Here is a 68,625-nt window from a genome sequence, read left to right on the forward strand (position 1 = left end):
ATAATAAATAATATCTAAATATTTTGAAAGATCACACCTACTTGAAGAACCAATTTGCATAAAAAACGAATCATTTCTAAATGTAATAAATTGTTGAGAATTTGATATGTAATAAAAAGGAAAAAGGAAAAAGTAAAAAGTGATATTTGAAAGGACCAAGTGGGCCGACACTACCCGCCATCTCCTTAGGCCCAACACAATATGCTCATTTGGGTCATGCCAACCCGACCTGACCCCACCTTTTGGTGTACTCGGCCACAAGCCAAAAATGGGCGGCTTGCCCATTGGACAACTTTAGGTTGGATATGGGATGTTTGGATATTTATATTATATCATGTTTAATTTAGGTTTTTCCAAAAATAAAATATATTACGTTTTTCTATATTAATTTAATTTAAAATAAAAATAAAAATTATATTACATTTTGACTAAAAATAGGAAATATTTTTTATATTTAGTATTATTTATTTTTTAGCAATTTATGATTTTAAAAACATTTTATTTTTATTTTTTAGTAATAATATTAATTATTAAAATATTTAAAAATTTGTAATTAAAAACTATGACTTTATATTGTGAAACACTGAAATACATAAAAATAGCTTGCATATATTAAATGATTTATATTAGTATTATTTTACAATAATTGTATTTTTTAATTACAAGTTTATTTATTTTTTTAAAATAAAAAATTTTTGTTTTGCAAAACTAGTGATAAAGAATGGATTAGAGAAGATTTGTGTATTTTATATGTGAATTTAATATTAGGTAATAGAGGACTTTTGGTTGGGTTAAAGTGTGAGATATGATAAGTGATCACTGGGTATGCCCAATAAGGAGGGATTTTGATCCCTCTCTCAAAGATGAGCAACTTGTGATGTTTTTGCCCCGAGCCTTCAAGATGAGGGCCTGAGGCATCGCATAAGAAGCCCCGTTTGCTTGTTGGCTCATCTCCGTGGCATCATCTAAAGCCCAAAAGGCAGCCCACGATCCATATGTTTTTGGCTTTTTGCCAAGGGCTGCTGAGAAACGACAGTTCTGGCAATGAGGGTATCGAAAAACTATTACGTGGGTTTGGCATGTGTTGTTAATGGGTTCTCAGAAAGGCCCAGGCCCAAACATACACCAAAAAGCCTGATGGAGCCAATCATATCATGCCCACCTCCGCAGAGGCCGACAAAAAGAGTGTAACGTGTAAAATCCTTTAAAACACTAAAAAGCAAAAGAGAAAGAGAATTTTCCTAATCATTGGCCGTGAACTTCACTCAATCGATAACTGTTAGACGACATTTTAAGCTTAAAGTCTATATTTATAGATTTGGTCAGGATATGATTATTACCTTACAAGGAATTACATGTGTATCCCGGTGGTATTTATTGTAATTTTATATATTTATATTTTCATTGAATATTTTGAATGATGTGGATTATATTAAATCCGTACCACAGATATTAAATTTTCCGATCAAATTATGAGGACAGCAACATGTTATTTTTTGTGGATCCCTTCGCCCAACCAGTCCTTTTAATTTGTCGGCCCTCAGGTCCACGCCTACAATAACATGGCATCAAAATTAATAACCATAAATATAAGGGTGGGGGCCATGGGGCCGGGGATAAATAAAGATACTACCTTTGCGATAAGGTGGTGGGTCCCTGGGAGGTTTAGGTGGAACTTGTTGTGCAAAAGATGTGGGGCAAGTCCACGTCGGACTCCCAACATGGCCACGTGGCGACAAAACATAGGAAAGCGACCTCACCGCTCTTTTCCCGCCCCAAAAAAGGGGTGGTGGAGTAACAACAATAATTTCAATGTGGCTTTTTATCGTCGTTTTTAAAAAAAGGAAAAAATGGCGGTGATTGACCTCGCCCACACCCCACCCACCAAAGTAAACGGTTTTTGGCTTCTTCCCTACCAACACCACCACCCTCACCTTCCCCACCCATCCACTTTCTACTAATTATTTACTCTGCTTTATGATTGAAAGCGCACTGCCTAATTTATCTCATTTGAGTACAAAACTTTCCATCAAATGGTTAAAATATTTTGTTTATGTTTTACATAACAAATAGCAAATGGAAGAAGTGCCATGTAATTACTACGAAGTATGATTTACGTTTATAAAAAAAATTGATAATTTAACATAATATTAGAATTTGATTTAATGAAAAGTCATAAGTTGAAGTTACTTTTTTATAATTTGCACCTTTAATATCTCACCCCTCAATTTATAACCGTGTGTTTATCTTTTTACGTGAAGAAAGAAAATTTAAAGAAACTTTTACAATAATACTGATTCCAAACAACGTGTTAACCATTTATTAATGGAATTCTTTCCTCATGCATGACATCAATGATGTTGAGCATAGTATATAAAAATAAGTAAAAAAATCAAATTGAACCAAGTAAATCCTGCCATAATTAAAATTATAGCAAAAGACAATTTAACTTTTCTAGAAATTACTATTATCGATTTATTTAAAGAATAAAATAATTGAATAAATGATTATGACAAGGGAACGTGGACCCTACCCTCATGTGGAGGTAGTTAAAACTTATCGTAAGTGAAAGCATTTTATCATTCGATATTTGAATTTTGTAATCTCCGTTCATTTTAGTATTAATAATTCTTTCTAGTATGCTTCAAGGCGTGAGAGGCATAACAGAGAGAGAGAGGCATAACAGAGAGAGAGAGGCGTGGCGTTGATTTGGTCTCTGCGCGCAGTTGCAGTGATTTTTCCGTGAAGGATCGAGCCTACAGATTTTCGTTTCTCCACTTCTTAATTTCGAAGCTCCTGGTGGTTGCCGTTATTGACTGCATCTGGCTTCAGGTGTTGAAATTGGGTTCGGGGGGCGGAGCTTCGAGCATGAGAATCGTGTTGCGCAGCTCAATCGCTTCCTTGTCTTCTTCTTCTTCTTCTCAAGTTGTTACTTCTACTCTTGGCTTTGCGTTTCGCGGCTTCTTTCCGAGCTCTAGGGTTTGGATTCGGTCATCTCCTCGGCATTGCAAGCTGTTTCAGACCTTGTTGTTCTGACCTAGATAGGTCTGGGTCTTCTCTGTTCACGTTGTTGTTGTTGTTGGTGGTACTGGTGCTGGTGATTAAGCGGGGAGTGTCGTCGTTTTGGTTAATCGTGATTTGGCTTGCAGATCATGATGTCGAGTGTGCAGGCTAGAATCGGGAGAGAACGGCAACGGTATAAGGATCATCTCAGGCTTGTTGCAGGGTCTGTCACTCTTTATTTATTTATTTTTTCTTTTCTTTTTTTTAATTTTTGTTTATTCTTACTGTAGCATCTTTCATAAAGAATTTCATCGTTTAACAACATCTCCATTGATATATCTTGATTAGTAGTAAGCAAGCATTAAGATGTCCAAATAAACAAGTGTTTGAAAGAACTTATGTAGGTCTATGACCATTTGTTGCTTATATTTTGAGGTTTTCTGCAGCGTAGTTGCATTGGGGATATGCAATTGTTGATTTGGAAAGATACAGAGGCTATGCTTGGTTCCTGGAAAGTAGAAAAGAAAAAAATGCTACAGAAAAAGATTTTCTCATGTTTTGTTTCACCGCAGTGAAAAATATCATAGAAAATCAAATATAATTAAGATTTGTAGTTAGAACTGTGCATGTTTTCAAATAATTTAATCTTGATGTAGAAAAGGAAAAATAATTTATATGATTTAGAAGAACCATGGAAAAAATAATTTTTATGTTTATTTTTTATTTTTTTTCATTTTTTCTTTTCTTTTATTTTTCCTCTATATTTTATTGTCTTCACATTTTCTGACAAATTTTCCGGGAATCAAAGATAGCCTTAGATGCCAAAAATGTTGCTATTCACAAATATATTTGCTGCAATTTTATTTTTATTTTTATTTTTTTGTACATTCAGGGGTTTACTTTATAAAATCCAGCTATTTTGGTACTAATAATTCCTCAATGCATAAAGCTTTCTGAAGGTGTTGTTTACCCAGTTTTAGTCAGCATTTTATTCTTCTTGCAGCCAAATCAATACTTTATCCCTTTTCCTCAAAACATGAAGTCATGGAATTGATGCACAAATACTAAAATTCATACTTCATTGGAAGCCTTTCCTTTCACGCATAAGTGTGAACAAAACAGCTTGAGCAGAGCGACTGGTTTGGATTCCGGTTTTGAGCTCATGAAATGCTCAAGCTCATTACTTTACCTCTGTTGTATGCTAATTGAAGTAGTGGCCTTTTAACTGTGGAGCTTGAACATAAAGGCATTTTCTGATTGTTGAGCCTTACTTTTTGTAATATTTTTCCCATTTGTTTTCCTATTCCATTCAAAAGAGAATGTGTTTGAGCATCGTAGTGTTATTTTTTTTCTTCTTCTTTTTGTGTTATTATTTATTTATTTTATTGCATTCCCCTTCTGCTAATTTTTTGCCATGTTTAAATGTCTGGGAAGCTTTTCTTTGGATGGTCTTTATATTTTACTTACTAACTTGGTGCAAAAAATAGGTGCATTCCCTTTAAGTTTGAGAAAATTGTTGATGGTCACACACGCAATCCAGAGAGTAGGTTGCTTGTCCTCATGATTTCTTCACCAAATCGCCATGACCTTGTGTTTCCTAAGGTATCTGTTTTCTTGCTGTCTATAGTACTTTACTCTAATTTCGGCAAGAGATGGGAATTCTGGACTTAACTCTAATTTCCTCATTTGATTGTCAGGGTGGATGGGAGAATGATGAGACTGTTGAACAAGCTGCATGTCGTGAAGCATTGGAGGAAGCAGGAGTGAGAGGAATACTTGGTGTATGTTCCACATCCTGGCTTAGTACAAGCACAAAAACTATTTCTCTCACACACAGACACGGATCATATACACACACACACCCATTAGCTTGGATTTGTAGCTACCACAGTGATCAGCTGCTGATGCAGCAGCTGTTTCTTGACCATCTCTTTAATCCTCATCCAATGTTATATCATGATTCATGTGATCCACTTTAAGAGCATCTGTCCCTTTGTTGGAGCAACTGGAGCACCTCAAAACCCTAAAACTTGACAAACTCCAAAGTAGCTCTTACTTTCAAGTTGTTTATTGGAATTTTATGTTCTATATTTCATTATCCATCATACAGGACATTTTTCTTTTTTGTTTGGTATTTTTGCATACATTTAGCTCAGGTACTCTCTATATTTGTTTGTTAATTTTGGAATTTGCATGGGCAGTTGCACCAATTCATCATGTTTACTATTTAATGCTGTTCCATTTTATGAAAATAGTAGCAATTGATGCCATTTGACGTCTCATAGTGAAAAAGGAAATTCAAATACTTCACATGAATATGTTTCTAATCATTGAGTTATCTAATGAAGGCCTGATTTTACACTTTCTATAGGAAAATCATCTAGGAGAATGGGAATTTAGAAGCAAGAGCAAACAGAATAACTGCAGCCTGGAAGGAGGTTGCAGAGGTTACATGTTTGCACTGCAGGTGACTGAAGAGCTTGAGTCCTGGCCAGAGCAGGCATTACATGATAGAAAATGGGTATGTAATCATGTGTTGCACATAGTGGGGCTTGCAGAGCATACGATTTATATGGGGAAGAGAAATCTTTCCTCTGGTTTAACCTCTTATTGATCTATCATAACCATCTATGGAAGGGGATATTTTGTAATTATTGGTTTATTTTCCTTTCCAGAATGGAACTAGTTTATGACTGAAATTTGACTATTTGATTAAATTGATGTTGGTCATGAATTCTTCTTGGGAAGCTTGTCAATTAAATGATGTGAAACCATATTTGCATTATGTAATTATGAGGCAAATGATGAGATATTATTGGATCCTATAGCTTCTAGAAGTAAATTTTGGGATTTTCACTTAAAGCTACTTTTGTTTCCTTTGCAGCTTACTCCCAAGGACGCGTTTAAACTCTGCCGATATGATTGGATGAGGGAAGCTCTTAAAAATTTTTTGACCTCTCTCCCAGAGGACAAAATGAACGAAATGAGGGAAGAGTTGGTGGAGTTTTCTATGATGCCAGTTCCAGATGCTGCAAAAGAGCGTCCAATTTTATCCTCTGGCCGGTTTGGGAAGACCTCAGTTATGCAATGTCTTGAAGGGTCTTGTAATAAAGTAACTGTGCAGGCTTGATGCATCCTATAGAATCCACTAGAGTAAATTAGATACATGCCCGTGATCTGGACTTTGTTTGTTGAAGAGGCCTTTTTCAATCTGTCTTGTTCTAACCATGTAAAATTTGTAGAAATGACGCAACAGAAGATTGTTTGTGTTCACCTGTAGATATTAGTGATTTTTCTCTTCATTTTGGTTGTTTGGAATGTAAAATTAATGTCACCTTCTCATTCTAGGAAATTTATCGTTTTTGTGCAATTTTGATGCTGAATATGTGAAAATGATTGGACATCAAGGGTGTGTTTAGATGTCCAATGGTGTGGCCTGATGGGTGTTATGTATTTGACATTATATTTGATCATAAATCTTTATTGGCACTTGGCAATTAAAGAAAATTACATCCATTTCGGACCTTATGGTTTGGCCCAACTTGAGGCTTTCTTAACCAATTTTGAAGGTGGGTACCAATTTTTGTGATGGCACCATTCACTATTATTGATTTTTCTTCCTTCTTAACTTCACTCTCATGCGTTCCTGGTGAATAGCCAACCAAGATATTATGATGTTAACGTGTGTGGTTATTACTTTTATATTTATCTTTTGTTTAATTCTTAATGCTGTCATTTTCTCTGCAAAATTATTTCCCCTGTGCAGCGTAGTCAACAGATCATCTTTAGAGTCAAAATGAATAGCACAACGGTGATTGTTGCCTCACAAGTTGCTGATGTTCAAATGCTAAAAGTCACCCATCACTGAGGTTTGGGTTGCTTTCTATTTTGATCCAGCTCAATACGTTTATTTACTGAGGGTCCCATTTAGTGAACATTTTTGGAGGGCACTAGCTTTTGAGAAGAAGAGAAAATCAATAGAATTCTTTCCCAGTATAGACAGAATTCTTCCAAAAAATGTGAACAAATGGGTGCTTTTAATTAAAGTACACAAAGTCAGGACATGTGGTTGGACGTTGGCTTTGAAATGTTACCTATATGAAGGGCCAACATCAAAGTTGATCCAACCATATAAGTGTGATGTCTATGGGCTGGGACAAAGGGTCTTAGTGCAAGTTTGCGTTGTTGAGACCCTATTTGGATTGGCTTTTGAAAAGCCCAGAACTCTTCTTTAAGGTCAATAAAAGTTTCTGGATTTGTATGGATATATGTACTAGGAGAGTTTTTAGTTTTTTTAAAAACTATAATATGGAACCATGCCCATGTCTCTTCTTTCTGGAAGTTTCTTTTTAGTTTATACTGTTATTTCCACATTAAAATTAAGTGGGTGGCCCACTAACCTAGTATTTAGCCAATTAAAAGAATACCCAATATCTTTAAACTGTTATAAAGATATTTACCCTTTGATGGAGTGGGTAAATTATAATAATAATAATAATTTTATTATTTGGAATAAAAACAGTTATTTGAATAACATGTTCAGAACAATTTTTGAACGTGTATTCTTGACTCTCTTCTCCTATCATTAAGATATATATATATATACAGAAACCCCTTCATGTGCGGTAAGTGCTCTCTTCCATCAATTACAGAAAACAATTCTGTGTATTAAGGTTTGATAAGGAGAATAAGAGATCAATGATTTAAGATCTATAAATTGAAGAGAATCTCTCATGGCTGCGTGTTCTTCAAATGGTATGTAATTTATTTTAATTTTGTTTTTATTATTTTATTTTCTAAGATGAGTTTGAATTCAATGATCTGGAATATTGTGTGTTAATTTCCGTGTTAAATCTGAACAAATGGTATTAGAGCAAGGTTGAATTCAAATATTCAGAATTATTGATTTATAAAGATTAAAATTTGAGATTTATCTTCTATTAATTTGTCTCACTAAAATGAATAAAAAAAAATTAATTAAACAAAATAAAGACCAGCCTCAACGCGTAGAAGGAAGATTTTTTATTTTTCCTTGCAACGCTGACTGGATCGATACCGGTGAGGGGCGCTGGTCTGGAGGACTGGTTTGGCGTTAGTCCGGTGGTCGTATTTTTTTTAGGCGCGCAATAGCAGCGCCGTTTTCAGGCGCCATGTCCCGTTTTTCACGTTCCAGTCCAGGCGCCATTGCCGGCGCCATTGAAGGTGCCATCTCGCCGGTTTCAGGCTCCAGTTTAGACGCCATTGCCGGCGCCATTGAAAGGCGCCGATTCTCCAGCTTTCAGGCGGCAGTCAAGATGCCATTGCCGGTGCCATTGAAGGCGCCGTTTTTAGGCGCCATTTCCTGGTTGCAGGCGTCGTTTCTCAGGCGCCATTAGAGGCGTTAGTTGCAGGCGCCGTTTCTCAGGCGCCATTAGAGGCGCTATTTGCAGGCGCAGTTTCCTCGCCATCAGGCGCGCTTCAGGCACCCTTTTCAGGCTCTCCAAAAGTGCCATTTAAGGCGCTAATCCAAAGATCTTAATTGTTTTATTATTTGATTTGAACCTTTGTGAAATTATTATTATATCTGATGAATGCAGATTTCTTTGATTTTATTATGATTGATTATTGAATCAGATGATTATTAAAGATACTATTTCCTTGATTTTTTTATTATTTGATTTGAAGCTTTGTGAAATTATTATTATATCTGATGAATGCAGATTTCTTTGATTTTATTATGATTGATTATTGAATCATATGATTATTAAAGATACTATTTCCTTGATTTTTTAATTCAAATAAAAGAATTAATTTCATCTTGTGAATATTTTATCTAAAGACAATTTATAAATGTAAAGTTAACTAATTTAGATAGTTGCCAAAGTAACCTAAATTAGTGAGCCTTGTATTTATTGAATTGCATAAAAGAATAAAGGGAGACTTGTAAAATTCTTAATAATTCTCTTTATAATTAGGAGAATGAGACTAACCCAAAGGAGAGTAAATTTCTGCTAATTATTAATTAATGTTTTTATTTTGTGTTGCTTAGAAAGGTAAAATGGATACCCAAAGGTAACATATAAATGACACAAAATAGTAAAGTGTTTTAAGCTCCCTCCAAGTGAACACTGGATATGTTAAAATTTACTTGAAGGAGAATTTTAATGATATCAATTGTTCATTGCTATTTATTTTATACTTGAGGCCTTATTGTGAGCATTGTTCTATTTTGTACAGTTCCCACTTCATTACACTCTCTTGCATCTGGAATGACTGTTTTTGATGGGTCGAACTTTTCTGAATGGTATGAAAGGGTTCAATTCTCACTAGGCGTATTGGATGTTGACTTGGCTTTAATAACTGATAAACCTCCTGAAGCTACGGATGACAGTACTCCGGAGCAGGTGGAACAATCAAAAGCCTGGGCAAAATCAAACAGACTCAGTCTGATGTTTATGAGAATGACTATTGCCAATAATATCAAGACTCTCTCCCTCAAACCGAGTTTGCCTCGGAATTTCTGAAATCTGTTGAGGTGCGCTTCAAACATGCTGATAAGTCCCTTGTAGGCACATTGATGGCTGAATTGACCACCATGAAATATGATGGTTAGAAAGGTATTCAACAACATATTTTAAACATGACTGAAAAGGCTGCAAAGCTTAAGGCACTAGGCATGGGTATGGATGAGTCATTCTTGGTACAGTTTGTCCTTAACTCACTTCCATCACAGTTTGCTCCATTCAAAATCCACTATAATACTAACAGTGATCAGTGAAACTTGAATGAGCTCACCAGTAAATGCATACAAGAGGAAGTGAGATTAAGACAAGAAGGTCATAATCTTGCTCTTGCTGTAACTCATGGAGTCACGAAGAAGAAAGGAAAATTCAGAAAATGAAAGAAGTTTCCACCTAAGAAAAGCGGACCTAGGGAAGGTAGCCAGAGTCATGATGGAAAATTCACGGTAAGTTGCAACTTTTGTGGCAAGAAAGGGCACGTGAAGAAGGACTGTAACAAGCGCAAGGCTTGGTTCGAAAAGAGAGGTATAAATCTTTCTTTTGTATGTTATGAATCCAATCTTGCTGAAGTTCCTTCAAATACTTGGTGTATTGATTCTGGAGCCACAACTCATGTGACTAATTTAATGCAGGGATTCCTTACAACCAGGAAACCAAAGGAAAGTGAAAAGTTCCTCTATATGGGAAACCGTCTCAAGGTTGAAGTGGTAGTTGTTGGTACCTATCGCTTACTATTAGAGACGGGTCATCAGATGGATCTTTTAAACACTTTTTATGTACCTTCTATCTCTAGGAATTTAGTTTCCTTGTCTAAATTAGATGCTACTGGATATTTTGTTTTATTCAGTTCTGGACAATTAAGTTTGTTATTAAATTCTGTTACAATTGGTTCTGGTATTTTATGTAATGGTTTATATAAAATTTCCTTAAATCATGAATTTGCACAAGCTTTGATAACCCTGCATTCAAATGTTGGTTCAAAACGTGGCTTAATTAATGAAAATTCTTCAATCTTGTGGCATAGAAGACTAGGGCACATCTCTAGGGAAAGAATTGAGAGATTAGTGAAGGAAGGAATTTTACAAAATCTTGACTTCACTGATTTTCATGTATGCATGGATTGCATAAATGGAAAGCAAACTAAACATACAAAGAAAGGTGCCACAAGAAGTAATGAGCTTCTTGAGATAATTCATACAGATATTTGTGGACCACTCTCTGTTCCATGTTTTACAGGAGAAAAATATTTTATCACCTTTATAGATGATCTATCTCGTTATGGTTATGTTTATCTAATACATGAAAAGTCTCAGACCATTGACATCTTCGAGATGTTCATAACAGAGGTTGAGAGACAATTAGATAAAAAGATTAAAATTGTGAGATCAGATCGAGGTGGTGAATATTATGGGAGATATGATGAATCAGGACAAAATCCTGGTCCTTTTGCCAAATTCCTTGAAAAGCGTGGCATTTGTGCTCAGTACACAATGTCTAGTACGCCACAACAGAATGGTGTTGCTGAAAGACGTAATCGCACATTAATGGAAATGGTTAGGAGTATGATGAGTTACTCTTCTGTACCTATTTCATTGTGGGGTGAAGCCTTAAAAACCGCAATGTATATCTTGAACAGAGTTCCTAGTAAGGCAATTCCAAAAACTCCTTTCGAGTTATGGACTGGTAGGAAACCTAGCTTGAGACATATACATATATGGGGTTGTCTAGCGGAGGCAAGAATCTATAACCCACATGAGAAAAAACTTGATTCAAGAACGATATCTGGATATTTCATTGGCTATCCGGATAAATCGAAAGGTTACAAATTTTATTATCTTAACCACAGTGTGAGAATAGTTGAAACCGGTAATGCCAGATTCTTAGAGAATGACGAAATCAGTGGGAGTAATGAACCAAGAAATGTAGATATTGAGGGATAAGAGTGGATATCCCACCACCTTTTTTACCTCAAGAAATTATTATCCCTCAACCTATTCAACAAGTTGAGGAAAATGAGCAACATAATAGAGATGGTTCATTACCACCAGAAAATATTGCCATTGAAAATGCTGTAGAGCCACCACAACCGGCATCTTTGAGGAGATCTCAAAAAGAAAGGAGACCTGCCATTACAGATGATTATGTGGTGTATCTATAGGAATCTGATTTTGATACTGGGATAAGGAAGGATTCGGTTTCATTTTCACAAGCTATGGAAGGTGATGATTCTAGTAAATGGATGGAAGCTATGAATGAAGAGTTGAAATCTATGGCCCATAACGGTGTCTGGGATCTCATCGAATTGCCTAATAGTTGTAAACCTGTCGGCTGTAAATGGGTCTTTAAGACAAAGCGCGACGCTAAAGGCAATATCGAACGATTTAAGGCCAGACTTGTGGCCAAAGGTTTCACTCAAAAGGAAGGTATCGATTACAGAGATACCTTCTCTCCAGTTTCCAAGAAAGATTCGCTTAGAATCATCATGACACTTGTAGCTCATTTTGATTTAGAGTTACGTCAAATGGATGTGAAAACTGCATTCTTAAATGGGAATTTGGATGAAGATATCTACATGGAACAACCTAAAGGGTTCGCAAAGAAAGGAAATGAACACCTAGTTTGCCAATTAAAGAAATCCATTTACGGTCTTAAACAAGCTTCCAGACAATGGTATATTAAGTTCAATAATACCATTACATCTTTCGGATTTAAAGAGAACATTGTTGATCAGTGTATAAATCTGAAGTTAGTGGGAGCAAGTTTATATTTTTGATACTGTATGTCGATGATATTTTGCTTGATAGCAGTGATCTTGGTTTATTACATGAAACCAAGGAATATCTCTCTAAAAACTTTCATATGGTTGATATGGGTGAGGCAAACTATGTTATTGGCATCGAGATCTTTAGGGATCGATCTCGAGGAGTGCTAGGTTTATCTCAGAAAGGATATATTGATCGAGTTTTAGAGAGATTTAATATGCAGTCATGTTCATTAGGTATTGCACCTATATTGAAAGGTGACAAATTAAGTAAAATGCAGTGCCCAACGAATAACATGGAAAAGGAGCAAATGAAGAAAATTCCTTATGCATCAGCTGTGGGGAGTTTGATGTACGCTCAAACATGTACAAGACCAGATATTAGCTTTGCTGTAGGCATGTTAGGAAGATACCAAAGTGATCCAGGATTTGAACACTGGAAAGCTGCAAAGAAGGTGATGAGGTACTTACAAAGGACAAAGGATTATATGCTCACATATAAAAGATCATAACAATTAGAGGTTGTCGGTTAAAACAATCAATTACTGCTTCATCCACGATGGAGGCCGAGTTTGTTGCTTGTTTTGAAGCTTCAAGTCATGCTTTATGGTTGCAGAATTTTATCTCAGGGCTTGGTGTTGTCGACTCTATTGCTAAACCTTTGAGAATATATTGTGATAACACCACAACCGTTTTCTTCTCTAAGAATGGCAAATTTTCTAGTGGATCGAAACACATGGATTTAAAGTATTTAGTTGTTAAAGAAAGAATCCAGAAACAACAAGTGTCAATTGAAAATATTAGGACCACACTTATGGTTGCTGATCCATTAACTAAAGGATTACCTCCAAAGGCATATTTGGAACATGTTATGAGGATGGGCCTTTTGAGTAATCCATAATATGTATGATAATGAATGGTGGTTATGTAATTGACAATTTGCACATTAAAATTGTTTCTGTTTATTCTTGTTTTCAATTATGGGTGCACGTTTTATTGTTTGATAAACAAGAATTGTCCTGACAAGACAAATTACAAGAGTTGTTTGGCATTAAGGACTGGGTTAAAATTAAGTGGGTGGCCCACTAACCTAGTATTTAGCCAATTAAAAAAATACCCAATATCTTTAAACTGTTATAAAGATATTTACCCTTTGATGGAGTGGGTAAATTATAATAATAATAATTTTATTATTTGGAATAAAAATAGTTATTTGAATAACACGTTCAGAACAATTTTTGAATGTGTATTCTTGGCCCTCTTTTCCTATCAATAAGATATATATACAGAAACCCCTTCATGTGCGGTGAGTGCTCTCTTCCATCAATTACAGAAAACAATTATGTGTATTAAGGTTTGATAAGGAAAAGAAGAGATCAAGAATTTAAGATCTATAAATTGAAGGGAATCTCTCATGGCTGCGTGTTCTTCAAATGGTATGTAATCTATTTTAATTTTGTTTTTATTATTTTATTTTTTGAGATGAGTTTGAATTCAATGATCTGAAATATTGTGTGTTAATTTCCGTGTTAAATCTCAACATATACTTGCGCTTAATTAAACTTTCATTGTGTCAACATTAATTTTTTGACATCATAGTTTTGGTTTTAGCTTCAATTTCCAACTAAAGCCAAAGACAAAAAGTTATTGGGGCTAAGAGTCAAGTCCGAGCTCAATTAAGGGCTTATGGATTGTGGCTTAGCCAACTTTAGTTGCCTTACTCTTATGCGCCTTGGGCTCTAACCAGTTGAACTCTATAATAGAGAGAGAGATGACTTGAACTTGAGAATTGGGTGAAACCTAAGATCAAGGATGAAAATATCATAAGTTGACAAAATATTGATAGTCGAATTTAATTTGACCAAATGTCAATAATTTAGCTAATATTGGTACCAAGACATGAAATTTACATAATATTAATTACAGGTGGAAATGTGAGACGTTGGTCCCTTGAGGAAAATGATATATGGATGATAAAATTAGTGAAATTAGCCAATAATAAAATATGTGTCGATTCTGATGTTATTGAAACACTCCCTAGAATTTTTGGCATAAAGATCGGGCGTTCCAAAACATGAAACTAACATGCTCCCTAGAAACCCTTGTAAGAAATAGCTAGGAAAGAGTGTTGCAAGTTGCAACCGAACAGATATGGCAGCAGTATAGAGTCTAAAGAGTAAAGACTGTTTGGTGTGAAAGGCCAAATGGGAATACGGCTGTGGGGATTAGGTCTATTTTCGTACTTTTGCATTTTGGGTCAAAAATGACTTTGTCCTTGGAAGGTGAAAGTAGGGTCAAAACTAGGGCTTCTGTTTCAGTCAGGGAAAAGTCAAAAGTGTGTTTTGCGTGGGAGATATTGAGTCATTCACCTTTGGGCTCAGATACGCAGAGAACCTGATGAAGGGATTACGGATGCCATGAATATGGACACCAAGGAAAAATGGAGAAGGAAAGGAAGAAAACCGAGTCTCTGGAAAAAAGGATGTCAAGCTTTGCATTTTTCCACTGCTAAATGGCAATGTGCACGAGAAAAATTCTATGGCTTGACACAACCTCATCAGAGGCTGTTTAGCCCCCCTTTTGACGACTTTTTTCTATAACAGTTTGTCTTTCTTGAGGAATGCTAATTTGATAATAATAATAGAATAAAATAAAAACTATTTTTTATTATTGAAAATAGAAAATTAAAGTATTAATTTTTAAAAACTTCAAAACAAAACATGATAAAAGCATTTCATATCCCTAGATAAACTTTTGTTTTCCTAACATCACTTTCCTACGCTGGGATGAGGTTTTGTCTTTCTTTTTTGTAATACCAATTGTGGAGAAGTATAACGCACGTTCACCTTTTGGGTCCGCGGTGTCACGTTAAAATTTCCAACTGTGGGCCTGTGGCCCTCGTCCCTCTCCCCTGGGAGTTTGCATGTCATGTGCGTATGTAGACTCTTTTTCAATAAAACTACCATTTATTAATTTCTTTATGGTCGTCTCACATCACAAAAAAGGAATAAAAAACATAAAAGAAAGTTTTGCTTTGAATTAAGGTTATATCTATGACTTTTAAAATGTGTGTTATTTTTTTATTTGATTTATTACAGAAATTTCCAAAAATAAAAAATAAAAAAGTATTATAACAAGGGAAAAAAGAGAAACCAAAAAGGAAAAAATGATGTGATGGTTGCAATAGCACTATCGAAATGGAGGCTTCACACTCGCTTTTCATCAGACCTCATGAATCATGACGAGGTCAAGTTTCAAGGCCCTTTGTCATGGTTGCCATCTGGAGGCCCTGGGCGTACGCCATACCTTGAAAGCGGCCTGTATATTATTATCAATTGCTAATCACCCCAGAAGCCAGAATCAACCACTACAAAGTGATATTATTCTTATCACCGGTTCCAAGGTAATGTAATCAATGACGTGAATTGGTAGGAGAGGAGGAATGAGTCTCTGGCTCAGAAACTTCAAAGCAAAGAGTGATAGAATATGGATGAGTGGAGCCTACCGATCTCAACGACAACCGCGGCTTCTTTCTTATTCCTCTGTCAACTCCCCACAATACTTGGTGTTTTCATCAGCATCAAAACAAACGTAATCTGGGTTCTAAACTTTTTGATACGCGTCCCAGGACATGGGGTTGGGGGGTATTATAAAGGATTGGAGTCAGTGGGTTTAGCGTGGAAAGTTCAACTCCAAGGAAGACTTTCCCACTCGAAGAATGACCTTGCCTTTTATTGCCTTCACCGAAACCTTGGCATGTTTTTTTCTTTAGTGTCTCAGAGGAAGAATTTCAGTTTTGCTGCACTGGATTTGGCTTCAGGGTCAGCTGTTGAGGTGAGTCTTTTGGGCTTTCTTTTCTGGGTTTTCTTTTGGTTCAATCACTTCTGTGTGTCTATGGAGTTGTAGTGGGTTGCAGACTGAGACCCATGAGTGAAGATTGTTTTATGGTTTTTGCTGCTTTAAAGTTTGTGTCTGAAACAAGTTCAACTGAGAATAAATATGAGAGGAAAGGCATCAGAAAACAGAAATGACTTTCTTTTCCATGAAATTGCTTAGGAGAAATTTTAGGCAGGTAGATGAAAATTCGGGTGTATTTCAAGATTGAAACGTGTTTTTCAATTCTTAATTGTGGTTGGTTTTGTGGATTGTAGGTTGACTTGTCATGTGAAGAGTCTTGGGTGTGATGGTATTTTCTGATTAGAGGTGAAATCTGTGAAATTCCATAGGAATCAGGAAGTCCTCTGCAAGTTGAGGTGGATTCAATGGACGGCAATATTGGAATGGAAGATGTTGGGACGGCAGTGCTGCAGGAACTGTGGAATAGAGTGACCCTTCAAGCTATGGTGTTTGTTGGTGAAACAAGTGACATGGTGTTTGAAAAGGGGTTCTTCCAAGAATTTTCCAAGAGCATATCTGAGCTAAGGGTCCTCTTGCAAGCCTTGAATGTTGAGAAGGTTGAAGCAGCAATGAGTGTGAGACCAACGAAAACCGCATTGGAGACCTTGGATTCTCAGCTGAAGAGAGCCTGCAAGATCATCAAAGACTACAAATCCAGGAGCCGCCTCAGTGTCTTACTTCAGTCGCGATCTGTGCTCTCACAGATGAAAGCTTTGGCTGAAGAGATTGCTAAGACAATATCTTCATGGCAACTTGTCAATCTCAATATCTCCGTCAATTTAAAATCCAAGACTGAACAAATAATTAACAGTCTGAGTTCAATGGAGTTCCATTCAGCGGTTGCAACAGAATCCCTTGCTACAGAGATAGAGAAATTGATAAATGAGAATGGCAGGAACCGACAAAATGCTATAAAGCTCCTGCAGAAGATTGGAGAAGCAGTTGGTGTGAGCTCAAATGCATCCCTGGTTCAGAATGAGCTGGCACTTTTGAAGAAGGAGAAAGAAGAGATGGAAGCTCAAAAGAAACAGGCAGAGGCATTTCAGTTATCTCAACTGATGCAGTTTTTGTATAGTACAGAAATTGTTATGAGCCCTCAAGATGAGGAAATTGCTGCATACCATCACCAATATCCAACTGAGTCTTTCAGATGCCCATTGTGCAAAGAGATGATGAGTGACCCAGTTGCAATCGTCTGTGGGCACAGCTTTGAGAGGAAGGCGATTCAGGAACATTTCTGGAGGGGAGAGAAGACCTGCCCCATATGCAGAGAAAGGCTCAGGTCCACGGAGCTTACTCCAAATCTTTCGCTTCGGAGCTCTATAGAAGAATGGAAGCAAAGAGACATGGACTTAAAATTCCAAGCTGCACTTCCTGGAATCACCTCCAATGACCACTCTATACAGAACAGGGCCCTGGAGGAGATGCAAGTTCTGATGGAAAGGCCACGCTATACAGAAAAAGTTGCAGAGGAAGGCCTCATCTCAAAATTTGTGGAAATGCTCAAGAACAATCAGCCAAACAGAATTGCTGCACTGAAATGCCTTTTTTACTTGGCTAAATACTGTGATAATCACAAGGTAAGATCAGCCAAAAAACTGGGTGATGCAATTCCAACTCAAGTTCCCTCTATTCTCAATGTAAGGGTTTTTCTTGTCTGAGATAAGCAGGAGGCCATCATTGAAGCAGGAGCTGTTCGCTGCATTGTGAGGCAGTTCTATAAAGGTGAAGCAGAACCTGATGCTGTTGCAGTCTTGTTGGAGCTGTCAGCAAGAGAAGCCCTTGCAGAAAAAATAGGGAATATCAGAGACTGCATTCCTGTTTTGGTATCTTTGCTCAATTACAGTAATCCTGATGTGTCACAGAAAGCCCGTAAGGTGTTGCAGAACCTCTCCTACAACACTCACTTTGTAGTCAAGATGGCTGAAGCCGGATACTTCCAACAATTTGTTGCCTGCTTCAACCAAGGTAAACTGATACGTCAGGCGATGAACCTTTCTGCTCTCTACAGTTAAATCATTCCAGCAGTCTTTTCTTGCAGGACCCCATGAAACCAGAGCATCGATGGCTGCGGCCTTAATACAAATGGAACTCAAGGGGAACAGCATTAGGGAATTAGAAGACAAAACATTCATACACAACCTAGTCCAAATGCTTTCATCAAGTTCTCGAGCATGCATTTCAGCTGGCCTCAAATTAATCAAGAAGCTCGTAGCTTTCCCTAGGATGGTAAAGCGGCTTCTGGCAGATCCTGCCACAGTACCACCTTTGCTTGGCCTCATCTCAATTGTCAAGACCGACCCACGCTGGAACCAAGAAGCTGCTGCAATCCTTGCTCTACTGGTGGAAGGCAGTCAGTTCACTGAACACCAGATGTATCAGGGTTTGCAGGAATTGCAATCACAGCACAATATCAATCTCTTTTTGCAGCTCATAGCCAGTTCTGATCCCCAAACCAAGGTTCAGCTTTTGCACTTGCTGGTTGTTCTGGGCAATAAATTCGAAATGGCTAGAAACCTGATACGAACAGATAATGAAGCAATTTCCTACCTTTTTTCTTCCCTTGAAGGTGATCAGCCTGAGGTGAAACTATGGGCTATGAAACTCGTATACTGCATTTCTGAAGGTCATCCTGCTGGTGTTCCACTTCCACCATCCCCTGCAAAAGAAACAGCCATCAAAACCCTGGCAAACATCCTTTCAAATTCACCCAATATTGAAGAAAGATCCACTGCAGCTGGAATCATCAGCCAGCTTCCCAATGATGATATCATCATTGATGAGATACTATGTAAATCAGAGGTATTAAAAGCCATTCATGGAGTGATTTGCAACCTTGATGAGGAAAGCGATGGGACCAGAGCACCAGACAATTCAGACGCATCCTTACTGGAGAATGCTCTGGCAGCACTACTACGCTACACAGAACCCACTAAGCCACAACTTTATAGGCAAGTGGGCAAGCTTGAATTGTATCCATTGCTGGTTCGCATCCTATCTAGGGGCAGCTCGCTAGCCAAGCAGCGGACAGCCACTGCACTTGCCCACCTATCCCGATCAACCAGCTTGTCAATCTCTGATTCAACTATCACGCGACAACAAGCTTTTCCACTGCCAAATGTAATGAAGTTCTTCTCCGGTATGTCCTGTTGCAGCTCAGGAATGGCAGAATGTGTAAACCTGTGTAGGGTTCATGGTGCTGCTTGTTCATCAAGGGACACATTCTGCCTTGTCAAGGTGGATGCACTGAAGCCACTAGTGCAAAATTTGAGTGAGAAAGAATCTGGTGTGGCAGAGGCTGCTTTGATGGCACTTGAAACTCTGCTAACAGACCACAGCACACTTCCCCATGCAACTGCTGCCATTGTGGATAGCCAGGGAGTGGTGGCCATTCTCCAAGTCCTGGAGAAGGGCGATTTGCCTGCCAAAATCAGAGCCCTAGACCTGTTCCAGAAGATCCTGGAGCATACAAGGATGAATGGCCCATTAGCTGAGAGGGCTGAAAGGATCCTTGTCCAGCTCCTACAAGATGATGATCTCAGGAAGAAAGTGGCTTTGGTGCTCAAGCAGATGGGCATCCTACCGGAGCAGTCTTCCTACTTTTAAGTTGGTTTCTTCTTGTACATTGTAAACCAGGAAAGTGGGGTGGGGGTGGAAATTGATCTAGAATTAGATTACAAAAAGGGAACCTGTAAACTGACCAGGTCAACTTGTATAACCATATACATATGACATGTCTGATTTTTAATGAGGCATTATCTTGATTGTATTCTTGCAATGGAAAGGAATAAATGGAGGAGTTTATAACTTTTCTCTAATGAAGTTTATTAAGCCAACTACGCTGAACAAAATTCTCTGTAAGGAAGAAGCAATATGCATGAGAAAATCCAAGCTAAAGCAAATTTTAGTATGTTTTTCACGGTTCAATGCCTTCCACCTGCATGCTACTAGGTTTTATGCACATGCCTACAAAGTGTTGAATCCAAACTTGCGGAGTATTTTCCTTGTCTGAATGTATACATGAAAACCCAAAGATGTTCAGGAACACATGGATATGGGAGGTGTCACTTCATACAAGGATGCAGAAGAACATGCAGAACATTGTTGTTTCTCTTGATTGCCATAGTTAACCATGTCTACATTCCCAGGATTCACAAAATCATGACTAGCAGAAATGAGCAGCAGGGACAATGGAAACTTCTTCCATTGACCATAGCATTAATGTCAATACTCATCTATCTTATCTTTGTATAGGGAGAGAGGATGAAGCTAAAGCTAACTACAATGGATTCAGGCCAAAGCTGATCTTTTGTTCCTGGAAGCTACTGCCGTTGTATTCTTTTTTGGAAAGAAGGATGATAGAAGTTTATTAAAACGAAATCAATGAGCCCAAAGCAAGCCTTTATAGGAGCATTGGCATTATGAATGAACTTGAGTTTGGGGGTAATGGGATGAATATTTATATATTTAGTCAAAGAAAATACATCTTTTATTACTTGACTGGAAAGAGAACTTTAGTCCAAAATATGAATCAAATAAAAACAATTTACAAACCAAAGTTGTGAATCCGTTGGGATAAATAATAATCGGATGGTTGAGGCTCTTGTTTTGGAATTCCTAAACCAAATCTACTAAAATGAGGTTGAGACCAACAAGGGGTTGGTTGGTTTATATTTATTTCCAAGTCAAGAGAAGAAGAATTCAAAGTATCAAGACTAAATCGCCAGACATTCACGGCTCCAACAAAGAAGAATTGCCATCCATCATCCATCTACATATAGCCTTTCCCATTTAGTGAGATTTCCCTATATAAATGGAACCAAAAGCATTGTCCAAGCAGAACTGAAAACCATCACAGATTTGACATATATTTCAATTCCCAATTTTCAGTTAAATCCCAACAATCTTGAGACAATGGCTTTGAGAGCAACAGTAAGTGCTTTCTGATTGTGCTTATGACGTCAGTTTTATCATCCTCCATGGTTAATGCTGAGTTTTTCTTTATGGTTTAACTGGGTATTCTGTTGCAGGGCTATTGGAGATCAATGCTGAATCGTTTAGGAGCAAATAGGTCATTTGCAACATCAACCCCACCAAGAATGAAACAAGTCTCATCCACCTTTGACACTGCCCATGGTGGTCAGTCCAAGTTGAGAGGTATGATCAAATTAGAGTTTGCACCGGTGTATGTGGTGGTGGGGATGGTGTTGGTGGTTGTGGGGATGGCTGTGCACACCGCCAAGCAGCAGTTGTTGCACGCACCGGCAGTGACCTTCAGCAAGAAGAAGAGGGGGAACATGGCAGAGGTGTATGACCCTGACGCTGCTTTTGAGTCGGCCAACAAGTTTCTCACCAAATCTTTCCTCAGAAAGGTTGCCCACATTCAGGACAATGAAAAGACCATTCCTGACCCCATGAGGGGTGATGCATTTAGCAGGTATGCATGAAAAATTACCAATCTCAATTTATACAAATTCAGTCCAAAAAACATAAGTTCTTATATGGTATGTGTGGATCATATTTGAATCCATGCTGAATGATGATTGCTGTTGAAATGTATGTAGCCCTCGTCGCACAGAGACACTTAAATCTGCTGGGGTGGAGTCGGGCAGTCGCTGAACCAAGGATCATGGTTGAGGGGGTTGATTGGTGTCTCTTAGCAAAATGTGGAACATATGCTCTTCTTTTTTTTTTTTTTTCAAATTGACCTGGGCGTCATGTTGTAAATAGAATTTTGGGCTTTCATTTTTGTAGCTGTGGAAGGTAGTTTTCCTCCTCTAACCCTGAATTTTGGTGTGGCAGAGAGAGTTTTAAGGCTTATATCCACCCATATGATATTTGACTTGTAAAATAAAGACACCATTGCTGCTTTGCTATGGTAACTCTGTTTGGATGATCTTTGGAAGTTTCTGCTAATCTAATAGTTGATATTTCAAAATAACCTTGAAGACAACAATTGTAGATCGTTAGAAATCCTATAAAAGGTTAACATAATGGATCCAACATTGTTTATAACGTCTGAGTTCTTCAAATTCATGTCCAGTGGAGAGAGTTGAGGTCAATCTCAGGAGATTAATAACTGGCAGTGGGTTTAGAGATATGAATATGCTCTAGTTTGACATTCTTGAAGAGGATTAGCAGAGTGGGATTCTCTACTCAGCTGATTGCCTCTTCACTGAGTTCAAAGGATCAATAGGAGGTTGTGGATTTGTTGACATTCTCATTGTGAAAGCAACTGCATCAATATCATACATGTTTGGCAGTTGGCAATATAAAATTGGTGTTAGGCTCATATTTTCTACAACCTGCAAGCCAGTATCACTACCACCAATTATACGAATAGGCATCAATTCTTAAGGACGACGAAGAAGGAAGAGCATACCACATGCTCAAATGGAGGAATGTGGTTCTATAATTCTTTTGGAAATAAGTTTGATATCTAGAAACAGGTAAAAGGAACAAAGAATCTTGAAAGACTTCTTTTATCTTGTTCATGTTGCCTAAAGGACAACCTGTGGGCCTTTGAATTATTCATTGAAACTATCAAGTCAACTGGAATAGATTCATTTCTGAAGCTGCATTTTTATGGTCAACCACATCCCAAGCCCTAAGTTTTTCAATACTCTACTGAGAAAATCCTATTTGGAACCTGAGCATGAGTCTCAGCCTTGTTTAAGGCTGGGCTGAACCTATGCGCAACATTCTGCCTCCTGGAAACTTCTCTAACTATAGTTTCATCAACACAGATTATTGCTCCATGTCTTGCTTGTGAATGATCTCCATTGGAATTGACTCAAGTACGGATCAAGAATCAAATCTTGGGATAGTATACATTCGCCTGACCATTGGGATGGGCGAAGAGGCAATGCAGATACTTTTCCCATATTCCCATAGGTATCAAACTTCAGTGTGCAGTAGTTGACACAGCGACCACCTTTCTGGGGTTAGTACAAGATAAACTCACAAGTGGATGAAGAATAGCAAACCATTTACTAATTTATGTGGTTTGGAATTTGATGGTGTGAAAAGAAGTAGAGATATGGATAAAGATCACGATAATAAGCGCAAGATTCACACATCTTTGGATTGTTTTGAGTTGCAGCTAGGTGTCACCATATAAAGAGCATGGAGGTTTGTAATTTCCGGTATCAGCAACAAAGAGCAGGTGTGAATTGTAGAGAGTAAATGAGGAAGTTGTCAATCTCCCTCAAAGGCTTCCAATTTTCCTGGCTGATTATCAAGGTTGGAAAGTTGGAAGACAGTGGGGGACCTTGAAAGCTTACCCCAGAATCAATATTACTCATCTGGTTATTTGGTACCAGTTTCCCTGATCATTGGGAAGACGGCAAGATTGATTTGAGGTGAGATGTTTCCTCTTCTTCTCAAGAGATTGTGCTTGCTTTTTAGAGATTAATGCTAATGCCCATGATACTCCAAATCACAAATCATTTCTTGGAGAAGAGATTTGGGGGGATAAGGAGAAAAACTCTTAGTACAACACTTCTACCAATCTCATTTCATGGCTCCTTTCAACTACACCCTTGCAGTTTCATCACTAGTCACATGGCATGTTCACCTCGTCAAGTAATGATTAGGGTTCATGAAGCATTTCAAACACTGCCTTATTCTGCAATTATTTAGAAGCATACCTTATATAGATGATACCACAATTTCATTTATCCTCTGATGAATGCATTTACCTGCAGATAGGAGAAAACATCTAAATGAATTGCCCTCACCAAGTGCCATAACTGTCCAAACCATCCAAACTAGTTCAGGGAAAAGTAATGTTCATGGTAAAGCATAAAATCAAATATCCATGATATGATTCATTAAGGGATGAAAATTTGGTAAAAACCCATTACTCATAAACAAGCTCCTCTACCATCAAATGTTTAATAAGAACTTTTCAAAAGGGCCTCTGGTTTTTCTGAGACTGCTAAAGTATCCAACAAATCGAGAAAAATCAATATCAACCAAAATCCCCAAAATACACACTATATCACAACATTCCCCCCAATATCCATGAAAACAGTTCAATGTACAACCTGTATCCTGCCATATCTTAACCAAACCTGCGCATGCATCTCCCCTCTTGCAGGAAACTAGAATCTAAAAACATCTTTTTAATGCATCCAGGCAATGGCAGCAACTGATCCCAATCAGCCAGGTTAGCAAATGTTTCTGTTGGCTCTAAGATAAAAAGACGCCCAATACTGCACTATAATTGAGGCTCTACAATCCAACTTCAACGGACTCCATGAATCTTCTCTCTGACTGTTGAACCATGTTGCATTCCAAATTCAGCAGCCAACATATGTATATCAGGTGTTATCTCCCAGTTCCCTTTATGGTCCCGGTTTGTGTGTCTCGGCTGGGGTCCGCACCTCTCTGATCCGCCAATACTATCAATTTGGCTATGTATATCTTCAAACTCCTCAGCAGCAACAGCTTGTCGTTTCCCCATCTCTATGTCAAAGCTCCTTTTGGGCATCTCAGGGCTCATAGCATGGCCCAAGGACATTGAAGTGTTGAAAACAGAAGAAGAGTCTCCCTTCACCTGAGCACGGAAGTTGTTCTTAGAACTAGGAATTTTAGAGAAGAAGATCTCCCTAATATTGCGCCAGCATCCAAGGTTATGAGGATTCATTTTCCCATCATATCGATACCGGAAATTCTCATATGTGGTCTGCATAAAAAATAGAAATTAGGGAGGAAAAAAAGTGAATATAAATGGAAACAATGAACAGAAAATACAGGTTAAGTGTAAGGAGAAGGAAGAAACCTGATTGGTGAAAATTAAGTAGAGATGAAAAGCAGTGAGACCTCCAACAAACCAAGCTGCTATGAATGTGTATAGAATGAGAATTCCTGAAACAGGGGACTTCAGAAAAGCCCTCCCAAGACTACAATGGTATGCTTCCATTATTCTCTCAATGTTTACCCAGCAGAAAGCAAAAACATATAGGCAGAGCATGGTTGTGGAGGACACAAACATGAAGAAGAATCTATAATTCCTCTGCAAAATACAATGTAAACTGTTAAGCCTACAAAAAGAGAAAAATGCCTTCCACATCCTGCATAGACAATTAAAAACCCCAAAATTCATTTGAAATAATAACCATGAATACAGAATCATACATGTCAAACAATGATCATGAATAATTAAAGGATGATATACATTCTACATAGGGAACATTTAATATTTGAAAACTCCAATACCTAGAGCACCTTATTTCTTGCTCAGTTGGCTTGCAAGTGATAGAAAGAGACCACAACAGCTAACTTGTTACGACCAAGTACGTTATGGTAAAATATTAGGAAGATCAAGAGGTTTGAACTATTAGAGGTCATTTTTTGTGTGGACAACCATGTCTTTTTCCTTTGAAACAAATTTTTGAGAATTTTTTCAAACAAAAACACTGGAGAATCATCTCAATATAGTCTCTAATATATTATAATGGTTCTTATGTATACTGCATTGGTTTCATTCCACTATCGTTTCAAAGAAAAAAAGGCCATTCAAAGTTAAAAAAGATGGTTGGCAGACTCCTATTAGAATCTTATCATGATCTGTCGGTGCTACTTTTAGGCTACATGAATCCTTTCTTCCTTCCTACTCTATCTAGAGACATCTTCTTTAGAACTTTGGTGATCATGTTGTTTCTCACTATGTCTACACATAGTGACCTCGTTGAGTTGAACTAAAAAAAAATGAGTATGGAAATATAATATTACTCACAACTTTTCATATGGTAGGCTTTGCAACTAAAATGTCTTTGTTTCTTTTCCTGTATTATAAAATAACCCCTTAAGAATTTATTTGTCCTTTAGAACTCAGTTGCATAGAGCTGGTTTGACACACTGCAAAAGAACTGTGGTTTTGCAAGTCTAGAAAATTATTGAGGGGGGATAGGGACCTAATCACCAGTTCGCCTCAAAATTAAAGCAAACTACTGTCACAATAAATTCAGTAAATTTGAATGATTTCAACACCAAATGGTAAGTGCGAGAAATTCTAAGAATGGATAACATCAAATTTATTTATGGAAAGAATTTCTACACCTGGAGCATACCTTTCCAATACATTGCCCTACCCATGGGCAATGGTGGTCAAAACGATCAACACAGTTATTACATATAGAGCAATGAGAGCATCTTGGTGGGCGATATAGCATGCATGTTTGGCAGTATTTGACCTTGACTACCATCCCATTGACCATGACATCTTTTGTGGGAGGTATATTAGGAGCACCACTCTGGCTTCCTACCCAGTCTGTAGAGATACCAGAGGCAGTGTCGTCTTCTGGTTCAGGAGGATGTGGATTACGGGGAATAATGCCAGGATCTCTTGCAGAAGTAAGGAAGAGAAGGATCATAATCTGCCACAGTTGACAAGCTTACAACATCAATTAATAATTTGTCAGAGAAGTCAAGAGTGTCAGGAAAATGCAAGTGGTTAATGAAAGGTCTCACGAAAGATTTTTCACATTGTATGGTTTAATAAGAGATATTCAACAAAAACAGCAAATTTTCCTATTGGTTCTCTTCATCTATATTTTAATACTTCGTTGTATTTAAACAAGGGGAAAACATACAAATTATGTGTTTTTGGTAAGAAGAAAAAAATACCACAGATATCCAATGTTCCACAAAAAAAATGCACCATATCTAACAAACATGGACAGCAGTATCAAGTTATTGATGTAAGTTGTCTAACATGTGGGCTAAAAAATCTGAAAATATGTTCAACATGGAAACAATGCCAATGGAGCCACTGGTTTATCAATTTTTGGCGGGAGCAAAACAACCACATTATTATGCAAAAATTAATAATTCCCCAATCTGGAGAGACAATACATTTACTAAGAATGGTACTTGCGAAAATTTAAGAAGCAAACACGTGTACGCACACTGCACATTATATATATGTGTATAAAGACCAATGTGGAGTGCCATTTCATAATACAATCACAAATTCTAATTGTGGCCCTATCAAATTAATCAGAAGAAAAGTTTATTTTTGCCTTAAAGCAAATCCCTGGGGCACAAGATAAGCTCCATTAGATCCTCTTTCACAATGTCCAAAACATGATTTGTGTATAAACTTTAGGTTTGTTAAGTATTTCAAATTTAACTTTGAACTGCCCCAGTTTTATCAATACTTCAATCTATAGGGAGTTTCATCAACATCTTGTCAGAAACACCTGACCAAATTAGAATTACAGATAGAAGATTATCATATCTTATTATTTTTTTATCATTTATAACAGTAAATGTTTTGGTAGTACATAGGATGTCAAGATGTAACAGGAATAGATCTTTAAGAAGCTCGGTAATTAAAAGTAAGCAAAAGAAGGAGAACTCACATATACTGTGAGGGCAACAGAAATACCAACAATAAGATTGCCAAAATGGTGGTTGAATTCATCAATGAGCCTTTGAGAAACAAAAGCACAGAATAGTATTACTGGAACCACAATCATGGACACTGTAAGCAACAGAGACCTTGCATCTGGACCAAATATAAGTCTTCCACCACAGAAGAATCTCTGCAAGAGATTCACAAGACTATGTCAGATGTTCGGGTTAGTTGAGAGAAGCAAAAGACAAAATATATTGGCTGTGTTAAAAAATCAAAATACACAAATTGCAGAACCTTGTATAACTTTCAAGTACAACATATGGACCAAGAAATATCAAAGATGATCAATATCGATGTTAAAAACAGCTGACCAAACGTGGAAACAACAAAAACAGGAATGTGACAAAAATTACTCAAAAGAAGCATTCAAAATACACATGGCCTGCCCCAAAATAAATTCCCATCCCCAATAAAACAGCAGAGAACCAACAATAAGTGGTGCTTATACACATGGGTGTATGTCAGTTTCTATTGAGAATTTGTTCATGTCAAAGCAGAAATAAATTTTGCTTGAATAGCATTTGGCAGCTTCAAGTTTCCAAAGACATAATCATCTTCAGTGACAATTTTGTTGTTGGAAACTTCAACTTGTTTCCTAGTCAAAGAAGACCACTAAGTCAATTTCTCCAATAATACATATGAAGATGGCTCAGCCAGGTAAAATCCAAAAGGAATTGTAGCCAGAACATATATAGAAGAAAAAGACAAGAGGGAGGCAAAGGATATAGCTTGTCAGAAAGCGAAGAAGTAACATCAAGAGGAAAATGCAAATGGGACAGCTTACATTGCTGCCTTTCCAGATTTGATAAACCCTCATTGTTGGGGTATTGGTATCAATGATTCGCCGGTTAGAGTCGGATAGCTGCGGAGGCAGCGGTGCTGTATAGAATTTTCCCTGCATATTGGCCAGATCTTTTGCCCTACAAGCTCCAAAACTAACACATTTCACCCAAAGAAATCTGTAATCTGCAGCAAAACCACACCAGAAATGACCCTCATCAGATAATCAAGAGAAACAAACACATAAATGTATATAAGCATACAGAAATTTCTTGGAACCCAAATCACAAAGAGTCTTTCTTTTCTTGACCCACATGGATTGAAAGAGATAGAAAAAGGGTCATCTTACATTGAAGAAAAATAAAATGGGAAGAAGAAGAAGAACACGACGGCGAGGAAGATCCATGGAATCACGAAAATGCTAGAGGAGAATCATTCATAAAAAAAAAAAAGGAGTTTTCTTTTTGTATAGAAAGCTATGGAGGAAGCCCGGAAGCCCTCGTCCTTCATGACAAAAATCATCAGAAACCCGCAGCAGGCATCTATGGAATGGCATACAATTATGGTAATAAAAACCAAAAAAGGCAGAAGAATGAAGAGAACCTGAATCAAAAGAAGATGATCTACAAATCTTACCTTAGAGAAAACAAACGAAAAAAAAAAAACAAAAAAAAAAAGGGGAAATGGGTGGGGAGAGAGAACAGGAGCCAAAGCTGTCACCGTGAAAGAAACGAGAAGGGGAGGCTCAAACCCACGTCTTGTTTCAGAGTTTGGCAGAGACAAATGAAGAGAGACAAGTCTCTCTTTGTCTCTGCTCAGACAGTACGGATCAAGCCGGTCCCTGTTTCTCTGCGCCCAGAGGCAGAGGAGAAGACAGGAGCAGAAGGTGATTCTTCTTCTGCCCTTGGCACACCCACCCCACGATTCTATTTGTTCGTGACAAGTCGGATCTCCAATTTCAACGCTAATGCTGCCACCCACCTCTACTCTATGGCATTACTCGCCACACAAATGCTACGTCGTCTTTGCCGGACAACCTTTCTCACTCTCTTCCCTCCTCCAATCCCCCACCAACTCCACTTTGGTTTCCCCTCTCTCTCTTTCTCACTCTTCTTTTCCTTTTTCCTATTAATTATCCTAGTCTCCCTGTTTGGCTGCCCAGAAAATGTATTTCACCAACAGGAAAGTAATGCCTTTTTTCGATGTCATTTTGATCTTTCTTGACCAAAATAAAGCAAAATTCATGTGCATTTATTATTTTACAAATCCAAATTGTTTGAAGCTCAAAAACAGTAAAGCAAATATGAATTTAATTCTGAATAACATATGATGCCAGTTCCTCCTTAATCACACTGCAGACGCATGCAAACGGTGGTCATAGACTGGCCCACATAAAGAAAATTGCTGATGTAAATAATTCATCCCAACCCAGTTTTTTATTTGATTTATTAAACTTAATGGAATAATTCTTTCATAATCTCGTAATTAAGATTCAGAGTATGATCAGAGCCCAAATTTGTTAATGTTTTTTCAGAATTGGAGTAAAGATTTTTTGGGTAGTGGAGTTTCTTTCTCGGTGCCTTTGTTTGTTTTGGAAGTTTATACAGATTTAAAGAAAAAACCAGCCCCAAAAGCAATGATAAGAGCAGGGTTCAAAGCAAAATAAGAAACACCTCAACTTTAATCAGAGTCAGCTGGGCATTGGGTAGTTTGCCAACTTTTCAAACAAAAGAAATTTTTTTAAGATAAAATAACTGACACCCAAATCCAGAAAATGGATGGAGCCCACCACCTTGTGAGCTTCATTGTAATCAATCTTACGTTAAAAAACCAAATTCATTTCACAATATTGGACACTTTAAGGCAAAGATCCATCGTCCATCCAACTGAGAAGATGAAATTTGGAAGGGGAAAACTGAAAAAGAGAAGGAATGGGAAGGAAACGCAGAAAATGAAAGGATAGAGGGGAAAAGGGCGAGAAGGAAGTCAAAAGTAAAATCAATGACAGTGACCCATTTGCACTGCCCAACGTGGTCTCCCTCAATGCCTCCGTTCTTTTTATTTTTTTGAACAAAAGTGCCCGTCAACACTCTCTTTACCCCATTACCCCCATCTCACTCTTTGGGTTTGTTCTGGTTATTTTGTAAAACCATGGTATTACCCACTTACTTTTCCCTTTGGAAACTGGATTAGTATCACAAACACAACAGAATTGGAGAGCTTCCAAACCTTAAAAGGCAAGCAGTCTTGAATCCCATAATAAATTCCACAGTTGGTGATACAATTATTGGTAGAGAGACAAGGCCACTTTCTGACTGCACTATGGTATTGAAGTATTATTTGTTAATAGACTGTTAACTACTGATGCTAACATTAGAAGTTGCTATCATGACTACAAAGTCATGTGAACCTGCCCAGATTATTTATCACGCATGTGAGCACGCAATCATTAGCCTAACTACTAACAGAGAGACCACATACAATATTCAAACTGGTGCCTTGGGATGGGTTTCATGATCAGCCTCATTACCCAAGCCCAGCTGTTGATTTTGGGTTGGGCTTGCTTGGTGGGCTTGCCTGTACTGATTGAGAGATGCCCACAAAGTGAAACTGGATTTTGAGTGTGTGCATGGGCATGTGGTTTGTAAAAGTTTGCCAGCTTTGGCAGGGGAATAGGTTCTCAGACTCTTTATTCCTCAAAGTTGCTTATCAGGTTTGGATTCTGACCACTGCTCATTCCCTTATGTAGCAGCTTCTTGAGGCTGTGGGGAAACTGAGAGATCATAAAGTTGGGTGAAAGCTGTGAGCTTAATGGGTACTCTGAATTTGACTGTACAGGTTCTTGACATCTCTCCCAAGGTCACCCTCTCAGACTTGAATATCTTTTTCTCTTACTGTGGAACTGTTGACAACATCCAGCTCTGCAGGTAAACAATCTTTTTTGTATGTACTTCTGCTTAATTTTCATGCTTCATCTGTGGCTTAATTTGCTCGTGTTTAACAGAAAAAATGACCAGACACAGTTGGCTTTTGTGACATTCAAGCAGCCTTATGCCTTCCAAACTGCACTTCTCCTAAATGTAAGCCACAAAAATTACCAACGATTGAGTGATATTCTTGGTGTTTTAATGCAGTAAAATCAATGAAAGCACTTATTTTCCATTCCTTTTGTTTGCCTAGTTGCCTAATAACATTGACCATGTTGTGAAATTCACTATGATGTGTGTACTATTCTTATGGTTTTAGATAAGGTTATTCGTGAGTTAAAAGGCCTCCCATGATTTGATGAATCTTAGGGTTTTGTTAGGGCTCCGTTGTATTCTCTCCCCTATAAATTGCATGTAGTTTTTTTTAAATTCATGGCCTCATGGGAGAGCAATTCAACTCTGCTATGGCTAATACCCTGTACGGTATGCTCGTTAGTATTCTATGACTTATCACTACTTGCTTCATTTACAAACAGGGAGCTGTTATTGGAGATAGTCCAATTCGCATACTGGCCTTACAGAATTTGGCAATTCATCCCATCCCAGACAAAAGGAATTGCGAAACCCAGGTATTTTTTTCCCTCCTGCTTAGAATTGAATGAAACTTATCATTGTTCTTCTCTTTCTTATCTGAGCAAGTTCTTAAAGAAATTGAGTACTCTGTAGAGATTCCATTTGATCACCTCCACTGATCAAACCATAGTTAAACATGGGTGGCCTCTAAAATTTGCAACGAAGAACCCTTTTTGACCTTTAAGTTAATTTACCAAACGCCCTCTTGGTGTTTAACTTTTTCTTGAATATATTTGCAGCTTGGCATTCATCAACAGTCTGATAGAGCAATAAACAACTCATTATGTTTTGTGGTTGTCCCATCTCTCTCTCTCCCTTTCTTTTTCTTGTTACTTTTTTCCCCTTCTCAATGATTAATCAACCAATCCAGAGTCACCGTTGTATGATGGTTGAAGGAGTAAATTTAAGACAAACTGCATGTATGCTGTTCAGTTGTCCATTAGATTTGCTTGTCATGAAATAATTCATTGGATGGTTAATTAATCATGTGCATATGGCCTTCAAATGCAGCATTACACCATAAGGTTCTGTGTGTATACATTCGATTGCTAATAGGTGTGAGTGACTGACAATGGATCCCTAAAAGGGCACTTGATTTTAATTTTTGGAGATATAAAGGACTAACTGAAAGGATACATCATTCATGCCATTACATACATTCACGAGGAGACTGTCTTGGAGCCACACAGCAAGCTCTAACTTCTGAGAAGGTTCATCTTGAGTCCTGATATTACTATTAGCTCTGGGTTTATCAGATAATTGATAGCCATGTAGATAATTCGCCAACATTACCATATCTAGGTTGAATTATCATCCACAATTCCCAGATAGTTCTTGTAGTTTAGCTTTGTGATCGGTGATCAAGGTCGAATTCAATTAATCATAAGATTCATAACAACTTAGGTTCATGGTAAGACAACAAACAGATAATGGGCTGGCCCAGTTGTTTTGGCAAGGCATAATCAGTATCTAGTATATATGCAGAATAAGGAGAAGCAAGGAATCTTTCCAGTAGTGAACTCTGCTATACAAGGCATAGCTTCAAAAAGTATGGAGATGTTTAACAAGACTGCTGATGAGTTGGAGGAGAATTGCAAGCTTTCAGAGAAGGGCAGAGCACTAATGCACCAGACAAGATTGGCAATCTGTGCTGCTGAGAAGGGGGCAGGTCAACTTGGCACAGCTATCATGAATAACGAGTATGTTTCAAATGGCTCCATTTGGTTGTCTGGTGTGGTGGACAGGGCCTCCAAATATGCCACTGCCAGGAAGCAGAAATGAGCCTCCTTTAGTATCTGAAAAGGGATTGAACTATTTTGGCTGCATGATCACAGCTTTTCAAAACCTTGTGTGATTAACTGTTTCTACTATACAGTACTGATGTAATAATGCTGTAATTCTCCATGGTGCGGGTTTTTTCTAATATCTACCCATTTGATTTGTACATCAAAAGTCTTTGAACCGTCATGAAATGCAACTAACCAAACTGATTTTTTCTATGCTTCCATATTAAATTTGATCCATGAGTTGGTAAGTGTCATTTCTTTCTTCCTGCTAAGAAGAAAAAGGAGTCCGGTTAGTTGAAAAAGTAATCATTTTGATTTTGTCTATGTGGAATTCTTGAGAGATTGTTGAATTAGATGCAGGGAAAAAGAGTATCGTGGATCATCGTACATTAAGGAAAATGTGCGATGCCCTGAACTTTAAACATGGGAAGTGTTATGCAAATTGGGCCCATATGCTCTATGTTTTGGAATCATTGAAATTCAGCCTTGGATTGAACTCCAAAATAAGACTCTGAGGGGTTGGTATGAAGGATTTTGCATATATATGATCCATTTTCTCAGGAGTATTTGCAGACAAAGAGACAGAAATAGATATTCCACTTTGACCAACCATTGAACCATCCTCCATCAATGGCTCAGAACCTCCCGTATATGAGCTTGGGGTTTAATTGGAAGAAAGGAACCTCTAAACCTTTGAACACAACGAAAATTTAGGCAATACGGAGGGGTATTAAAGTAGTTTGGAGTGATCCCAAGTCAATGATTGTGATGGAAACATTGAGCGTGGAACCTACTCTTGCTTTGTAGACCTTTCATTCTCTTGTATCCCAATTACACACAGAAAAAACAATAAATAAATAAATAATTAAAAAAAAAACGGGTATAAAGAAAAGAATGGCTTCTTTCTTTTTGGTTGTTCAAACTGATCTAGAGAAGAACCAAAATATCAGTCATGGAATCAGCAGACTCCATGGAACTCAAGGTAATCTCCTGCAAGCATCTCAAGGCCTTCAATTTCTTCCAGAAGCTAGTAGTCTATGCTGTGGTTTCCATCATCAGCGATGAATCCAAGAACAGCAATCAAAAGCATCAAATACAGTGCCTTCAGCGGCAAAAGACCCCGGTTGATAGGGATGGAAATGGGAATCCTGAGTGGAACCACCAGCTGCAGTTTGATCTCAGGGACATCTCACTTGCTGATTCTGCTAATTACCACGTCAAATTCAGTCTCCGCTGCGAGGGTATCGTCTTTGGGAACAAAACTATTGGTGAAGTTTGTGTTCCATTGAAGGAACTGATCGATGAGTTCAACAGAGCTGTCAGGTTTGTAAGCTATCAGGTCAGGACTACTGATGGAAAACCCAATGGCGTACTGAATTTTTCTTATAAACTGAACATAAAAGGAAGTGATTTACCAGCAGTTGAGGCACCAGAGGATGAACATCTTCCTTACCCCTCAGTGGAAGTTGAGGAGTTTCATGCTCCTAAAAAGGATAGTTGCTACCCTTCAGTGGATGTTTCTACCTTGCCAGCAATTAGTTTATCCACTCCATATCATACACCGGAGTTCCATAACATGGGACCACCACAGCTGCCACTGCCACCGCCACCGCCACCGCCACCACCACCACCACCAGTTCCTATGATGATGGCTGGGGCCTATTATCATCCACTCCCATGCCCACTGGTGTATGCATCACAGCCTTATTATGATCATGGTCTCTGCAGGTACCCTAGCGCCGCTGGTGCTGTTGGAGGAGTGGAGGGGGCTGATGGTGATGGGTGGAGGATGGGACTAGGGACCATAAGAGATGGCTTCCAAGGTTCATGGACTTTCAGGTGACTTTGCAGTACTGCAGGGAATACATTCTGATATATCTACTCCTTGAAACAGCAGCAGCAGATCTGTCAGTAAAAATGCTCCTTAGTTGTCACCCCTTCCTTTTAGTTCTACTTATATTTGAAAAAATTAGGCCCTCTTTTCTCCTGTACAAAGGACCTTACTTCATATATGATGATAAATCTTAGTCCTTCTTCCTTTGTAGTACGAATCTGCCCTCAGTGAGTAAAAGAGACATTGGAATCATTTATGCAGACTTGACATTTGCTTTATTTGTTCTATCTACTCCAACTCAATAAATCCTTGTGTTGTAGGGCACCATTCTATTTCTTGACAAGCTTGTGCAACCTTTTCTATGAACATTGCTCTTATGATATATTACCGAGAATTCATTTAATGGTGATTTTAGGGAGCGCTTCTATCCTTTTTAGCACTTGAAAACAATTTTATGCCAAACAATTTTCAAGTACTAGAAAGGTTCAAGCTCTAAATCACATTGAGCGATTTTCTGTCTTTTATCTTTTGTTGGTGCTGCCTCTAACCCTCCTAAATTCACTCAATTTTTGATAAACTTATACCTCTTATACAAGCAAAAGTAATCCAATTACCCAAGCTAATGCCAAATCATTTCTCAGCTTCAATTTTAACTGAACATCTGTATGATATCCTTAATTTCAACTTTAACCAACACTGGCATATTCATAAAGTGCTTTTGTACCTAATCAAGTGTTGGGTGGTACTCATAACGTGTTTTGTGTGGATCCGTAGAGGTGCTTTTGTTACCTAATTGTCTGGGTCCTTGGTGTGCATTGACCTAAATTAAACTTGAGGGAGAAGTTGGTGTTCATCATCTAGTTCTTGGTTCAATTCTATGGCCATCCAAATCTTATGTGTGAATTTTGTAAAACCTCATTTAGAAACCAACCACCCATATAAGGACTTGTCTTCCTGGACAGAAAAAAAGGCATGAAGATTAAGTCAAGTTTTGGACAAACATGGCTATAAGATTGGTTTATTAATTGACATATAAAGACTGGGCCAAAGAAACCTAACCATGTAACTTCAAATATGGCCCCATGTTGGACTTTTAATGGCGAATTATGTGTTCTTTTGTTTAGATTTCAAACCAGACAATCAAGTAGCTAGTAATCAGCCCTGGATGACTTTGACCTATTATTAAATGTTAGTTGGACGAATTCGTTGAGTCTGGATCTGACCAGGTCTTGTGAAGCCTAGTGTGTGAAACTGTATGTAGCTGACTTTTTTTAAACAAATGGAACCTTCCTGATGGAAAGATATCATGTGACCATGATTCATCCATGGGGGTTGGCGTGGAGAATCTTCTTATTAATTTTTTCTAGGAGGGCCTTAGCTTGTGAATTTCAGGTGGATGGTCCCCTTAAACCATGATGTAACCTCAATATTTTTGGTCTTCATTCTAGGCAGACCATTGAAGGCATTGACTATATTTAGTCTGAATGCCATGATAAAATTCTCTTTCTCTCAACTCCACGTGAGAAATTTCCTCCCCAACAACCATTAATGACTCCTTAATCTTCAATCTGAAAACATCTCCGTTGTAGTCACGGAAGGAAGAAAAGTAAAAATAAAGCTGAAGATAGCTTGGAAAAAGAAATTTTATTCTTAAATCAAACTTTAATTTATTTAAAGTAAATCTTATCCTCATCCTTGCAACATTTCCCATGGAACCTTTGTGGGTGTGAAAGCTAGAGTATCATCTCTGCATACCAGAGAGCAATGCTTGGGTCATAAAATAACTGGGGGTTGCCAAATTATTTGCTTACTCTAGGTGGAAGTTAGGCAAGCACTGCTGTTTAATTAACTGTATCGACCCCAATGAATCTCTTCAGTATGCTAAAAAGCTTGACTGCACTGGATATGGCAATCTTTTCCACCAAAAATATAATCTCAGAAAACCAACTTGTTCTATGTTTTAAGTGGATATAATGCAAGCCGTCCGTCTTGCTTTTAAGACTGGTGAATGACAACTAGAAAGCTCTACGCTCTGGGATTCTTTCCCTTTAAAAAGAAGAAAGTGAGACTTAAATATTTTTCTCAAAAACTTCCCAAAATGTTAATTGATGCTGATTGTTTCAGCACATGAACTACGAATTATCTCTATCTCCATCTCTGAAAAGCCCAGCAGGGGGCGATGTTCCTTGCAAAACTTGATGCTTTTTTTCGGTTTTAGGCATCAGAGGAACCAAAGCATGTGCATGCCTACTTGCTAATGTAAAGCTGATCATACCACCATGGTATGAATTACTTAATTTTATCATTAGTCCACAGTATCTTTAGCTTTAACTTTAATTAAAAACAGATGTTCATGTATCCGTAACTTGGATGACAGATATCCTGGTTATCGGTCTTTAAAATAACCGATGTGTTCTGAAAAGTTAACTAGAGATGACCTACTGGGTAGATTGATCAACTGACAACTGGCACAGGCTGCAGATAAGAGTTTTGTGGGCTGTTTTTCAGTCAATTTTGTTCAGGATTTGACATGATAATTCACTTATTGGGAAGGACCCATTAATTAACTAGTGGTTTCAACATTAGTTCATGAGTTCTGAACTTCTGATATCGATCGATCAGATAGGGCTCAAATTCATCTCATTCCACATTTAACCCTACAAACCGACCCAACACGAGATCTTGAGAAAAAAAGGGGTACCTATCAAACAAATAAACAAGTTTACAAAAGCTACAAAACCAGTAGAGGACAAGAAGCCTAACATGCCTTCTCATTGGCTTTAGCTTTTTGCCTGCCTGTGCTAAAGTCATTTAGGTAATATAGAACCTGAAAGAGCGTGCGAGCCCTCCGGAAATAACCTTGAAGATTCATGGAAACATCAGGGCAATGTGCCACCATCCAATAATTCAATGCCACACGTGGTGTAGCAGCAGATTACTTTGCTGATCTGCAGAATTCCCTTTTCAAAACTTTTCACCACCCCCATACTGGTTTCTATATAAACCCATCAAGCTCTCCAGTATTTGCTTCATGTCAAACACTGCTCCCACAATATCAGATATCTCCTCTTGAGTTTCAGCTCTTCTTTCATATTTAGTTTCTCATTGTATTTGATATATATAGTTGCAACTTAGGTCGGTGGCGAACATGAAGAACGGGGCTTCAGTGGTCTTGAAACAGATCATTGCACTGCTGACTTCCATTGCGAAAACAAAATCCATGGCGGTCAAGAGCAAAACAAGTGCCTTGAAGTCTCGCATACTGATGTTCTCATTCTTGAGGAGCAAGAAGGTGTTGCTCCACTCCATATCGGAAAAGATTCACAGCATTCTGGGGCAGCATGGGGGTGAAGACGAGGTGGGTGAGCAGAGCAAGGCTGTGGTAGTCCTTCACAGTGAGGTGGAGTGGAGCCCAAGCCGCACGTATCAGCTGGTGGAGAGAGCAGAGGATGACGATGGAAAGTACCCAGATCTTACTCACTGTCTGTTTGAAGAGGAAGAGGAGGAGGTGGACATGAGGGGTGGATCCATTATAGATATGGTGAAGAATGGGAAGGAGGAGGAGGGAGAGGAATTCAGATTGGAAGATGAGATTGATCATGTGGCTGACTTGTTTATAACGAGGTTCCATAAACAGATGCGCATGCAGAAGCTGGAGTCTTTCAAAAGATATCAAGAGATGCTCCAGAGAGGCGTCTAGTTGCAGGGAAGGAGTGGTGTATGTGATGATGTGAATGGTCTTTTCGGTTTTCACCATTAATTTATTAGCCAGTGAGCTGCATCAGAGCCTGATATGTACTTGTGTAAAGTTTTGTTTTTCAATAAAAATGTCACACTATTAATATTTGAAATTTTTGATACATATGGTCCAATTAGAGCACCAAAGGATATATAGGTATAAAAAATGCACCACTAATCATATGCATTTTCAAATCTTATTGGAAGAAGTTAAAAAAAAAAAAACAAGATTCTTCCTTAGCTTTCAAGTAAAAAAAAGGGGGCCATCCTTCAATTAGAGGAAACACCAACCTTAACTCGCCATCGCACCAAGGTGCCCAATGCCTACTTGCCAACTTGCCCCAAAACTAGGAATGGCTATATTAGTGGAAGAAGAAAATTAGAAAGGAGAAAGGAGAAAATTATTAAATATGAAACAAATTTTCAATGTAAAAGAAAAAGGGCGGAGACATAATATTATCCTTATTTTCGTTTTTAAAATTATCCAAATGCATGCAAGGAGGGGGAAAATAAAATCCAATCCAAATGTACGTTTCTTCGGCTGGGCTGAAGCTTAACTTTTGATTCATTACACAATTAAATTTGGGCCAGACTAAAGTTGGCCCCAGTAGAGTTGTTATGGAGACTGGGCCATACGTAAGCCCAGTTCGAAGCAATGCCACGTATGCATATTTGGCGCCAAAACTTCCCGCCAAAAGGAAGAGCCTTATCGGAATAATAGCTTAGGGCGAAGGGCGAAGAACAGTTCCTGACGCAGTAAAGCCTCACAAAAATGGCGGGAGAAGCTTCGAACTCGGATCCACATCCACGGCCTAGCGATTCCGACGCTGGTAATTCCGGAAATCCACCATCCACACCCGATTCGCCCACCTCTGCTGGTTTCAACACCGATCAACTCCCTCCCAGCCGCACTTCCGAGAACTACTCCGACGAAGATGAGGCCGCCGTCGATCCCCACATCATCAGAGACGAACCAGAAGATGTGGAGGACGAGGGGGAAGGCGAGGATCTTTACAACGACAATTTCATGGAGTCTGTATTTGTTTACATATTCTTTATTTTTTTGTTTCTCTATTTGTTTGTTTTTGTTCTGAGTTTGGTAGCGTTGTTCTTATGGAATGCCGTGTGTTCTGAAATGTAGCGATTATCGGAGGATGGATGAGCACGACCAGTATGAATCGTTGGGACTTGACGAGTCTCTGGAAGATGAGAGGGATTTGGATCAGATCATGGAGGATCGAAGGGCTGCTGAGATGGAGCTCGACACTAGAGATACTCGCATCACTGAGACGAAGCTTCCTCGTCTTCTTCTCGACCAAGGTGATTCCCTTTTGGTAATCTGGTTTAATCTCCTCTTTTTAAACAACAAACCCTAGTTCCTGCCCTGAATTGAACTCAGCTCTCTGATTAAACTTTGTGTTGTGATTCTGCACTATCCATGCTCTAAAGCTTGTTTAAATTTGTTGTCTTAAACCACGGAGGGACTTTTAGAGAGTATATTTGAAATCAAATTGGAAGAATGGGGCATTTGAAACCTGGTAGGTTGTGGTATTTGCATGGTGGAAGCCTATTGTGATTGTTGTCTGGTCATCAATCTTTTTTTTTTTTAATTGTAGGCCTACCTCCCCAATTTTCACATTTTCAAATGTATCAACTTTGTGACAAAAGATGTAAAGAAATCACCAATCCAATCGATGATGCTGAGGGTTTTATCCTCACAAATGGATTAGATTGCTAAACAGAATAACAATTACGTTACTAATAGAGAACCTAGAGAAGTTTAAGCCGTCTACTTTAATAGAATTGCTTCATCCTCCACTTAAAAGATGTAAGGCACTCATTGTTTATGCCCTACCCCATGTCAGACATGCAATTGAACAATTTTGATATTACTGGAAATAAATAAGGGAAATTTTTCAATTTTGCTTTTAGCTGCAGTGGTTTGATCATTGCACAACTAATGAGTGCAGTTACTAAAAGTTGCTAATGGAATAGTCCATGTATCATTGTTTTTGTGCCCTCTGCTTCTCATATTATCATCCGCCTTATCATTTCCAGTTAAAAGAAACTGCTGTTAATGGTTCTTTCATCTACTATTAATTAATATGTTTCAAGTACAGTCTGGCAGAAGCTTTGAGCTGAACTCTTTGCAGGAATTTTTTTTGTCTGCAGTTCCAATTCAATTACATGGAAGATTGAATCATGTGTTACCAATTTATTCATATTATGTCATCAAATTCTTTTGCATACACACATGTACTGAAGTGATGGGATCAAACTCACAGCATTAGGTTGCATGTGAATGCAGTATGAGTACATCTCTCAGATGATTCTCTTTGAAAATAAAGTTGAAATTTGGTGTCAGCTGTGTCAGTTGATTTCTGATTTTGGCAGAGTTAAATGTTATATATTTCCTTTTTTATTGGCATATATACTGCTTGGTCAATAATATGATGCAGAAGAACCATGGTGGAAATTTTATAAATTTGCAATTTTGGTTGCAGATACTGATGATGACAACCATAGGCCTTCAAAAAGATCAAGAGCAGATTTTAGGCCTCCAGCTGCAGCAAGAAGCTATGATGATGCTGATGCGATGTTAAGTTCGCCAGGAAGGTCACGAGGACACTCACGAGAGGATGTTCCCATGACTGATCAGACTGATGATGAACCATACGAGGTATCTTGTTCTCTGCAGCTCTGATCTCCTATTTACTTAATTCATAGATGCCCCATCAGAATTGTGAATTACATCTTGTGTCCATTCCTTTTACTGATGGGTTCCTCATGCAGGATGATGATGATGATGATGGTGAGTTCGAGATGTACCGTGTTCAAGGAACGCTAAGGGAATGGGTTACTAGAGATGAAGTGCGCCGCTTCATTGCAAAGAAGTTTAAGGAATTCGTACTCACCTATGTGAACCCAAAGAATGAACATGGTGATTTTGAATATGTGCGACTGATAAATGAGATGGTCTCAGGTAGAATATCTCCTTGTGCTTCGTTTTTAACGTGTGAAATTGTAAAAGTGAACTGTGATTATCCCCTCCTGGCTCATCTATTTAGTTGCTCATGTTTTTTATATGGACTAATCTAATACTGTATATGCAGCTAACAAGTGTAGTTTGGAGATTGATTACAAACAGTTCATCTATATCCATCCCAATATTGCTATCTGGCTGGCTGATGCCCCTCAATCTGTCCTTGAGGTCATGGAAGACGTAGCCAAGAATGTTGTCTTTGATTTACATCCAAACTACAAAAATATTCACCAAAAGATCTACGTCCGCATCACCAACTTACCGGTTTATGATCAGATACGCAACATACGGTAACTTGGAAATCATTGTCAGATACTTTGCATCTTATTAAAGTCCTATTTGGGTTCCAAGTTCACCAATGTTTGGTGTTTTCCAGGCAGATTCATTTGAACACCATGATTCGTATTGGGGGAGTTGTAACCCGACGTTCTGGGGTCTTCCCACAGTTACAGCAGGTAAAGTATGACTGCAACAAATGTGGAATGATTCTGGGGCCATTCTTCCAGAATTCATATTCAGAAGTCAAGGTCGGGTCTTGCCCAGAATGCCAATCAAAAGGACCATTCACTGTCAATATCGAGCAGGTGAAGTTTTTCAATTTGTGTTTATATCTCATTTCTTTTGCTACTGAAACCAAGGGACGAACTGATAGAAAAGTTGTGTCCTAGTTCATGTCTCTTTGGCTAACCAAAAATGACATAACACACCTCAATTTAGCCAAATTGTTGTAGTAAGGAGGTTCTTGCTTTACAGATTCCCAAATAAAATAAAACGTGAGACTCAAATTTTTAGTTTCCTTTTTTTCCAACCTTGCTGGATTATGAAATGGAGCCTTAATGAAACAAGTTCAAACTCAATTTTGGTTTACATACCTTTCTGCAGACGATATACAGGAACTATCAAAAACTCACTCTCCAGGAGAGCCCAGGTATCGTGCCAGCAGGTCGTCTTCCTAGATACAAGGAAGTGATACTCTTGAACGATTTGATTGATTGTGCCCGCCCGGGGGAAGAGATTGTAATACCCTTATGTCTACACTTCTTTTATCTGGTTTTTGTTGCACTTGATTATCCTGGTTATGATAGGGATTACCACCTGAACTTCTGTTTCATGTTCCATGTGATTTATTTCAGGAGGTCACAGGTATTTACACGAATAATTTTGACCTTTCCCTGAATACGAAGAATGGATTTCCTGTATTTGCCACTGTAGTCGAGGCAAATTATGTCACAAAGAAGCAGGATCTCTTTTCTGCTTACAAACTTACCCAGGAGGACAAAGAGGAAATTGAGAAGTTGGCTAAAGATCCCAGGATTGGAGAAAGGGTTTGTTACTTAGCATGCTTTTTATCAACTCTTTCTCTGTTATATCATGATTTACTCACAAAAGTTTATGACTAAAATTTCAGATTGTCAAGTCCATTGCACCATCAATCTATGGCCACGAGGATATAAAAACTGCAATGGCTCTTGCAATGTTTGGAGGCCAAGAAAAAAATGTTGAAGGGAAACATAGGTTGCGAGGAGACATAAATGTACTTCTCCTTGGTGATCCAGGCACTGCCAAATCACAGTTTTTAAAGTAAGACCGACCCCAATTAATCTGAGTGGCTTGACTGGTTTGATAATGGCAATCAGTTGTTAACTTCCAAAAAAACATTTTTTCCCCAAGGTATGTCGAAAAGACCGGGCAGAGAGCTGTGTATACCACTGGTAAAGGTGCTTCCGCTGTGGGTCTCACAGCATCAGTACACAAGGATCCTGTCACACGCGAATGGACACTTGAAGGAGGGGCTCTTGTTCTAGCAGATAAAGGAATCTGTCTAATTGATGAGTTTGACAAGATGAATGATCAAGACAGGTAAGGAAATGTATGTACATATATTTTGGTACTTCAATCCCTTGCAAAAATTTGTATCATGTGAACAAGAAAGTTTATATCCTCTATTAGAGTGAGCATCCACGAAGCAATGGAACAGCAGAGTATTAGCATATCAAAGGCTGGGATTGTCACTTCTCTCCAGGCTCGCTGCTCTGTCATTGCTGCTGCAAATCCAATTGGAGGAAGGTATGCCAGTAGATAGATTTATTTTATGTAGAAATAAGCTAAGGGGCATTAACTTGATTTTACTGCACTGATGAAAAATGAATGAGCCTAATCTACAAACCATGCATTGTAGCCTCTTGCTGAATGATCTGCAATTTAATCATCTGTTGCTTCAAAATTTTGATTCTGACCAAAAATCCTGTTTCCAGATATGATTCCTCGAAGACATTTTCACAAAATGTTGAATTGACAGATCCAATCGTTTCTCGGTTTGATGTCCTCTGTGTTGTCAAGGTTATTTTTCTACTACTCTTATCTTTTCCTTTACATTTCTATGTGTTGCTTTAAACACGGGGGAAACTTGTTTAATGCAGGACGTTGTTGACCCAGTCACAGACGAGATGCTTGCAAAGTTTGTGGTTGATAGTCATTTCAAGTCACAACCCAAGGGCACTAATGTAGAGGATAAGTCCTTGAGCAATTCCCAAGATGATATTCAACCATCTGCCAGGCCTCTTGATCCTGAGGTTCCAATCTTGGGCTCTTATCCAGTCTCTCATTCAGTGGCTTGTAAATCTGCTTGAACTTAAATTTCCTGTTCTGGATTTCTTAAGAGTTTTTCTTCTTATCAGATACTCTCTCAAGATTTGCTGAAGAAATACTTGACTTATGCTAAGTTGAATGTCTTCCCAAGGTTGCATGACGCAGATCTGAACAAGCTCACACATGTTTATGCTGAGCTGCGGAGAGAATCTTCGGTGAGACTTTCCCTTGCTAATTTCGAGTTAGGACTTATCTTGTTAGTTGATCATCTCATGACATATCCTGCATGTTTAGCATGGACAAGGAGTCCCAATAGCAGTAAGGCATATAGAATCAATGATACGGATGTCTGAAGCACATGCCAGAATGCACCTCAGACAGCATGTTACCCAGGAAGATGTTGACATGGCTATTCGTGTCCTGCTTGATTCTTTCATTTCAACACAAAAATTCGGGGTGCAGAAAGCTCTACAAAAGGTACTGAAAAGATATATTTGCCTTTGCATTCCTTAACCATTCTTTTTCTCTTAGAATATATTCTATATGTTTGTCCAATGATCCTATCATTGGAATCAATGGATACTGCAGAATGAAATAGTTTGACCGCCACATTTAATTTTTTTTCCTTAATTTTGCTTAATTTTGTTAATGTCTTTAACATCTGATGTCTCAACTGCACAATAGCATTATGTAGAATCATGATTATAGGGTTGCTCTAAGAATACTTGTAGTCTAGATTCTGGGGCACCACCCTCTTGTTGCAGGCATTGAATTCCAATGCTTGTTATTGGTACTATGCACTATGCCTTCCATGTATAACACCAATTGTGCCAAAAGATGAAAAAGCAATCTCTAGAAACTCGACCTGGATTTGTAGCTGAATTTGGAAGAAGTTTTGTGCCCCTTCTAGGGAACCAAAGTATGAACACTTGATATTTTCTCAAGCATCTTGAGCCAAAGACTGGGTCCTAAATCTTCAAAGCGTTGCTGACCCTCAGAAGATAATTGCCATTATGAGCCAGCTATACTAATTAACTTATTTAAACATGAGAAATTTTGCCTTTCCTTGAACGAATTACGGCTTGTTACATAAGATTTTGAAGTCTGCCAATAGTTAATTCCTAGAGAATTGTTTTGACCAGTATTTGGAATTTGTTGCAGAGCTTCAAAAAGTACATGACCTTCAAAAAGGATTACAATGAACTACTCCTGTATCTCCTAAGAGGGCTTGTCAAGGATGCACTGCACTTTGAAGAGATTGTATCTGGGTCAAGTTCAGGACTTCCCCATATTGATGTGAAAGTGGAGGAGTTGCAAAGCAAGGTAATGGAATTAGAACTCTTCTACGTTGTCCTCATCATATAATTCAACTAAATGGCCGTTCTACCATCTTAACTTCTGGAACTGGTTTCATTTTGAGCAGGCACAGGATTATGAAATCTATGATCTTAAACCATTCTTTTCAAGCACTCAGTTCTCTAGGGCCCACTTTGAGTTGGATGCAGAGCGGGGTGTGATCAGGCATCGCCTTGCAAGATGATGCCAAAATGTAACTAAATTAATGCACGGACAGTGGAGTTTGCAAAGCAAGCAAAGTTAATGGTCCTAAATTGTTCTGGTTATTCAAATGAAGCAGAGTGGAATTCGACATCAACCCAGATCTCATCTGTTCTTTAATGTATTGAAATTAAAACAGGATTTCTATTAGACATACAAATTACAGTGATTTGAATGGGGATGGGATTAGTACTGAATGATGGGTATTGAAGTGAATTGTAGGGACTGAACATTTCCCATTTGGTTTTAATAAGTTGTGCAGGTAAGGATAGAAAAATCTTTGGTAAATGGCAAGAATGCAGTATAGATTGGGTGGGTGTTTGCTGCCTATTTCATCTGAACTGTGATGCAACTTAGCTTCCTGTGCAAGGCATTATCCCATAAAAGGGCCAGAGGGTGTGTTTCAGTTTGCTTCAAGATGATGCCAAAATTGATGGTTACTTACGGTGGGGGGAAATCGGAGTTTAATGTTCCATCGGCGATTTAAAAAATCTTTAAAATTTCTGATTATTGCAGGGAATTGGACGGCAAGTTGATTGTAGTTAAAATTGAAACTGACGAGAGAAACTTAAAACCAAATTTAAATGCCCATGAAAGAAATGGGCATCCAAATTGAAGGGTCCGAATGCAGATTTACCAAAATTACCAAGTCATATGGTAGCTAAATTTTGGAGACATTCGAGTGGGGAGTGGGGCCATGGAAGCGTGAATTGCAAGGAAAGACTCCCAGATCTGATGCTATTGGTTGTAAAGAATCATCATTGGTCCACACCAAATGGATAGACGCAATAGAACAGGGCGGGAAAAAAAGAAAAAGTAGATGCCCAATTGCCAACCATTTGTATGAAATTCAAATACTCACAACAACTCTTTCAAAAATGTATATTTGTTATATGCTCAGATAGGAAAAGGAACAAATACATAATAGTAAGAAAAATCTATACAGAAGTGATGCTGTTTTGTGTTTGACAAAACTAAACCATTGAAAGAAAATACAAATCAAAAAGAAAAATGATACACAATAATGAGAGTAAGATTTAAAAAAGCATTAAATAATAAGAAAGTGGGATATGAAACAATGGGAGTGAAGTGGAATCAGGTGCACACATGATATTTCTTGATTCATCATACATTTTTAATGAAAGATATTAAGATATATGAATGGTATAAAACTGAATTTTTCAGTGTTGGTTAAAATATGTAATCATATTTGAATAATTAATAATGATATAAAAGAAAGGAGATTAAAGGACTGACCAAATCTGAATCATTAGTAATGATATAAATGAAAACAAAAATAAGGTTAATGTAACATTTCATTTCCAAGGAAAATATATACACACACACACGAAGGTCTTTGGATTCAGAGTAGATAATATGTATATAATTAGAAAAAAAAGTGGTTACAAATGGTATCAAAGTTACTATTTGATCTTAGTACGAGAGTTTATTTGTCTTCATAAGAGGTGTCGATTTGTTTAACCTCACAAAAGGTATCAATTTGCTTGGTGCTACAATCCTATAAGACACGATGAGAGAAAAAATTTTGTGACATAATATATGTATGAACTTCTCTTAATCATGCAATCATGAGAATCCTTTAGACTTTGAGTGATAGTATTTATATGATTGTGAGTGAATCGTATAAAAAAATGAAATCAAAGGAAATGAATAGAAGGGGAGAGATGGAATAAATGCACTGTTGGTGCAAGAACCTTTTGAGACCATAAGATCCTAAGGAATTGTTGGGAAGTGTTGACCAGCATCTATGGAACCAACAAACTGAGCCAATATTCGGTATCAAGTGTATTTTTTTTCTCCTACCTTTCTTCTTCTTCCCCTTTCTCATTTGCTTATCATTAGCTTTTAAAGTTTTTCTATGGAGGATGTTGATTGGTGGACATACAGTTGGCTTTTTCCTTGGAAATGAACTTGTATTAGGTCAAACTTGGGAAACTTCATAGGTCTTACTATTGGTCGAGGTGGCGCATGTTAGGTGATGTGTGGGTGTTTTCTTGGAAAGCATTCCATTGGTAATATCTTTTCAACTTGAGAATTATACCTTGTAATTTGTAAAAGTTGTTCCCAATAATCTTCGAGGTTTGTACCCATTACCCATTTTGAGGTGTTGGATTTTCGTTGAGGTTTTCCCAACCTATTTGATTGATAAGGCATTGGATGACCCCTCGTTGGGTGTCGACACTCTCGATGGTTTGTCCCAAAATCCCATTATCTGATAATGTTAGCCAAGTAGTTGCTCTATACCCAAATGTTTTTACCTAGATATCACCCTGAGTGATCCTTCTTGAGTGGTGGTACACACAAATCCCCTTTTCGCAGTAGGGAGGTGCGGGATGAAGCCATACATTCCAAGCAAGAAACATTAGCATACGGGGAATTGAGTGTTTGAAAAGTTGAAGGGATGTGTTAGGTGTCCTTGTGTCTTATCATATGGGGGAGTACGCCATAGGTGCTATGATGAGTTGCTTTTTTAAAACTACATCTGCTATAAAGAGGGGGTGGTTACTTAATGCCTTTTGGCATCGTTATAAATGGGGTGGTTGGAGTATGGTTTGCTCTATACTTAAATGTTTTCGTCCGGATATCGACTAAATGATCCTTCTCGAGCGGTGGTACACACAATGCCTTCTTTTCGTAATTGGGAATGCTTTAGGGATATGGCTGATGCTGATAGGGGTGCTGGCGACATATTCGAAACTAAGGAAACTACTAAAAATACTTTTGGTGCTATTACTTGAGAGAATTGTGAGGGAAGATTGGCCCATTTTTGGTTATAGACATTTTTTGTGTAATAGATATATGCAATAATTTCCTAGACTTCATTGGATATTTGCAATATGTTTTCTATATTTTCTTAATTTTATTAGATGTTTGCGATATATTTGTTTTTGGGTCATAGTTCGATTATGTGTGGGATGGTTGTTAGGTGGTTTTGGTTCGATCAGGTTTTTGGGAGCACTCCAAGTCGGGTGCTTTTCGATCCAGGTTGCAAGGTTTATGTGCTTGGCTAGGTGCTTTGTGGGCACACTTGGGCCGCAAGATTCCAGTGCCTCGTGGGCACATCTTGGCGATTTGTTGGCGACATGACCAAGTGCTTTGTGGGTACACCTAGGCCGTTAAGTTCATGTGACTTGGCTAAGTGCTTCGTGGGTACTCATTGACTTTTTGTTGGCGGCCTAATTAGGCACTTTACGGGCATATCTAGGTCACTAAGCTCATGTTATATGGTTGAGTGCTTGCTATTTGTGGGTGATCTAACCAAGTGTTTCGTGGGCACACCCAGGCCTTTGAGCTTACATGGCATGGTCGAGTGCTTTGTGGGCACTCCTTGGCTATTTGTTGGTGGTTTAATCAAATGCTTTGTGGGCACACTTAGGCCATTAAGCTTCTGTGGCATGGTTGAGTGCTTCATAGGCACTCATTGGCTATTTGTTGGTAGTTTAATCAAGTGCTTTGTGGGCATACTTAGGCCACTAAGCTTATGTGGCATGGTTGAGTGCTTCGTGGGCACCCCTTGGCTAATTGTCGGTGGTCTAGTCGAGTGCTTCGTGGGCACACCTGGGCTATTAACCTTATGTGGCATGGTCGAATGCTTCATAGGCATTCTTTTCGGCTTAATTGAATGCTTCACATGCATTTTTTTAGGTTTTGTGGAATGCTTTGCGAGCATTTTTTTAGGCATGAGAGAATGTTTCATGGGCATTTTTTATGTTTGATCTAATGTTTTATTGGCATTCTTTTCAACTTGGTTGAATGCTTCGTAAGCATTCTTTAGGACTTTGTTGAATGCTTCGTGGGAATTTTTTTCAGCTTAGTCGAATGTTTCATGGGTATTTTTATAGGCTTAGTAGAATGCTTTGTGGGCATTCTTTTCTACATAGGCCATTTGGGACTCCTAAAAAACCTTTTTTTTTTTTTTTTACAAGTCTCGTCTTTGTCTTTTCCCTTTCTAAGAGCAATCAAATAGTAACACTTAGTTGTGCGGCCTTGGCTTTGTTAACCTGCTTGAGTTTATTAGCAACCCCTCTTAGTTCGTCTAGCTACATTCTACATTCGATTGGGTCAAATTCGAATGCCTAAGGTCTTTTTTCTATAGCTGGAGAAATGTATGCTTCATCGGCTTGATTGTTTGCCCGTGTGGTCACCATAGTTAGCTTTTGTCGGCTTCCCACAAATGACACCAATTATTGGTGCAAGAACCTTTTGAGACCATAAGATCCTAAGGAATTATTGGTAAGTGTTGACCAACCTTTATGGAACCAATAGACTAAGCCAACATTTAGTATTAAGTGTAGTTTTTTTTTTCCTTTACCCTTATCTCGTTTGCCCATCATTAGCTTTTCTAATTTTTCCCTAGTGGATGTTGATTGGTAGATATGCAATTGGCTTTTCCATTAGGAAGGAACTTGTGTTAAGTAAAACTTAGGAAACTTCGACTTGCTATTGGTCGAGGTGGTGCATGGTGTTTTTTGGGAAGCATTCCATTAGTAATGTCTTTTCAACTTGGGAATTGTACCTCATACCTTGTAATTTGTACAAGTCGTTCCCAATAATCTTCGGGGTTTGTACTCATTACCAATTTTGAGGTGTTGGACTTTGGTCGAGGTTTTCCCAGGTTATTTGGTTGTTGGGGCGTCGAACAACCTCTTGCTGGGTGTCGACAATCCCTGTGGTTTGTCCCAAAATCCTATTATTTGATAATGTTAGCCAAGTGGTTGCTCTATGCTTGAATGCTTTCGCCTTAGACATTGCCCTAAATGATCTTTCTTAGGTGGTGATACACACATACACAAAATAAAAAAATGAAGGTCTACAAACAAACTAGATGATATATCTTAAAAAATGAAATCAAAGGTCTACAAGCAAACAAGATGAAATATTTTTGCTAGTGGCAATTTCTTTTAAATGATAAATGATTTTTTTATAATTTTATATTTGATATTTTATTAAATTTTTTTAGTGGTGGGTTATATTTTGAGGTTTTTTTTCAAAAATTTAGATTTTCCAATTAATCACATTGTAACTAATTTAAGACTAAATAAATAAATATTTAAATTATATATGTTCTTTAATTGTTGATAAAATTAAAATTTATTAAAATATTTGATAATTTATCAAATAATTCTTTTTAGTGCCAAGAGTTTTTTTTTTTAAATGTTTAGATTTTCATGTTTAATAAATTTTAATAATGACATTATATTGATATCACCTTATTTTATATAACTTTTTTTTTAAAAAATGTCTTAAGTAAAAAAATTACAAACAAATTTATTAGTAAAATTATCAAAAGATTTCTAAAAGTGGTGGGTTATATTTTGTTTGATTTTAAGATTTTTTTTTAAAAAAGTTTGGATTGAATCTTGTGGTAAATTACATGTTATTTAATTATTGATAAAATTTAATTTCGTCAAATGCTTGATATTTACAATAATATTTTTGGAAAACACAAATATTTAGATTATATATTATTTAATTATGGAGAAAATTTAATTTTAATTTAAATTAAAAGAAAATCCATTATGGAATTTCAACATCCACATTGTTTTAGGTATTTTAAGGAATTTTTTATGGTTAGTGTTTGAAACATAATTGAGAATGAAAAATAAGTTAAATATAAAAATATAAAATAAATATGATGAATATATAGTTCATTCATTAATTTTATATTATTTATTTATTTTTAAATTTTGGTTAAATACATTTAGTGTTGGTAGGTAGGTTTGAAATTTTATTAAACATATATATTTTTATTTTAAATAAAAAAGGAGAGTGAAAATTAGGAAAAAAGAATGATATTTAACGAAATTTCAAAGTAATCGTGAGTTAAATATATATTTAATCAAAACATCTTATCGATAATGATTACTCATGTGTGACCAAACATCACTCACGTGTATGGCCCCCCGTGCACCGCACGTGTCTCCTACTAGAACAAACTTAAAAACAGAAAGGGAGAAGGTGTGTGGTAGCTCTCGCGGTCATCTGCTGAGGGATTTCACGGTAAGTTCCTCCACTCTCTCTACGTTTCTAGGGTTTATTAGGGCTTTCATCTCTCTCTTCTTATAGTGTTCTGATCTTTTTCAAAATAAAATAGAAATGGAAGGAAGGCAGATCCGTGCGGTGTTGGTGTTGGTAGTGATTTCTTGCGTTGGCTTCCAGATCCGCGCTTCTGATCCGGTAAGATGTTCGAACCAAACCCGATTTTTTCATCTGTAGGCTTCTTTTTTTAAGCGATTGTTTTCTTCCGGTTTTGATTGTAGATCTTTATTGAGTCCTTCGATGAGTCTTTCGATGGGCGCTGGATTGTTTCTGAGAAAGACGACTATAAAGGTTCGTTTTCATTTATGAGATTCGTCCAAATATGCCCATTTCCCTCCCCCCCTTAAACCGTATCTACTTTACTTGGGAACAAATATCCTCGTTGTGATTGCTTCATTTCAAGTTTCTCGCTTTTAACATACAAACAAACTGATGCACTTGGATTTTGTCTGTTCTGTATAAGGCTTGCTTGTTATGTTCCTTTATGTTTACTGGAGTTTTGAATCCTAAATTGTGTGGTCTATACCAATTAGCTCAAGCTTTCAGTTAGATGTTGTGTGTCTGTTTGAAGTTTGAACTCTTTTGTAGCTGAATCTGGAGGCATTTTTGCTATAGGATGTGGGTTTGTATGTTCTGGTTCTCAATAACTTTGCTTTTGATTTTTCCCTGCATTTTCATGTCCGGGTTTAGTTATTTAGTTATCCAGCTCGTGCTGTCTGCTTACACCATTTAACAAATGCAATAGAAGTGTCAGGACCTCCATCAAAGCTTCATAACTCACAACATGGAGCAACGTTTCTTTCCAGTTTATTGCAGTATTTCCATAATTGAATCATGTCTGTGTATTAGTGTAGATCTCACAGCACCCTATGTAATGTTACCTTCCCAGTTTGCCTACACTTCCAATTAATGGTGAACGCAAGCTTTAAGTATGTTAAATCTCAAGAAAGCGTTATGCCAAGTTTTTGACTACTTGGGGTCAGATGCATGAATCTGTTTTGCCATTTTGCTTCATTCAAGTTTGTAATTCACATCACATTGTTTTATGATATCTTTTAGAGATTAATATTTATGTGAGTCTGGCTGAAGACTTTATGTTGGCTGTCTAATTGTTAGGTGTTCTCTCAATTGGCATTAATAAAAACCCCTGAGAAACATATTACTGCAAGTCAAGATATCATGAAAAACAAACTAAATTGGCTTATTGATGCTATAATTGGCCTCAATATGCATGGAAGAGCATGGAATTTCTGATGTTATTACAACCAATGGATGCATGTATTCAGAAAAGAACGAGGGAAAGGTAAATGAATAAATTTACATAAAAATGGATCCATTTCTCCACCTATTTTCAACATTTTTCTTTCATTTTCTCCACTCCTTTCAAGATTCAAATGGAGCCTGAATAAGTAATGGAACTCACTGTTAGCTTTTAAATCATATCATTGATTTGAATTTTGCATGCAGTCGTATGGATCAACGGAATCTACATGTTAGGTTTGTGGGTCTAAATACTTTCAATTATTTGTTACAACAATCAAAACCTACATTATAGATCTGTGGCTCTAGATCCTTGAGATATCCATTGGGATGATTGACTTGTTACATGAAACAAAGCCTCAAAATGCTTGGATTCCTTTGTATGTAAGAACTGAAGTACTTGTTCATATATATCAAAAAGCTTTAGAAAGAAACAACTTTAAGGTTTCAGTAATGAAAAAAAAAAAAAAAAAAAAAAGAAGAAAGAGAAAACCCTGTTATTTCTTGTTATTGGTGTTTTGGGTCCAGATTGTGGGTCATTCTGCCAAACAAGGGTACGGACCTCTAGTCTTATTGGTCATTCCTCCATTGTGTAACCACATTTGCCATATAATTTTTTCTTTCCAGTTCTTCTAGGTTGCTATGTGTTTGGAGATGTTCAATCAGTGTTTTTGTACATGGGACTAGTCCCAGTAGCATTCCTTTGTACTTCTTGGAATAGGGTTCTAGGAATCCTTTGAACAGTTGTATTACTGATTTGAATTTTACAAGTAGCTTTGTCTGCTAGGCTGGTGTTACTTCCACTGCAATGGCCACACACCACTTTTCTTTCCTCCATTATGATAATACTCAAAATGAGTTCCTGTCCATTCACATTCCTTCTTTCATACTTCATTAAAAAAATCTAGTGCATGGAAGGAATAGAAGGGATGTGCTTAGATATAAATTTACTATGAACATTTCAAATAGCTCAAAGCATAACAAGAGAATATGATACTGTATTCATTTCTTATGCCTTTTATTTAATTATACTGGACTATGATCTTTTTTTAACAAAGGTGTCACTTTTCGTTTCTTTTTTCTTTTTTTCTCTCTCACATTTTTTACGTTACAGACTGGGTAGTTGAACTGGCATGATTAAATTGGAAACCATCCCCTTTCCATTTCAACTTCTAGTTTGATTTTGAAATCATCTTATATATGAGGTGATCATGTTAAACATTAGGAGGGTTTTAAGGTGCAATGGGATGTGTCCTTTGGAGGGCATCACAGTTTTAGCTGCTGACATAAAATGATTGTAGCCTCAATACCTGTGCTGGACATTTTGCTTGAGCATTTTTTAATGTTGACATCAATTCATAAACCTCTTATGCCTTCTAGAATTCTGACCCATGTATTTTGTGTGTGTGTGTGTAGATAACATGTATGTCAGCTCTATTTACGTATGATATGTAGCTATGTGCTCCTTGTCAACTTATTTTAAATTCTCGTAGTGCTCCTCTTGATGCCTCAATTATATGGGTCTACCAAACTGTAGACGTGTGTTTCCCTATCAATTTTACTGGATCAATCCATCTAAACCTGGAAACTTGTCTTAGTTTTAGTATTTAAATGAATCTTGGTTGAGTCAGCCTATATATATTTTTTAATGGTGCTACATATGGGAATTACTTTCTTTCCCGTTATTGCTGGTATCTTTGGTAATGAAAGTGAAGGAGCAACATGGTCTACATTGTCCTACATGATGGGAGTATATATTTCATATTTTCTACTAATTTGTACTTATGAAATTGCAATCAATGCCAATATCATTCCTGAATGTACATGCACTATTATGAATGATCCAAGGTTTTTTGTATGTGTCTTGATTTTGTCATATGGTTGCTGTTCTGTTTGCAAATTATGAGTGTGTATCTATCTCCTTTGATTTAGGTATATGGAAACACTCAAAGAGTGAGGGACATGATGATTATGGGCTTCTTGTCAGTGAGCAGGCAAAGAAGTATGCAATAGTGAAAGAGCTTGATGAAGCCGTTAGTCTCAAAGATGGAACCATTGTTCTGCAATTTGAGGTGCGGCTCCAGAAAGGATTGGAATGTGGTGGTGCATACTTGAAATACCTCCGACCCCAGGAGGCTGGATGGAAACCTGCTGAGTTTGATAATGACTCTCCATACTCCATAATGTTTGGACCAGACAAATGTGGGTCGACAAACAAGGTGCACTTCATCCTTAAGCACAAGAACCCCAAAAGTGGGAAATATGTTGAGCACCATCTCAAGTACCCTCCTTCTGTGCCCTCTGACAAACTGTCTCATGTCTACACCGCAATATTGAAACCTGATAATGAACTGCGGATTCTGATTGATGGGGAAGAGAAGAAGAAGGCAAATTTCCTCTCAGCTGAAGATTTTGAGCCAGCTCTAATTCCTGCAGAGACTATTCCGGATCCAAATGATAAGAAGCCAGAGGATTGGGATGAAAGGGCAAAGATTCCAGACCCAAATGCAGTGAAGCCAGATGATTGGGATGAGGATGCACCCATGGAGATTGAAGATGAGGAAGCTGTCAAGCCTGAAGGGTGGTTGGATGATGAGCCTGAGGAGATCGATGATCCTGATGCTTCAAAGCCAGAAGATTGGGATGATGAGGAGGACGGTGAATGGGAAGCTCCTAAAATTGATAACCCAAAGTGTGAGATAGCACCTGGATGTGGTGAGTGGAAGAGGCCAATGAAGAGGAATCCTGCTTACAAAGGAAAATGGCATGCCCCTCTAATTGACAATCCAGATTATAAGGGCATTTGGAAGCCTCAGCAGATCCCAAACCCTGATTACTTTGAGCTCGACAGACCTGATTTTGAACCTATTACTGCCATTGGCATCGAGATTTGGACAATGCAAGATGGTGTTTTGTTTGATAATATTTTGATAGCCAATGATGAGAAGGTTGCAGAAGCATACAGGGACACTACATGGAAGCTGAAGTTTGAAATCGAGAAAGAAAAACAAAAGGCTGAGGAAGCAGCATCTGGTCTCTCAGATGGCCTCTCTGGCTTGCAGGTGATCTTTTTTTTTTTTTTTTTTTTTTTTAAATTTATTTATTTATCCCATTTAGATTTTATTTTCCTTTTAATTTTACTCTTGACTTGCTGTCAATATACATGCTAACAAATTTCTTCTACTACTTTCAGAAGGCAGTTTTTGACATTCTCTACAAAATAGGTGGCTTGCCTTTCTTGAGTGCTTACAAAGTCCAGATCTTTGTAAGTTATTGAACTTCTTCCTTCTAGAAGAATAAATGCAAAGCAGTTTAGGATCTTCTCTTAATTAAAGTTAATAAGAGATTTCATCATTGGGCTTGTTTGGCAGGATCTCATTGAAAAGGGAGAAAAACAACCAAATTTGACAATTGGCATCCTCGTATCCATTGTGGTGGTTATCTTGTCGGTTTTCTTTAAAATCCTTTTTGGTGGGAAAAAACCAGCGGTATGCTTTTTCAGCTCACACTGTAATTTTATTTGTAAAAGTCATAATGCTGATTATTGGAATTCCCTAGTCTAAACACCTTGTTCTCTTCCCACATATCCTGCAGGTCAATGTCACTGAGACAAAGAATGAGGTGGCTGCAGAGACTTCTGATAATCAAGGAAGCAGTGCAGAGAAAGAAGATGAGAATGAGAATGAGAATGAGAATGAAGATGCGGCCGCTGCTGCTCCTCGCAGGAGGACTAGAAGGGATACCTGAACTAGGTATATGAATGGTCTGTGGCTGTTACTAATGGGAATTTTTGAGCTGCCATGTGGTTTATAGCTGTGGCTGAGTTATTGATAAGTGTTGTTCCTTAGTTTTTGTATCATGTTAAGTAGAATACTCCCATGAAGAGTATAGATGGTCTAAACTCTTATGGTCCTGATCTTATTGTATGTCAACTTATGCCTTTCTGTAGGAGATTATTGTTGCTCTTTTGCTCCTATCAGATTTTTCCTTTCTACATTCTTCAACCACTTGATTTGGATAAGTTAAGAGGAATGAGTTAAGTTATTTTACGCTAAAATGGCGAAGTTGACCTAAACTATGCATTTAACTCTAAAATTGTGCTGAACCCAATGCTACTTGAGCAGAGCCGGATAGGTTTCATAACCCCCATAGCTGGTGCATACGTTCAAGGGTTACTATTGTTAGGATGTGCAGAATTATCATCTACTCTGTTGCAGCATTCTTTCTTATAATCATTAGCGAAGGAGTTTATGTTTCATGAATGGCATGGTTGCCAGGATTCTTGAATCTATGAGTCAAATTTAGATCTTTATTTGGCAGAGAAAAGATATCGTTGTCGCCATATGGTGTCATGGGACCGGACAAAAAGAGAGTACTGATGTGCAGAAGATTAATAATTTATTTTCTACGATTTCATCTAAAATTAGTCGTTTCTTTGTAAAATAAATAAAATGTTAAGTGCGGATACACATTTTATTTTTTCTGAAATAAAAAAATTACAACTAAAAATTATATTTAGTGGGTGTTTGGTAAAATAGTTTAATAACTTAAGTAAATTAAGTATGTTTGATAAAATAATTTAATGGTATGATTTAAAATAAAAAATAATTTTAAGTAATTAATAAGAATAATTACCTTATTCTTAAGTTTATATCTTCATTTTACTTTTTTATACTTATTTATTTTAATTATCTTTATAATTTTTTTTTACTATTCTACAATTTTCATTGTTATATGATTTCCTCTGTTTTAATTATAATTTATGATAATAAATATGTAAATTAAATTATTTATAATAACTTTTAAATTAATTTTATCAAACAATCTTAATACTTAAACTAAAAATTAAATAATAATTTTTAAATCAATAACTTAAATATAATTTAACTTAAATTCAACTTAAGTTATTAATAAATAAGTATTAAGTTTTATCAAACATCCTTTTAATATAGAACTTCTTATTGTTTTTTAATTTTAAAAACATAAAATAAGAAATGAATTTAAACAAACACTCAATTATTATATTAACACATAACTTTAAAATTTATTTAACTAATGATTATTTTTTTTAATCTTATTTTTAATTTATATTTGATTTTTGAAAAATTGAATAAAAAATAGGAAGGGAGTAAAAATAAAAGAAAATAAAAATGATAAAAAAATTTTAAATCAATAAATTATTTTTACATATTTGGATAAATGTGTAACTTGTCACCACTGTGTTAAATAACTAATGTTATAAATTGTTGTGGATATAAAATAAGGTGACGGGAAGTAATTTGTTTTCAGATTTTAAATAGTTTATTTATTTATTTTTGGTAATTTATTACTTGTTTATTAACTTTTTTTTATAGAATAGAAAAAACCCAAAACATGTGACCTTTTGCTAAAAATAATCTCTCTTTTTTTTTTTTTTTGTAATTATTAATACTTAACAAAAATAAAATATTTAAAAATTTTAATTTTAAGTTATATTTAAAATTAAATAAATAAAAAAAACACAGAGGTCACCATGCTGATATATGGCACAAGCTAGAGAGGAGGAAGGCGAGGGCGTAGAATGGAGGCAGTAGATACGGGGCAAGTGCCAGCCTTGAAGAATTGGTACATCAGTCGTGATGTAACAGTGAGTTGAGCATCAGGATTCAGGGCACACTGCACACTGCACACTCCACAGACTATGATGAAATCGTTATAGGAATGGGAGAGCATCCTCATTTCATTCCTACGGAATTTCCCTTTTTAAAAATATAATATTTTAATAAATAAAATTACTGTATATATATTTCCAAAAATCCAATGCTCCTAATTGCCCTCAACAGCCTCAACAGGATCAACAGGAATATATGGGTGCACTTGCCCTCCTTTGGCAACATAAGCATGAAAGATAGGTCAACATTTGCCATTAGACATGTCACATGTGAAGTCTAAAATGAATAGGGAAATCATGTCTGTCACATGTGAAGTCTAATATCAATAGACTTTGAAAATATGATTTGGGAGAAATACTAGGCTTATGTCCAGCATTTCACCAGGGCCACCACCCCTCACCCTATCAACTTATGTTTCTCTCACATGCGCATTATGGTCCATATCAGGAACCAGTCATATCGATTCGTCTAAATTAAATTACATCCAAGTGATAATCGAAATTGAACCAAATCGACTTCAATTAAGTAGCAAATAACCATACCTTTTTACACCCCTACATGATATCAGATAAAATACAAAAATTTAGGGAACTAGGAGTCCAGGAGACGCCTTGTTCGTGGGTCTTGAAGAAAATTAGGTCACGTGATTCGGATTTATGGCAGTAGAAAAAAATTGGGAGTCATATAATTTTATTCTAATTAAGACTGACACGGCACCAGTTTTGTGCTGAGAGGCTGAGCTATTCACGGGGCTCTAGAACTACTCATTATTCAAAACAACAATAAATAACTCCAAGGGGGTTGGTTTATACCCACTAATCACATTACTTATATTCCATTTTCAGCTTAGTTGCTTTTAAGTTATCCCTAACTCAAAATTAAAGGTCTAGCATCCGGTATCAACTTCTTTTAAGTTTTAAGTTCTACCCACCATTTTTAACATTCTGAAACTGAAAAAGTGAAGACTAAAAACCTCCAAATTGAAGGAGAAAGGTGGAAATGTGTATCGCAGCTGGAGCCTGGAGGGGGTGAAGTTTCTCTGTTTCTGTTTCTGTTACCCTCTAACGGTGATGGTGATGGAATCATGGAAGTAAAACTGTAAAAGTGAAAGCCCAATTGCCAGTGTTGACCGAGTAAAAGTATGAAAACAGAAAAGAAAAAAAAAAGGGGGGTGTGGAAATGATAATGATGATAATGATAATAATAAAGTGGTTGTTGTTATAAGACCTATGACCGCAGACCACAGACCAGAGACCACCGCACAGTTGACAGGTAGGAAAGGAAAAAGGGAAATGGGAATAATTTTTTCCATGCATTTCACAACTCACTAATACTATTTGAGTATAGTGGGATGAGGCACGTGTACCTAACCTGTGGTGGGTCAGGTCAGGCCTCTGCTCTGTATTAGTACCATATCTGCTTACTTCTTAGTAGTCGTAGTAGCAAATAGCAATACCACTTACAGCAGACGCACGCATACAAAGCTGACGCTCTTTGACTCTTACTTTGTCCTTTTGCCATCCAATTCCTCCCTTTTTCTAGTAATGCCAGCTCTCTATTTCCCCATTAGACCAGGCGGTCCAACAATACCAACTATCATATGTCTCAACCGAAACATGGATTCAAGGTTCATCCATTTGCCATGGCCAATGAACCATCTATCAGGATGATGATGATGGTGATGGTGATGGTGATGATGATGATGATGTTGTGATTTTATGCTTGGAACTATATGGATAATGTTAAACATATATACCGGCGCAGCCATTGTTGATTGGAGGGTGAGGGGAGGAAATTAATTAAGCCCGCCTCCTCTGACTATTACGGTTGATTTACATCATGATAGCAACTTCATTAGGTAGGGTTCTTGGTTCTTGGTTCTTGGGTCTTGGTTCTTGGTTTATCCGAATGAGATCTTCATCTTTTTCTGTCTGCAAAACTCTTGGATCTGATCCCTGAAATGCTCTAAAGTTCCCGAATGGATTCATGATACAGGACGAGCTTTAATTAATTCAAGTGCTGGAAACTTTGAAATTGAAAAACACAGGCTTGGCCAATTCATTGAGAGAGCAATTGATCTTCATTTGATTGAGTTTTGTATCAGCGTAAAGTAACTATATATAACTACTTGTACAAGTTACATCGGGTTGAGCAGCAACCCGGAGATTAAAATTGAGAAAAAGGAAAAAGGAAAAGGAAAAGAGAAAGCTTGGAAAAAAGTATCATTTTCTTGATCTCTTGATCTTAGCTTTTGAAGGAGCTTTCACAGAAGTGGAATGAGGGTGTTGTTCGGATCTCTGAGCCTTCTGGGTCGCTTTCGTTTGAGATTTCTTCCTTCTCTTCATTCCAAATGAAGAAAGTTTCTTTTTCTCAGTCTCTTTTATGGTCTCCAGCTTGGGTTTCCACTGCCGAGACCCAACAAGCTGTGTGTAATCCTTCTGTAACTGAGGCGTAGTGCACACTCTACTCTTGGGTTTACCCGAAGAGGTCTCAGCAGCCCCGTCCTCATCTTTGATCTTCCCTTCCTCCATCAATTGCGCTATAAACTCATCCGATACCCTTATCCTCAGACACCCAGATGGAGTTTTCTGTATATCGAAAGGCTGGCAACTGGCAGCCTTCTTCAGAAACGCGTTCTTCGAGTCTCTGGACATCAATGAAGATGAATCCGGGGATGGGTGGGATTGGGATGAGGCAAAGGAGGCCACAGTGACGAATGAGAGGACGGATTGGAAGAAATGTTTGGGGAGGAGAAAATACTTGTGGCCAAGCTGAAGCTCATCATCCTCGGAAAGAGCTGGGATCTTTTGGCCTATGTAGAATGAATCAGAGTGGCACACCCGGTGCTTAGGAAACTCCAGCATAAGCTCCGACACGTGAATGGGCCGGTCATAGATCTTGACGATGCCGTCTGATTTGATGAGCTTGATGGTGCCACTGCCCTCAGGCGCCTCAGGCTGGAGGTGCATGCAGGATACAGGGTTGCTCATCAAGTGAAAACACCAGGGAATGGTCTGCAGATTCAAAAACTTGATACCCATTGGCGGATGATCACAGAAAAGCCCCAGACTCCAGGCACCAAAGCAAAAGCTTTAAGTTGATGAGTAGCAAGCTAGTGATGGATTATTGTAAAATGATTAAACTATTCAGAAACATAAATAAAAGCAAAGGCTTTGCCTTTTTTCCATATTTAGGGAGGTGGGAGATGAGGGTAGAGGGTAGAGGGTAGAGGGGGATATAGAGTAGGGCGAGTTTGGGCGATTATAAGGATATATAAGGAGTGTGAATGGGACTCTTTATTTTTGTTCTTTTATATTAGTTGATTTGAGTCGTGAGTTTTGAGTTTTCAATATATAAGAATATTTCTCGTATAGTAGAAAGTAGAAAGTAGAAAGTAGAAAGTTGAAAGGAGCGAGAGCTTGGGTTTTGGGAGAGGCGTGAGACCCGGGTAAAGCTTTTCTGGCACATATTACTTTGCATTTTCTTTTTTCTTTTTTGTAAAAAAAGTTTGACTGAAACTCTCTAGTTATCTTTCTTTGACGACAACTGATGCCAAGGGAATTTTGAAATAGATCCCCGCCTTTACGCGGCTGCCAATTCAATTCAATTCAATTTTTTTTTTTTTCTGGTGTGATATATGATTCCTTTTGAGGGTGGCCCCCGGGCCCCAGTTACTTTGAGTCATTACCATACCATCATAATTCATAAATATAACCGCAACTTAATGCTTATTTCCACAGCAGGAGGCACGAGGGGACAGTGTTGTTAAGATGCTAAAAAGCTACCATGCTCACAGGAATCTGTCTATCTGTTTAATGGTTTTCTCTTTGTTTCATTACCAGAGATGTTTTGAGTAATGTGTAATGAACCACCCTGTTGGGTTGCATCGAATTTCAAATCTTTGTAGCCAAACAAAAACAAAATGGCTCTCTTTTCTCTATACCTCTCATATATTCTGGTTTCATATATGCATTTCATGGTCTAAAAAAAGGGTGACAGCAGCTTCCAATTCCCAATACTTGCACTCACTCATGGTCACATGTGGTGGAGAGATCAGGTCATTCCCAGTATATATCCCAGCTTTGAATGAGCTCTCATGCATTAGGGCTTTACACAGTCTTTAACATATTGACATCTTTATTAGTCCCTAGGCTTCACTCTGATCAAAAACTTTTATCCCCCACATTTATATTAATGCTACTAAGTTACTAACCTATAAAAAGATAATGCAGTTAGGTACTTCCCAGGAGGGTTGGTGTTTCACATGTGGGAGCCAAGGAGCCATGGGGCCAAGGAGCCAAGTATTTTAAATTCTTGATTCACTTGGCAAGGCTTAAGGCTTAGTGATAAGCAAGGCAGTGGCAGTGGCAGTGGCAGTACTATAAGCCAAGTTGATTAGACCAAGTCATGAGTTGCCGAATCTCAATTGTTTAAGCCTTGTAGTTAGATAAGCAGGCCATTTAAGAAGCTCACATGCTTGGAATACAGGAAGCTTAACTTGAAGCTCTGGGTCTCAGCAAACAGGATATGATAAAAAAATTGAACATGCATAAGTCTCCTGTAAGTTGTGCTGATATCAAGGCCATGATCCCTTCCGTATCAGCTACTCTTGAAAAGAATTAAGATTGCGTACGACAAGGATTTGTGTCCCTTTGAAACTCAATAAACTAATATGAGTGGTACCTGTTCAAACAAGTAAAATCTTGGAAACCCAGTAATGGGGTTGGAGTCCACATGTTCCAAGACAGGCGTATGGAGTTTTACTTGGCATAAGCCATCGACAAAGCTTAAAAAATAGTTGGAAGGCATGACAAATTACTCTGTCTCTAGCTAAAACCACACGGACACTGCTCAACAACCAAAACTTTAGAATTCTCTGCGCTGGGCATATTTGAATCAACCCAAGCCATATTGAATCAAGTCTCTAAGCCCGTGACCGAGACCCCATGTTTCTAATTTGTACCAAAATTTTGAAACAAAATTTTCAGGGTCACCCAACTTGGCAGTCTTCAAGAATAGTATTAGTATTATCAGGTTCATTCTCTTTAATTTCTCATTGAAACATATGGAAACCATCATTTAATTTTAAGCTTTCTGTTTCCAAGCTTTTTCTTTCTTCCTTATTTTTCTTTTTTGGTCAGAAGAAAATTTTGACTTTAAGCCAGATCGGCTACCTCTTCCTATCCATCTGTTAAACGATAGGTTGTGAAAAATAAGCTATCTAGTATGATATGTTATTTGTCCTTTTTTCTGAGAAGTCATACAAATATGGGGATGTAAGAGGTTTAAAACGAGTTTGATTCTTCAAAATATTGATACCCAACCTATCCCTATCAAAATAATAGAAAGGGGGAGAGTTTTCCTTCTAGAAGGGGAGGAGGCGGATCAAAACAAGGGTGTGCAGGGCTATGGGAGAAGAGGGAAAGCAGCAGGGGAGATCAGTTAGGCAGAGAAAATTGATGAGTGGTAGAATGTACACCTAGAGTAATGGCATGGCCTAACTTGAAAGAAAGAAAGAGAGAGTTAGTAGGATTGCACCATGTGATAGGAGCCAAAATTTCTTCCCAAATCTTAGAGAATAAAGTTGGTGGGTCATGATTCATTGATTCACACATATAGTACTAACCCCACAAACATGAACTCATTATATCCCTATATGTATTTTTCGCCAAATTTCAAGTTTTGATGATGGTCTTGTATGGTGGGTAATGAAGTTGTACAGACCTTGAAGCATTGAGATGGAATAGGAGAGAGAGTAGATATGAATGTGATACAAAATTGGTACCGGCCCTTGCAAACTGAACATGTTATTTTGGTGAAATGTCAAAATAGGCGTCTGAGAGGCACATGGTCATATCTTGAATTCCTGGTTAAGGGATGAGCTTTTGGGTGATGTGTGGTGGCTGGACCCCATTGTCCGTCTCTAATGAAAAAAATTGTACAGCGTGTCTTGAAGCTAGATCTAGATAGAGATGGGAAGAGGCCTTTGAAATCCAATCTTTGACCCAGGAACGCACGTGTTTAGGTCCAAAAGGGACTGAGATGTGGCCTGCAGAAGACAAATGTCGGCATGGAGTGGTTAAAATGCTTAGAAAATAAAACACCCTCCTCTCAATGTGAATCATGTTGAACTTTCATCTGTCTTCATTTGCCTCTGCCCCACAACCCACCAAAGAAGAAAACTGATGAAAATTTCTCGTTAGGTATATATGATGGGACTTGAAGCAAGCTTAATTTATGGGTGTCATTCACCTTCATGAGGTGAAAGTTGCTTAGCTTAGCTGCTGATTTCTTTCTTGTCTTATCTGTGGGGTTGGAAACATCAAAGGGTTTGCAAACCCGTATGAAAATGGTCAAGGACTTGTATTACTTGCAGTCATCACTCATCAGAAGTATCTACAACATGTAGTACTAGAACTGCAGCTTTAATGATTGCTTTTCAGAATTGATGAGATGCTGCTGCTTAATAAGCAAGGTGTTTGATTTTTTGGAACTTGGAAATTTCATGGAAATGTATGTAGAGAAAAGAACAGAGAGTTTTAAGCTCAATCATTTTCTTTTTGTTACAATACATGAATGAATAATTCATAAAAAGATATAGTAATTGTCCTTGTGTTTAGTTTTTATTTACAACCTTTGATGATATGTTGAATAAGAGAATTTTGTTTGCTTTCAACCTTTTCTCCTTCCTTAATATTTTCAATGCTTTGAATGGCCAAGGCCTATTGCCTTCTCTAAAATTTAAGTTGCAAGTTTCCTTTCAAATATGACATAAAAGACCAAATTCTCCAAGGATGGAAATTTTAGGTTTGTCTTTGAGCTAGGCTTGCCTTCAAGTCTTTTTTTTTTTAATCCAAAATTGAAATTGAGTTGTTTGAATCAAGGTTTAGTCAGTCTAAACCTAACACCAAGAGAATTTAATATTTAAAATTTATATTTTATATATATATATATATATATAATAATTTTATAAAAAGAAAGTTTAACAAAAAGATTACAGGTGAACTCAATCTAATCCAAATTTTGCTCATACAACCACCGATTAGGCTTCTGGGTTGAGGAATGGGCCTATTTGAGAGTAAGGAGGCCCTCCAAACTTAGCAGTGAGAAAGCCCACAAAAATTAGGCCTAACCTCCAGGGGTCCCCAGTCCCCACAATTCAGAAATCTGTTGTTTCCTGTGTCTCTCCTGTGAACCGAGTCAAACCCAGAAACTGAGGTATTGTTGGAGACTCCTTGCAGGTTGGTGGTGGAAGGAAGAGGGAAAGAGAGAGAGAATGGGAAGGTTGGGGAGAGTGGGTGTGGTCGGGGTGGTGATAGCAGGGATAGTATTGAGTAGAAGGTACGGATTGGAGTGGGACAAAGACGCAGCTGTTGAGTTGTTCAGACAATGGTCAGATCGATTGGGTTATTGGGCGATCCCTCTCTACGTTTCCATACACACCCTCACCCTTGCCCTCTGCTTGCCCTCCGCCGTCTTCTTCGAAGCTGCTGCTTCTCTTCTCTTTGGGTTCCTCCCCGCCGTGCTCTGCGTCTTTTCCGCTAAGCTTCTTGGTGCTTCTCTATCTTTCTGGATTGGAAGGTTCGTTTTCAAGAGATCTCTGTTTTGATGCTTTTGAGCATGGTTATCTAAATAGATTGATCTGCATTTTCAGTTCCCTCTCTAATAATAAGAGAATAGGGCTAGTTTTTCTTCATGTGTTTTTGCACTGTGGTTGAATGGTACAATGCGTTTGACTTACGGATGGAAGTCAATCTTTATGGAGGTTCTCTCTTTCTGGGTTTTGCACTGTTCGAAAAATTTCTTGATTTTGTTCCTGAGTTTGTGGAACTAAACTTAGGGTCCAAAAGGTTCCACTTTTATTTGGGTGGACCTTTTTAAATCTGAATTACCATTCTCAAGGTGTTGCTTTCTTCCATCAGTCCATGCTCCTCTTGTGCTTCTGTTAGCGTAATGCGGGGTTTGGATTGAATCAACATTGCAATATAATTTTATAAACAAGCGCTAAAGAAAGAGCACATCAATGGACATAGAGTGTATGCACCAAAGAAGCAACTAAAATGAGAGTACAAAAAACAACTCCCTCCCTTAATGAGAACCCAATCAATCAACAAAATCAATTAAAAGTATTGAGCCTTCACCTATGTACAACATTGTCCACAAAAAAGAGGTTACTAAGGAATAGGCTCTTCAAAACATATACAAATTGCTCCCCAGTCTCAAACAACCTTCTATTCCTCTCTTTCAAAGTTGTTCAAAAAATACATGAAGGAGTAGCCGTCCAAACCTTTTAGCGTCAACCCTATGAAGGATCCACACCACCCTAAAAGAGTCTTTCTCAGTATGGTAGCACCCAAGGAACACTACCCTGTCCTCCTCTTTTCTATTTGCCACCTTACCTTGTAGTTTAGAGAATAATTGTTCTACATTATCTAGCTCCAAGTCATTTAGATCTAAGAAAAACAATGGCTCCAATAACCCATTTCGCCTATCTGGTCTCATAAATTCATCACTCACGCCTCTTTTGATAAGGTTAAAGCATATGGAGATAGAAAAGAAACATATAATAGCTCATCCCCACACCCACCATTCTTCTAAAACTTCACTCTCTTCTCATTCCCCACAAAAAGAGAAATTCTACTATTAAAATTGTCCCAATCCTTTCTGATAGTCAATACCATGCCTTTCTCTTACATCTCAAGATTGTCACCCCCTTTCTTCTTCCTCATATTTTCCACTTATAATCTAGCTTCAAGGAGCTCCACTTTCAAATGCATATCACCAACTCCACTCACACAGGAGAGCCTTATTAAGAAAAGAAAGATTTCTAACACCTAATCTCCCCTTTCTTTTCCATGTGCAGATAGTTGACCACTTCACTAAATGATTTTCTTTTTTCTTTTCCAAAGCACTGCTTCACCAAAGGAAGTTTCTTTGAATCTTCTCAAGCATCTTTATGATTTTTCTTGGAATGGGAAACAAAGACATGAAATAGATGGACAAGCTAGATGATGTGCTCTAAATCAAAATAACTATTGCCCCTTTTGGGAACGGAGGGAGAAAGAGGATTCCCTTGCCTCAATCCCTTGGAGCTTTGAAAAAGGTTAGAAGGGGTGCTGTTGACAAGAATAAAAAATTTGGCAGACGAATGTACCATTTAATCAAACCTATCCATTTCTATCCAAAATTCATCTTTTCAAGAATCAATAGCAAGAAGTTCCAATTGATGTGATCATGTTCTAATGTGATAATTGGTTTTAATGGCACATGATTGGACCATTTTACATAGGATTGAGATGCATATAGGTGACTTAGTTACATTACCTGTCCCTATATAGATGGGACTTATGGGCATAGTTTAACTGTGGGTTTAGAATTAATTTCTAAAACCTTAGTGAGGTTTGGGTTGGGTTGAAATCAGTTGCCTCAGGCAGATTGGGTTTGGGGAATGGGTGCGGGGTTATCTAGCTGCCATTTCACACAAATTTAACAAGATCTGCTTCCAATATCCAAAATTTGACTTTTAACCCAAATCTAATATATCCTGAACAAGCTGGTATTAGTTTGAATTGTTATTACATTTTTGAGATTCAAAGTTAATCAAAATTTAAAATGGCAATTTTTGACAACCATCAAAGAAAGAAAGAAAAATAAACACTTTGACACACAAGATCTATCTAA

At 37.6% G+C, this 68,625-nt stretch overlaps 11 protein-coding genes across 16 annotated transcripts in view; 9 read left to right on the plus strand and 2 right to left on the minus strand.

The window, feature by feature from the left end:
• Positions 1-2,657: 2,657 nt before the first annotated feature.
• Positions 2,658-6,515, plus strand: LOC117922443 (nudix hydrolase 13, mitochondrial-like). The gene is made up of 5 exons (XM_034840578.1): positions 2,658-3,226; positions 4,491-4,605; positions 4,701-4,784; positions 5,375-5,524; positions 5,888-6,515. The coding sequence occupies exons 1-5, from the start codon at positions 3,153-3,155 to the stop codon at positions 6,131-6,133; spliced, it is 669 nt and encodes a 222-aa protein (XP_034696469.1). The 5' UTR covers positions 2,658-3,152; the 3' UTR covers positions 6,134-6,515.
• Positions 6,516-15,689: 9,174 nt separating this feature from the next.
• LOC117922991 (U-box domain-containing protein 43-like) lies at positions 15,690-19,979 on the plus strand. Of its 2 annotated transcripts, none has more exons than XM_034841245.1 (4): positions 15,690-16,098; positions 16,491-17,741; positions 17,832-18,129; positions 18,203-19,979. In XM_034841245.1, exons 1-4 carry the CDS (start codon positions 15,751-15,753, stop codon positions 19,765-19,767), a joined length of 3,462 nt encoding a protein of 1,153 aa, XP_034697136.1. In that variant the 5' UTR covers positions 15,690-15,750; the 3' UTR covers positions 19,768-19,979. The 2 variants fall into 2 exon arrangements, with proteins under 2 accessions (XP_034697136.1, XP_034697145.1); XM_034841254.1 differs by having other exon boundaries at positions 16,008-16,098; positions 16,416-17,741.
• A 981-nt stretch (positions 19,980-20,960) lies between these two features.
• On the plus strand, positions 20,961-22,057 carry LOC117923003. The gene is made up of 3 exons (XM_034841265.1): positions 20,961-21,093; positions 21,192-21,598; positions 21,726-22,057. Exons 1-3 carry the CDS (start codon positions 21,076-21,078, stop codon positions 21,778-21,780), a joined length of 480 nt encoding a protein of 159 aa, XP_034697156.1. The 5' UTR covers positions 20,961-21,075; the 3' UTR covers positions 21,781-22,057.
• Positions 22,058-23,960: 1,903 nt separating this feature from the next.
• On the minus strand, positions 23,961-29,669 carry LOC117924461 (probable protein S-acyltransferase 7). 4 transcript variants are annotated; one of them, XM_034843069.1, is made up of 6 exons: positions 29,348-29,669; positions 28,371-28,552; positions 27,531-27,713; positions 26,238-26,543; positions 24,947-25,180; positions 23,961-24,850 (listed from the first exon to the last, which is right to left on the minus strand). In XM_034843069.1, exons 2-6 carry the CDS (start codon positions 28,485-28,487, stop codon positions 24,410-24,412), a joined length of 1,281 nt encoding a protein of 426 aa, XP_034698960.1. In that variant the 5' UTR covers positions 28,488-28,552; positions 29,348-29,669; the 3' UTR covers positions 23,961-24,409. The 4 variants fall into 4 exon arrangements, with proteins under 4 accessions (XP_034698960.1, XP_034698986.1, XP_034698970.1 ...); XM_034843095.1 differs by having other exon boundaries at positions 29,284-29,669; XM_034843079.1 differs by lacking the exon at positions 29,348-29,669 and adding an exon at positions 29,003-29,330.
• Positions 29,670-31,132: 1,463 nt separating this feature from the next.
• Positions 31,133-33,440, plus strand: LOC117911815. The gene is made up of 4 exons (XM_034826241.1): positions 31,133-31,293; positions 31,371-31,446; positions 31,830-31,922; positions 32,911-33,440. The coding sequence occupies exons 1-4, from the start codon at positions 31,178-31,180 to the stop codon at positions 33,205-33,207; spliced, it is 582 nt and encodes a 193-aa protein (XP_034682132.1). The 5' UTR covers positions 31,133-31,177; the 3' UTR covers positions 33,208-33,440.
• A 654-nt stretch (positions 33,441-34,094) lies between these two features.
• Positions 34,095-35,376, plus strand: LOC117911805 (protein SRC2 homolog). The gene has a single exon (XM_034826230.1). It carries the CDS (start codon positions 34,165-34,167, stop codon positions 35,053-35,055), a length of 891 nt encoding a protein of 296 aa, XP_034682121.1. The 5' UTR covers positions 34,095-34,164; the 3' UTR covers positions 35,056-35,376.
• A 2,623-nt stretch (positions 35,377-37,999) lies between these two features.
• On the plus strand, positions 38,000-38,876 carry LOC117923992. Its single transcript, XM_034842535.1, has one exon. It carries the CDS (start codon positions 38,195-38,197, stop codon positions 38,744-38,746), a length of 552 nt encoding a protein of 183 aa, XP_034698426.1. The 5' UTR covers positions 38,000-38,194; the 3' UTR covers positions 38,747-38,876.
• A 654-nt stretch (positions 38,877-39,530) lies between these two features.
• On the plus strand, positions 39,531-46,314 carry LOC117923635 (DNA replication licensing factor MCM2). The gene is made up of 17 exons (XM_034842028.1): positions 39,531-39,816; positions 39,926-40,104; positions 41,289-41,464; positions 41,578-41,767; positions 41,898-42,117; positions 42,204-42,411; positions 42,710-42,844; positions 42,961-43,152; positions 43,236-43,408; positions 43,499-43,687; positions 43,778-43,894; positions 44,083-44,167; positions 44,248-44,400; positions 44,506-44,631; positions 44,711-44,893; positions 45,578-45,739; positions 45,840-46,314. Exons 1-17 carry the CDS (start codon positions 39,557-39,559, stop codon positions 45,954-45,956), a joined length of 2,865 nt encoding a protein of 954 aa, XP_034697919.1. The 5' UTR covers positions 39,531-39,556; the 3' UTR covers positions 45,957-46,314.
• Positions 46,315-51,903: 5,589 nt separating this feature from the next.
• LOC117916297 (calnexin homolog) lies at positions 51,904-57,297 on the plus strand. Its single transcript, XM_034832254.1, has 7 exons — positions 51,904-51,994; positions 52,089-52,171; positions 52,255-52,324; positions 55,226-56,355; positions 56,487-56,558; positions 56,665-56,781; positions 56,888-57,297. The coding sequence occupies exons 2-7, from the start codon at positions 52,091-52,093 to the stop codon at positions 57,038-57,040; spliced, it is 1,623 nt and encodes a 540-aa protein (XP_034688145.1). The 5' UTR covers positions 51,904-51,994; positions 52,089-52,090; the 3' UTR covers positions 57,041-57,297.
• Positions 57,298-61,166: 3,869 nt separating this feature from the next.
• Positions 61,167-61,985, minus strand: LOC117921351. Its single transcript, XM_034839226.1, has one exon. It carries the CDS (start codon positions 61,983-61,985, stop codon positions 61,167-61,169), a length of 819 nt encoding a protein of 272 aa, XP_034695117.1.
• Positions 61,986-66,080: 4,095 nt separating this feature from the next.
• The window catches only part of LOC117921700, a 9,274-nt gene continuing 6,729 nt past the window's right edge, over positions 66,081-68,625 (plus strand). The window contains exon 1 of one of the 2 annotated variants that reach the window (XM_034839662.1): positions 66,081-66,525. In XM_034839662.1, coding sequence (XP_034695553.1) covers positions 66,221-66,525 — 305 coding nt within the window. In that variant the 5' untranslated portion in view covers positions 66,081-66,220. The remainder of the gene's footprint in view (positions 66,526-68,625) is intronic. The other variant, XM_034839669.1, reaches the window with a different exon arrangement.

The sequence above is a fragment of the Vitis riparia genome, chromosome 1 (genome assembly GCF_004353265.1).
Source record: "Vitis riparia cultivar Riparia Gloire de Montpellier isolate 1030 chromosome 1, EGFV_Vit.rip_1.0, whole genome shotgun sequence".
In the NCBI taxonomy this organism is placed as follows: Eukaryota; Viridiplantae; Streptophyta; class Magnoliopsida; order Vitales; family Vitaceae; genus Vitis; species Vitis riparia.

Excerpts from the sequence above, each read along its gene's own strand:
- LOC117922443 (XM_034840578.1), top strand. The coding sequence starts at position 3,153 with ATGATGTCGAGTGTGCAGGCTAGAATCGGGAGAGAACGGCAACGGTAT. Across the intron at positions 3,227-4,490 it reads CATCTCAGGCTTGTTGCAGG|GTGCATTCCCTTTAAGTTTG; the intron begins GTCTGTCACTCT and ends TGCAAAAAATAG. Across the intron at positions 5,525-5,887 it reads CATTACATGATAGAAAATGG|CTTACTCCCAAGGACGCGTT; the intron begins GTATGTAATCAT and ends TTTCCTTTGCAG.
- LOC117922991 (XM_034841245.1), top strand. The coding sequence starts at position 15,751 with ATGGATGAGTGGAGCCTACCGATCTCAACGACAACCGCGGCTTCTTTC. Across the intron at positions 16,099-16,490 it reads CTTCAGGGTCAGCTGTTGAG|GAATCAGGAAGTCCTCTGCA; the intron begins GTGAGTCTTTTG and ends GAAATTCCATAG. Across the intron at positions 18,130-18,202 it reads TGTTGCCTGCTTCAACCAAG|GACCCCATGAAACCAGAGCA; the intron begins GTAAACTGATAC and ends CTTTTCTTGCAG.
- LOC117923003 (XM_034841265.1), top strand. Across the intron at positions 21,599-21,725 it reads AGGGGTGATGCATTTAGCAG|CCCTCGTCGCACAGAGACAC; the intron begins GTATGCATGAAA and ends AAATGTATGTAG.
- LOC117924461 (XM_034843069.1), bottom strand. The coding sequence starts at position 28,487 with ATGCAGGGAAAATTCTATACAGCACCGCTGCCTCCGCAGCTATCCGAC. Across the intron at positions 26,544-27,530 it reads CTGTTGCCCTCACAGTATAT|ATTATGATCCTTCTCTTCCT; the intron begins GTGAGTTCTCCT and ends CAACTGTGGCAG. Across the intron at positions 25,181-26,237 it reads TAGGGCAATGTATTGGAAAG|AGGAATTATAGATTCTTCTT; the intron begins GTATGCTCCAGG and ends TGTATTTTGCAG.
- LOC117911815 (XM_034826241.1), top strand. The coding sequence starts at position 31,178 with ATGGGTACTCTGAATTTGACTGTACAGGTTCTTGACATCTCTCCCAAG. Across the intron at positions 31,294-31,370 it reads GACAACATCCAGCTCTGCAG|AAAAAATGACCAGACACAGT; the intron begins GTAAACAATCTT and ends CGTGTTTAACAG. Across the intron at positions 31,447-31,829 it reads AAACTGCACTTCTCCTAAAT|GGAGCTGTTATTGGAGATAG; the intron begins GTAAGCCACAAA and ends ATTTACAAACAG.
- LOC117911805 (XM_034826230.1), top strand. The coding sequence starts at position 34,165 with ATGGAATCAGCAGACTCCATGGAACTCAAGGTAATCTCCTGCAAGCAT.
- LOC117923992 (XM_034842535.1), top strand. The coding sequence starts at position 38,195 with ATGAAGAACGGGGCTTCAGTGGTCTTGAAACAGATCATTGCACTGCTG.
- LOC117923635 (XM_034842028.1), top strand. The coding sequence starts at position 39,557 with ATGGCGGGAGAAGCTTCGAACTCGGATCCACATCCACGGCCTAGCGAT. Across the intron at positions 43,153-43,235 it reads ATCCCAGGATTGGAGAAAGG|ATTGTCAAGTCCATTGCACC; the intron begins GTTTGTTACTTA and ends CTAAAATTTCAG. Across the intron at positions 44,894-45,577 it reads TGCAGAAAGCTCTACAAAAG|AGCTTCAAAAAGTACATGAC; the intron begins GTACTGAAAAGA and ends AATTTGTTGCAG.
- LOC117916297 (XM_034832254.1), top strand. The coding sequence starts at position 52,091 with ATGGAAGGAAGGCAGATCCGTGCGGTGTTGGTGTTGGTAGTGATTTCT. Across the intron at positions 52,172-52,254 it reads AGATCCGCGCTTCTGATCCG|ATCTTTATTGAGTCCTTCGA; the intron begins GTAAGATGTTCG and ends TTTTGATTGTAG. Across the intron at positions 52,325-55,225 it reads TGAGAAAGACGACTATAAAG|GTATATGGAAACACTCAAAG; the intron begins GTTCGTTTTCAT and ends CCTTTGATTTAG.
- LOC117921351 (XM_034839226.1), bottom strand. The coding sequence starts at position 61,985 with ATGGGTATCAAGTTTTTGAATCTGCAGACCATTCCCTGGTGTTTTCAC.